At 58.0% G+C, this 68,637-nt stretch overlaps 3 protein-coding genes across 6 annotated transcripts in view; 1 reads left to right on the forward strand and 2 right to left on the reverse strand.

The window, feature by feature from the left end:
- Positions 1-791: 791 nt before the first annotated feature.
- TMEM121B (transmembrane protein 121B) lies at positions 792-4,126 on the forward strand. Its single transcript, XM_024129283.2, has one exon. It carries the CDS (start codon positions 792-794, stop codon positions 2,322-2,324), a length of 1,533 nt encoding a protein of 510 aa, XP_023985051.1. The 3' UTR covers positions 2,325-4,126.
- A 47-nt stretch (positions 4,127-4,173) lies between these two features.
- IL17RA (interleukin 17 receptor A) lies at positions 4,174-25,645 on the reverse strand. 3 transcript variants are annotated; one of them, XM_055085404.1, is made up of 14 exons: positions 25,328-25,614; positions 19,466-19,490; positions 18,686-18,832; positions 17,868-17,980; positions 17,158-17,284; positions 15,558-15,605; positions 15,281-15,444; positions 14,619-14,702; positions 14,292-14,376; positions 12,912-13,013; positions 11,297-11,338; positions 7,851-10,762; positions 6,002-7,556; positions 4,174-4,913 (listed from the first exon to the last, which is right to left on the reverse strand). In XM_055085404.1, the coding sequence occupies exons 1-12, from the start codon at positions 25,475-25,477 to the stop codon at positions 9,315-9,317; spliced, it is 2,535 nt and encodes an 844-aa protein (XP_054941379.1). In that variant the 5' UTR covers positions 25,478-25,614; the 3' UTR covers positions 4,174-4,913; positions 6,002-7,556; positions 7,851-9,314. The 3 variants fall into 3 exon arrangements, with proteins under 3 accessions (XP_054941379.1, XP_028346597.1, XP_054941378.1); XM_055085403.1 differs by lacking the exon at positions 4,174-4,913 and having other exon boundaries at positions 6,040-6,112; positions 6,658-7,556; XM_028490796.2 differs by lacking the exon at positions 4,174-4,913 and having other exon boundaries at positions 6,020-7,556; positions 25,328-25,645.
- Positions 25,646-56,518: 30,873 nt separating this feature from the next.
- Positions 56,519-68,637, reverse strand: part of CACNA1C (calcium voltage-gated channel subunit alpha1 C) — a 477,743-nt gene continuing 465,624 nt past the window's right edge. For both annotated transcript variants that reach the window (XM_024128968.3, XM_028490773.2), the window contains 9 exons: positions 68,411-68,512; positions 66,261-66,388; positions 65,786-65,920; positions 63,790-64,148; positions 61,860-61,988; positions 59,996-60,102; positions 59,433-59,536; positions 57,755-58,084; positions 56,519-56,928 (listed from right to left, as the gene is read on the reverse strand). In XM_024128968.3, the coding sequence (XP_023984736.2) occupies positions 56,626-56,928; positions 57,755-58,084; positions 59,433-59,536; positions 59,996-60,102; positions 61,860-61,988; positions 63,790-64,148; positions 65,786-65,920; positions 66,261-66,388; positions 68,411-68,512 (1,697 nt within the window). In that variant the 3' untranslated portion in view covers positions 56,519-56,625. The remainder of the gene's footprint in view (positions 56,929-57,754; positions 58,085-59,432; positions 59,537-59,995; positions 60,103-61,859; positions 61,989-63,789; positions 64,149-65,785; positions 65,921-66,260; positions 66,389-68,410; positions 68,513-68,637) is intronic.

Below are 68,637 nucleotides of genomic sequence, written 5' to 3' on the forward strand. Positions count from 1 at the left end.
CACCTCTAGGTGTTCAATTTCCTCTGCGAGCTGCCTCTTCCTATTGTTTCCCATTCCGGCTTTAAGAACGTCAGAGAATGCCGGCAACCTTCTTGCCTGGGGCCACACGCACCGTCCTTTTACCGCTCCTTTCTTCCCAAGCCTTTATATTCAGAGAGCTGCTCCATTCACTGGAAATTGGTACCTCCCCCCGGGTGGTCACTGAACCGAAAGCAGGGCACACGAATATGTAGAAATATATGTTTGGGGCTCCCGGTCCTGGTCCTTGTAATCAGCGCGGCCTGGTTCCTCCTGCGGTTTTCAAGGGCCTTAGGGAGAGGCAGCACGGCCCAGCGGAAAGGGCACCGGACGAAGTAGAGGCCAGAGTGCCCTGGTGCCTGCAGACGTCCCAGCCTGGTGCTCAAAGGCATGGTCTACACTGAGACCAAGGCCACCCGGTCCCTAACGCCCCGGGGGTTCAGCCGGTGGGACCTCGCCGCCCACCTCCCATCCCGCCGCCGGGATCCCAGCCCGTCCCTCCGGTTCCGACGCTGCGTCCTCCCCGCGCCAGCTCCGCGGCCCGGCACCCCGCCCCTTCCTCCTGCCGACACGGCGGCCGCGCTTTCCCGCCTCCCGGCCCCGAATCCAATCCCGGTTGCCCCGCCCCGCCCCCCGCTCCCGGCTGGGCCGCCCCGCGCGCCGTCACCGCCGCCGTCACCGCGCGTCGGCGGCAGCAGCCCGCGCGCGCCCGGCCACGGGGCTCGGCTCCGGTGCGCGGCTCCGGCCGGGTAGGCGGGAGGGAGCCGAGGACAATGCGCCCCGCGCCCGGCGCCCCCCGCGCGGCCCCGCCCCCCGCCCGGCTGCAGCCCCGGTTCCCGCGCGGCCGGAGCAGCTCGGGCAGCAGCGGCGGCGGCAGCGGCGGCGACACCGGCAGCGGCAGCAGCGCGGGCGCCGAGCGGGAGGACGACGACGAGAGCGCCAGCATCAGCAGGCCGCTGGTGCCCGCCGGGCCCGCGGGGAGCGCCGCCGCCTCCCGCGCCTCCACGCCCGCCTCCCCGCGTAGCATGACCGCCGCCGACCTGGGCGCGGGCGCCGCGGCCGGGGCCGTCGGGGGCGCGGGCGGCGCCAGCCCCGGCCCCTCCTGCCGGTCGGGTCGCTGCTGCTGCTGCGGTCGCCGGGCCCGGCCGGGCCGCGGGGGTGGGCGCCGCGGCTGCGCCCCCGGCCCGGGCTGCCGCTGGGGCTACCAGGCGCTGTCCGTGGCGCTGCTGCTGGCGCAGGGCGGCCTGCTGGACGTGTACCTCATCGCTGTCACCGACCTGTACTGGTGCTCCTGGGTCGCCACCGACCTGGTGGTCGCGGCGGGCTGGGCCATCTTCTTCGCCAAGAACAGCCGGGGCCGTCGGGGCGCCGCGCACACCCACCACCCGCACCACCCGCACGCCGCGCCCCTGCACCTGCCCGCCGCCCCCGCCGCCGGGGCTGCGGGAGCCAAGGCGCGCGGCGGCCGCGGGGGCGCGGGCGGCCCGGGGCCGGCGGGGGCCGCCGGCGCGGCCGGCGAGTTCGCCTTCGCCTACCTGGCCTGGCTCATCTACTCCATCGCCTTCACGCCCAAGGTGGTGCTCATCCTGGGCACGTCCATCCTGGACCTCATCGAGCTGCGCGCGCCCTTCGGCACCACGGGCTTCCGCCTCACCCTGGCGCTGTCGGCGCCGCTGCTCTACTGCCTGGTGCGGGCCATCGGCGAGGCGGGCGCCACCCCCGGCTCCGCGGGCCCCCTGCTCCTGCAGCCCCAGCGGCACCGCGCCGCCGGCTGCTTCCTGGGCACGTGCCTGGACCTGCTGGACAGCTCCGCCCTGGTGGAGCTGATGCTGGACGGCCGCGCGCCGCTGCCCGCGCACCTGCGCTACCTGCTCCTCGCCGCCTACTTCCTCGCGCTCGCCTCGCCGGTGCTCTGGCTCCACGAGCTCCACGCCGCTGCCGCCTCGCCCCGGGGCCGGGCCTCGCGGCCGGGAGGCTGCAGCCGCCTGCTGCGCCTGCTGGGCGGCTGCCTCGTGGACGTACCCTTGCTGGCGCTGCGCTGCCTGCTGGCCGTGAGCTACCAGCAGCCGCTCTCCGTCTTCATGCTCAAGAACCTCTTCTTCCTCGGCTGCCGCGGCCTGGAGGCCCTGGAGGGCTGCTGGGACGGGGAGCCCCCGGCGTCCCCGAGTCGGGCCCGGGCGGGCTACGGCGCTCCGCCCTCCGCCCCGTCGGCGCCGGGAGCCCCCCAGCTGGGCCTCTGCGTCTCGGAGGACGAGGGGGGCGCCCACGGCTACGTCAACACCCTGGCTGTGGCTTGCCAAAACTGAGGGGTCTGGGGGCTTGCTCTGGAGTTGGGAGACCCCGCTCCCTGTCCTGCGACCTTCCCTCACCCAGACTGGATCAGCCTCTGTTTGGGGGAGGTAACTGTAAACAGGGCTGAGAGCCAGCGCGCCCCTCTGAACCCCCTGGGCCGAGACTGCTTGGAGGGAGCCAGCCGCTAAAGAGAGGGAGGAGGGTCGCCGGCTCTCTTCTCCTCTCCACGCCCTTCCCCAATCCTTCCCTCCAGGGGCGGGGCACCTCTGCTTCTTGCTTCTCCCACCTCACCCTAATCCCTCTCCCTCGCGGGGGAGAACGGAGGAAAGCGGGGCCCAGGGCCTTCGGCCACCCCCCTTGCTTGGACGTGCCAGCTTCTTTTAGGCTGTGGTCCTTGACCCACACCTTGAAATGACCCAGAATCCCGTGCTCCCCCTGATGTGTCCATTGCATTTCTTCCAGATGGTAGATGCAAAGTGTGTGTGTGTGTGTGTGTGTGTGTGTGTGTGTGTGCGCGCGCACGCGTGCACGCGTGTGTTGTTTCCTTGTGTCCAACCTATGCCCCCCCACAATCGGCAGGAGGTCTGGGGAGGCCCGGGCCTCCCCACCACACACTCCTCACTCCTACCTGAATCTGTGGCCGTGAATTCCCAGACAGAGCTGGGCTCCTGGGGGCTGCCCGGTGGCCCTCCTCCTCCGGAGACGCTCACCCAGGATCTTCCTCAATGCCACTCCTTTCCTCGCAGCTGGGGGGAGGGGAGGGTCCATACTCTAAGGACCAAACTACACCCTTTCTTGGGTGTTTCTACCTCCGTGCTTTCCACTTGTGTCGCATCACACACTGATGCTGCTTGCAAAAAATAAGGACAAACACTCAGATGTTGCATTCAACGTGGCCACTGGATCCAGCCGGGGTTCGGTGCCAGTGTTATTACAGGGTCTGTGGAGGGTCGGCCATTGGCTGCCCTCCCTCTCTTCCTCCCTCTGTGCCCATAACTCCTATCCTTCCTGCAGCTGGTTGCTGGCTGGGTCAGATCTTGGCTCAGAACAGCTTTGGTGGGGTTTCTGGACAGAAAACCATGTGAGCCGGGCCTCCCATGGGCCCACAGGAGTAGGAAAGCCACCTCCCCACCTGTCCTTCCTTTAGGAAGCATGGTGTACATCAGAAAGGGCGGTGGTGACCTGTGTCCTCTGCTCTGGTCACGGGAGTCTCTAGGGAAAAGGCAGGCTGCGTGGAGTAGGGTGGCTAAGCCCCACCCGGCGCAGCCCCCCTCCCTAGTGACAGGTCACATCCAGGGGTTGCCCGGGTACGGTCTTGATGTAGGACCTCTCTTGGCATCTTTGAGGCAGGATGAGTATTCTGGGGGGAGGTCAGAGTGCAGGAAGAGTTGAGAGCCAGGCCAGGGGAACCTACTCCCCTCCACCCTGCGGGAGGATGGGGTTGGGGGAGGTTGTAGGAATCTGTTTCCCTCCCTCCTTGTGCCTGTGGTGTAACAAACTCTGGACAGAGGGCCAGAAGTCATGGGTTGTAGCTTTGACTCCGTCACCCACTGGCTTCCGTGACACAGGACTTTTGCTTTCTGGGCCTCCGTTTTGCACTTGGGGCTCTTCTCTCTCAATTTCTTGGGGGCTTGTTGACAGAAGACAGAGACACAGACGGGGCTGATGGCCTGAGCCTCCCTGCTCTCACGGGGGCGGGGGGCGGGGAGGGAGGAACATATTTGCACTCAAGGTCCCTGCTCCCAGCCCCTTGCCCGCCAGGTCCAGGATCAGCTGGTTGGATTTTGCAACTAATTGTTCTTTTCCTGCCTTCTCTCCTCCCCAGGACCCCTCTTCTTGCCCTTTGAATTCCATGTGGTCGGAGTTCTGGGGGCCCAGACCCTGGGGGGCCCAGGAGCTGCTCTCTCTGTTCCCACACCCTCTCTCCAGCTTTGCTGTTTCTCTGCTACATTTAATCTCAGTGACTGAGAAGGACTCTGTGTCCGAGCCGTGGCCCCAGGCCGGCCCCCCGCCCCACCCCCTTCTCCCGTTTGGATGGCCGTCTCCCTGCTGAGTGACCACCGCCGCTGCGGCACCTCCAGGGTGTCGGGTGTTCTGGTGGGAGGCTGTGGTGGGTTCCGATGAGCTGCGCTTGCCGGCACCCGGCTGGTCTGGCAGAGGCCAGGCCTGCTGCGGCCCGGCCGCAGGCCCCACTCACCCCGGGACAGATGTCCTCTTCCTGACACCTGGTGCCACAGCACTTATGCTCAGGGGGTCAGCCCCTTCCTTCTGGTGTGTTTTTCTTGCGTCCTTTTACTTACTTCCCTTGCCCCATTCACAAAAAGAAATGCCCCGAAAGTTTCATTTTTCTTCTTTTCTAGGAACACCTGTAGTGTAGGGTCCAAGCAGAGATGCTGTGGTGTGTCTAGCAGGCGGGAGGCACGCCGCCCCCGGGCCCGCGCCCCCGTGCAGGTCACGGAGGAGAAGCTGGGCTCGGGTCCCGGGCTGCCCGCCTCTAACGTTGCGCAGGTCAGGCCGTCCTCCCCTGAGCCTCGGACTCCGTAGCTTTTTGGAAAGGGCTTGGGCCAGACCTTCTCTAAGGACGGTTCCGAGTCCAAGTGTTTCTGTGGGAGACAGTGAGCTGGCAGTCAGAGCCTGGAGGACGGAAGTGGCACCTCGCTGGCATTTATCACGTTCTTTTCTCCTCTTTTTAAAAATAAAACCAGCTTCTGTTCTGAAAATAAAAAACTTGAGACTTGTGACAAGCTTCCTGTGTAGTTTGTTTTAAGATCTTTCCTGTCCTGGTTTCCTTACTAAACTCTGAAATGTCACCGTGACATCTGTCGTCATTTTGCGGGTCTGTGTTAACATTACGGGTGCACCTTGGCTGTTTCCTTCCAGGCGGCTGGCGGGCTCTTGAGGAAGCAGCGCTGGCCTTGACCCGGCCGGCCTGGTGTGGCCCAGCCAGGCTTCCTCAGCAGAGCCAAGTCTCCTGGGCGCTCAGCCCGAGGGTGATTCCCCAGCTCCTGGGCTCTCACTCCTTCTTTCTGAGAATAACTTGTTAGAGGGGGAAGGGCTGAGAAACGACTTTTTAAATACTCTGCCCTTCTCTCCCCCGCCAGGAGCAGGAATTCCTATCACGGAGAACAGGCCACGCTTGTTTGTTTTCAACGCCACGGGGTCTGGGGAGTCTAAGAGGACACGGGGTCTGCACAAAAATAAGACTACGGTCGGACTTCCCTGGTGGCGCGGTGGTTAAGAATCCGCCTGCCAATGCACGGGACGTGGGTTCGAGCCCTGGTCCGGGAAGATCCCACATGCCATGAGGCAACTAAGCTTGTGGGCCACAACTACCGAGCCTGTGCTCTAGAGCCCGTGCTCCGCAACAAGAGAAGCTCCCGCTCGCCGCAACAACGAAGACCCAACGCAGCCAAAAATAAATTAAAATAAAAGACTACGGTCGTTGTTCTTTAGCACAGAAACAGCCGGTGCTATTCAGGCGCTATTCAAACGGTGAGGCCAAGGGCCCGCCTCGCTTGCCCTGCCTGCCCCCCCAAGCTGGGCGCTGGCTCCACGTGGCCTCCAGGACCTTCCCTCACTTATAAGACAGCAGCGACGTCCCCTCCCTCAGAGGCCGCGGTAATGGGGCGATATGTGCAAAAACGGTCCTTTCCGTCAAGACATTCACCATCGTAATGCGGACAAAACTTACACATACAGTAGTTGCAGAACAGCAAAGACCGTGCCTTCATGTCTCCCTAAATGCGATGCACGGTAAGGTGACCCCCTGGACTTCGTTTCTCCTGGCTGAGCTGCCCCTCGCCTGCTCAAGAGGGGAGGTCGTGTCGGGTGAGTCTGGCCCTGCAGCCGGCCTGGGGTCGGGGGACTCGGGGGCCTGTGCTCCGCTGGCCGGCCCCTCCGGGTCCTCGCAGCTCCTCCGGGGAGCTTCCCCTCCATCCCCGAGCCCAGAAGGATGGAGCCACTTGCTGGAGGCTGCACTGCGGTCAGGAAGGGAATCCGGGTCTGAACCACGTCCGTCGGCCGCGGGCAGCCTTCAGATGTGGCCTCCCTTTCGTTGTCTGGCTCTGGCTAAAAAGTAGGGGCTGGCTCCACATCCTGTGAGTCCCGCAGGCCCCCTGTCGGGCTGCAGGCGGACTCTCTTCTCAGGAAGGGAAGGAGCCAGGACACTGAGTCATACTTAGGCGTGAACAACTGAAGGTGACTCCCCCCAGGAAAGGGTGCCTGGGTATGGGGGGCTTTGGACCAGACTGCTCCCATCCTTCCCTGTTCGTCTGACAGGCAAGGCTGCTCAGTACACTTGGGCCCTCCCCGGGCAGGTCTTCGCAGGAAGGCCCCTCGGCTGTTTACCTGGGAGGGGAGACTGCCCCCCGCGGAGTGCAAAGGCTGTAGGATGGAAACTGCCGTCGCTCTCCCCGTAAGCATCATACTCTCCCTTCTTTCTGATTCAAAGGTAAAAGCAGGAAACCAGTAAAAATCCATCACACCCCGCGTTCAGAGGCCCAGCTCAACTTGCTGAGTGGATATTTAAGTGATGAACAAAACCCCCTCCGAAACCTGGGGAACTTCCTGAGCAGAAGAGAGAAGCTGATTCAGAACCCACGAATCCGGCAAGGTCCATAGCCCCACGTAATCATTCCTCGTCTTCCTACAGGAAAAGCCGTGGCCATCCACGAGGGTCACGTGGCCGGGGGTCCTCCCGTCCCTTCTGTCACCCTGTCCAGGAGGGGAGTCCAGGGGTGGCGGTCAGAGACCGCAGGACATGGGCTCTTGGAGGACCTCTCTGGGTGAGGCAGGATCTTATTAGCCGAGGTTCAGAACAGCACGAGAAGAGAGGCCTGGCCTTATTCACACTTGATCCTCTCGGTGTTTGGCAAACGGCCGACGCCACGTTCAGGCTGACGGCCTCCCCAGCACTTGCGGCCAGCTGAGACCAGTGAGAGACTGGGGGCTCTGGGGGAGGGGGAGGGAGAGTGCGCAGAACAAGGCTGAGCACGGGGGAACTTCACAAGTCCGTTTACACCCGCCACGTCCGCACAGGCGCGCCACGGAAGGGGGTCAGCGCTTGCCTGGTGACGGCAGGTTGGGGGTTGGGGCGATGATTAGGGGCCGGGTTTCTTGTGGGGGGCGTAAGAAAAATGTTCCCAAACTGATTACGCTGAGGGTTGCTGAACTCTGAGCCCCTGAAGCCTTGAACCGTACAGGGTCCACGGTGAGCCGTATGAGCTGTGACTCCTATCTCGGTAAAGCTGTTAGGAAAAAAGGCAGGAGCCGTGCTGATAAAGGGAACATAGTGGACAATGCCAACTGGGGACATCTGGCCTCAAAGGCCAGCAAAGCAAGAACCTGAGGTCCGCGGGGAGGGCGAGCCACACGGAGAGCGTGCTCCCGGGACGAGGAGCACGCGGCCTGGCCACCCTGCCACGAGGCGGAGCCCCCGCTCCAGCTGTGGAATCCACACTCTGCACGTTGGACGTGCGCTGACTGGAGGCCGGGGGGATGTCCCAGAAAGCCTGTGGGGGTCTGGACCCAACGACACCCACCTGCATCATCAGAGGGATGGCGCCTCAGAGGCTGGTGGAGGCGAAGGCTCGGCTCCTCCGTCCCCGTCTTAGGCGGCTCGGGCTGCTGTAACGGAACACCACAGACCGGCCAGCTTATCGACGACAGAAACACCCCTCACGGCGCTGCAGACTGCAAGGCCAAGGCCAGGGTGCCGGCAGATTCCTGCTTCGCAGACGGCCACCTCGCTGCGTCCTCGCACGGCAGAAGGGCGAGGGGGCCCTGTGGGGTCTCCTGTAAGGGCACTCGTCCCGTCCGTGAGGCCCCACCCACGCCCTCACCTCCTCCCAGAGCTCCTCCCCAGCCCCATCACACCGGGGATTAGGTGTCGACCTAAGGATCTGGGGCGACACGGACGCCAGTGTCTACAGCACTCCCGCACCTGGTCCTTTGCTACCAGCGGGCTGCCTGTGAGCTACGCACCGTCTGGGGCCTGGGCCTCGAAGGCCTGCTGCCACCAGGCACAATCTCACCACGAGAAAGGCCTCTGCCACTAGGGACTTCTTGACCCATAGCAACGTGTGACGCGACCGCCAGGAAGTCTAACCTGAGCTAACGAATTTATTCATTCTTTCGCTGATAAGCTCTTTCACACACGTGCGTGCGCACACCCTGGTATCTGATTTCCCACCGAACCTCAGGATCCTCTCCTCCGTGCAGGAGCCTGGAGCTCCAGTTCAGGACTCAGGTACAGGCAGAGAGAACGCTCAACCCCGGCGGGGGGGGCCCCAGCGGGCACAGGGCTGGGGGCTCCCCGTGCTTCCTGAGCTCGGGGGCTGCAGCCCAGGGGCCCAGCGCGCAGCCCCGAGAATCCTCGGCCGTAGGTCTCCCGCTGACCGAGGCCACGCGTGGGCTCAGGCCCTGCTGATGCCGTCAGGGGCCACGACCCTCACTTCTATCTGGTCTCTTTCCGAAAATGACTGGGTGTGTTAGGCCCTCAGCCTCCTGACGGCAGCAGCCCATCCTGGTGAAGGAGCCCCAGCCGCGCCCAGCCTGGCCCCGAGGCCTCCCCAGGCTGCGCCCACTGCCTCGCCTTCCGCGGCAGGCTGGCCCGCAGCCCTCGGGCCAGAAACGAGCTGCTCCTTCGGCTCAGACACGCCCTCCTCCAGAAGCTTCTCCCTGGGCCAGGCGCCCCTTCTGCGGACTTCACGGCCCCGGGTGAGCTCCTGGCAGCCTCTGAATCTCGCGCCCCACCCCATGTGCTACCCCGTCCCTCTCACTGGACGGGCAGCTCCTTGATGGTCAGGGCAACGCGGGGCACAAAATAAAGGCTGAAGGAACGAATGGCAGACACCCAAGGACACTGCCATTAGCTCCTGGGCACGGGCTGCGGGTTCTCGTGGGGACGGTCACGGGAAGAAAGGTTAAGGGGACAGAGTCAAGATGTTTACGTTTTACAGGTACACGTCTCACACACGGGCATACACACGTCCGCACGTGCACACCTACGGACACACGTGCTCACCGCCCTGGGCAGGGGAGGCCCCACGCGGCGGCCCCTTGGGCTCCAGGCCAGGGCTCTTGCGAAGCTCCTGGAGGAAGAGCAGCAGCTGTAGGCCCCACAGGCTCTCCAGGCCCTCGGGATACAGCGGCTGCCCGCCCGGCCCCCCGCCCTGGTCCCCGTCGGCGTCGTCCGGGAGCTGCGGGGAGCTCCTGGAGATGTAGCCCTGGTCGGACTGCACCGACCGCCGCCGCTCCCCCGCGGGCGGCGTGCGCACGTCCCGGCAGCGCGGGCTCTGCTGCAGGGGCGGCGGCGTGGGGCCGTCCGGCCGCCCCACGGGGCTGCTGCGGACGGGCGGGTCCTCGGGGTGCATGGGGAGGAAGAGGATGCTGTTCCGCCCGGTGCCCCAGCCGCCCAGGAGCGGGCAGGCCTCGTCTCCCCCAACCAGGGCCAGCCGGCTGGCGGCACCGCTCCTGACGGCCTGAGGGACGGGCTCCACCGCCTGCGCCGGAGGGGCCCCGTCCGCCGGGACCACCGTGGTCTGGAGCGTCTGGGCCGCCGGCTGCTCCTGGGGCCGAGGCTGGGGCTCCAGCCGCGACAGGCCCCCTCCCTCCCCCGCGAGAAGCAGCTCCACCAGCAGGCTGCCCTGGGAGGCGGGTTCCAGCACCAGCGGCTCCTGCCGGACGATCCCTCCTCCTGGCGGCGGCGGCTCCTCGAAGGCCTCCTCGTCCAGGGACGGGAGGTCCTGGTCGTCTGCCGAGCAGAGGTTCTCGAGCTTGAACCAGTCGGGGCGCCGGGCCTGCCAGCGGCGGAAGCGCTGCACGGCCTCGCGGAGCTGCTGGCCGCCGGGGCTCTGCAGGTAGTTCTGGGCCGTGAGCGCCCCGACGCGGTGCATGCGGCCCGGCCCGAACATCTCCAGGTCCTGGATGCGGAAGTAGACCTCCTCGAACTTGTCCATGAGCGCGTAGCAGGAGGTGATGTTGAAGAGCTCGGGGACGTCGGCCTCGCAGCTGATGTCGCTGAAGTAGCAGACGATGTAGGCGCCGAAGCAGGCCGGCCGCTCGAAGTCCGGCAGGATCATGTTCATGGCCGCCGTGAACAGGTCCCCCGCGGGCTTCCCACGGTCACAGCGAAGCTGGACGGCGGCGTCCTCCCAGCCGAGGATGGCCTGCCACTTGGCCCGGGTGCCTCGGGAGCACAGGACGATGATTTTGGAGTTGCTCTCCACCACCTCCTGCTTCCGGCGGCCCACCCAGGTCATGACCCCCGCCTCCGAGATGGCCTGTTCCTCCAGCAGGTCGAGGGCCACTTCGGTGCCGCACACGGTGAGCAGGAACTGGGCGAACTTTAGGACCACGTCCACGTAGAGGGGGTGATCGGCCGAGTAAACGATCCAGACCTTCCTGGGCTTCAGGGCCGGGGGGCTCAGGCTGGTGGCAGCGGGCAGGACGTCTGGGGGAAACAAGGGAAGCCAGGCCGAGGCTTCAGGCATGTGGGCGCTGACCACACACCACAGGCCGGGGACGGCCCCGCCCGGCTGGCCGGAAGACTCCCGAGCCCCAGAAATGCAGCTGAGACCTCAGAATAAGCCCAAGGCGGCTGCCTTGCCTGTGCTGGCTGCCTGCAAAACAGCCTCTGCCTTCGGGGAAAAGAGTCTCTCGCTTTCTTATCTGGCCTTTAGCCTACATGCTAATTAAAATCGCTTCTTTTCTTACAAGACACAAAGGCCCGTTTATGGAATACGCATAGCTGCCTTCGGGAGGACCTCTTTCCACAAAATATGGTGCCTTTACCTTCCCCTCCTCGTTCAGCGATGAGCAACTGTAAGCCCAGCCTCGCTGTTTGAGGTCCCCTCTGTTCGGAGCTAGAGGTGGGTCCCCGGCAGGTGCCATCTCCCGAGGGACAGGAGCTGACTGGGTAGCTCCTCCAGGCCGTTGGGAACAGACTCACCCCAAACCCAGGCCGCCCAAACCGGGAGGTGCCCACCTGTGCATTTGGTGCCATTTTCATATTTTCTGTGACGGGACCCTGAAAGGAAAAGAAATGCCAGAAGTAATACTCCAGAAGTGTCCTTGCAGGAAGCACAAATCTTACAAGATGGCTCAGAACGGCTCTTTTGGAAGAGAAACAGGGACCAGCTCACAGGGGCACCTGCTGGGAGCTCTGCCCCACTCCCGACCAAGGGAGGGGTCGAGGTAGCACTTCTTAAAAATATTTATTTATTTATTTTTGGCTGTGTTGGGTCTTCGTTTCTGTGCGAGGGCTCTCTCTAGTTGTGGCAAGCGGGGGCCCCTCTTCATCGCGGTGCGCGGGCCTCTCACTGTCGCGGCCTCTCTTGTTGCGGAGCTCAGGCTCCAGACGCGCAGGCTCAGTAGTTGTGGCTCACGGGCCCAGCTGCTCCGCGGCATGTGGGATCTTCCCAGACCAGGGCTCGAACCCGTGTCCCCTGCATTGGCAGGCAGATTCTCAACCACTGCGCCACCAGGGAAGCCCCGGTAGCACTTCTTAGACACTCTGGGCCTCTGCAGGGAGACTGTCCCTCCCATGACCGCTGTGTGACCCGAGGGAGGTATCAACGCCTCTGAGACTCAGTTTCTTCCTCTGTGAAATGGGTCTGTGTGTGAAGTGCCCGGCACACCCCATCAGCTGGGTCACAAGTATTCTGCAGCCCTGACCTGGCTGGGACCCCCAGAATGGCGCCTGGGAGGTTACATGCCAACAGTGGCCATCCGCAAGCAGAGCTCCCCTCAGGAAAGGCCCCTTCCCCAGACGTGTCCTTTCAGGGGGCAAAAGTCTTCCGAGATGCCTCCAGAAGTAGTGCGACTGGGCCCCTTACGATTTCCTCCTGGTATTTTTTCTGTTTTTTGGCCGTGCCGCGCGGCTTGTGGGATCTTAGTTCCCCAACCAGAGAGTGAAGCCAGGCCCTTGGCGATGAGAGTGAAGAGGCCTAACCACTGAACCGCCAGGGAAGTCCCTCCTGCTGGTACTCTGGGGTGAGGAGGTAAACCAGCGTGCTTCAGTGACCACTCCGTCCTGGATGCAGTGAAGGGCCCCGTGGAGCAGGGCTGACTCACCAGAGCCACGCGGCCAAGGAGGGCGTTTGGAACCTTGGTTTCAAGCCCCACCCTTTGGGCCTCTGCCTAGAGCTCTGAGGTCCTCCCTCACCCCGAGCAGCGGGCGCTTCGGGAAAAGGTCAGACGCGCAGCACGAGAAGCAGACGGCCTCCCGACACCTGCGGAGACCTGGACGCTGGACCCTCCCAGGGAACCTCTGCGGAAGGACCCTCTCGACAGGTCTCGCGCCCGGCTGGTGATCTTCCCCAGCAAGAGCCGTGGTCCCAGGGGAAACGGCCTCCCAGATCGGGGTCGTGGAGGGGCAGGGAGAGGCCAAGTCCCCACCCCGAAGACCCATGTTCCCTCCTGCTTAGAACGTGGCCAGACAGGGCCGCAGCCGGAGGGAACCGATGCTTATTAACAGGCCGAAGGGCGGGGCTGCGTGGGGCCGTGAGCACAGTCTCACAGCTGGTGCAGGGAGGAGGGGCACGGGAAGAGGGGCGGGGCGGAGGGGAAGCCCCAGGTGGGCCCACGGCCCCCGCCCTTACCCAGTAGTCTCCAGGCCAGGTAGACGATCAGCACGATGACGGAACCCACCAGCAGGATGGAGAGGCCGGGGATGCACCTGGACACCCACAGGGGCATGTAGTCTGTGGCAGGAGAACGGCGTGATGGCGTGGCAGGGAGGCCTGCGACACCAGCCCCGGGGGCCCGCCCGCCTGCTGCCCTCCCTGAGCTGCCCTCTCTGCTGTGCCAGCCCCGGGGTCCTCAACCCACCGCCCACCCCGGGGGGGTCCTCCCTGACACCAAGACGGGCCATGGTCCCGCCACCCAGGGCCGCCTCCTGGTGCAGCCTTTCTGCCTGGCTCCACTCCAGGACGGCAGGGACCTCCGTGTCCCCTGAGGCGGCAGAGCCTGGGAGGAGTCGGCCTTACCTTCGACGGCATTTGCAATAAGAACCAGGGGACAGACTCTCAGTCACTAGCAGCAGTCACCACACCCACCACCCGCGTGCCGGGGCCTGCTGACGGCCTGGCCCGACACCCAGCCCTTTGTACAGCTTATTAAACTTAGCGACACCACCTACAGGGGACACCTGAGCTGGTGGCCTACTGGGAGACGCCCGCCTCCACTGGGAGGCCGGGTTCCGTCCAGGCCAGTGCAATGCCCGCTGCTTTTTGACTGGCGTCTGGCTGCAGGAGGCTCCTGAACGGGAAGTGGGCAGCGTGCCGGGGGCTCAGGTCAGAACCGGGGCTCTGCCACTTCCTCGGTGTGTGACCTTGGACAAGGTGCCCGACATCTCTGTGCCTCAGTTTCCTCGCCTATGAACCTGGGGCAGGGAGTCTCCACTTCATGGTATATATTACATAGTACCCAGTGCACAGTACTTAGTACACAGCACTGAGGACAAGGTACACAGTACACACTTAGTACAAAGTATATAGTACCCAGAACCCAGTACGTAGTACTTAGTACACAGTACTCAGTAAAATATACTTAGTTCTATAGTACACAGTACCTATACTGTGGTGCACAGTACCCAGCACTTAGTACACAGTATGTAGCACACAGCACTACAGTGCATGGTACCTAGCATACAGTACTCAGCAGGTAGTACCATGACTCACAGTTTGTGAGAATTCGAAATGGACACGTTAGAGCACCCCGTTCACGACATGGTCCTTAACTGTAACTATGACAATAAGAACCCCCATTTTTCAAGTCACGGAAGTTTTGAAAGGTTAAGTGCTTTGCCCAAGGCCACACAGCTAACGGAAGGCAGTCGGGAGTCCAACCTGGAGTCTCTCTAAGGCCCCACAGCGCAGGCCGGGACAACCGACCCCCCCCGCCCCCCGCAACCCCAGGACCGCGCCAGGGTTCGGGCCGGGCCGCTGACCTGCACCCGCCCCCCCGGCCGCGCGTCTCACCTGGGGTGTGCGGGACCTCTGGGCAGGGCACGGCCACCGAGTGTCGCAGGCAGTCGTTGAGGCAGCTGCTGAGGAAGGGCTGGATCTGCGAGGACAGAGCGCGGGGGGGAGAGGAGGGGGGACGTGGGCCCACCTCGGACCCCGCCGGCCCCTCCGGGACGTCCCCGCGGCTGCTGGGCAGGAGGGGGCAAAGGGCCCCCCTGCCTGGGCAAGGCCGGGTGCCGGGCAGGAGATCCCAGGAGGCGGCAGGGCTGGGCCCCTGGGGAGCGTGGCCCCCCGGCCGCCCACCTGCTCCCGTGCCCACCCCGCCTCCAGCCCACTCCCCACCTGCACGTGGTGACGGCAGCACCAGCTGAAGTCTGGCAGGGTGAGCGTGACGTTGCAGCACTGCTGGGTGGCCTCCTGTGCAGGCTGCAAGGCAGAGGGGCAGTGAGGCCCTGGCCCCTGCTGGGACGCACCCCCAGGAGGCCCCGGGGAGAAAGGCTGGCAGGTCCCGCTCCGGGAGGAGCGCCCCCTCCCCAGCGCCGTGGGTGTGCTGACTCAGGGCTGTATCCAGCACCCAGCTGCCCCTCTTGGCTTTGGCCGCTGGGGATCCTGGGGACAGACACGCGTGTCCTGCACTGGCCCTACCCTGGCTTCATCTTATTTCCTCACTTTTACTTCCCTGTGTCTTCATTTCCACATTTTAAAGTCTTCAAATCCTTTTTGCAGTAATGAATCAACGAAGCGAAACAAAAAGAGGACCAGGAGAACGTGGGGGAGGGGAGGACAGAGGGCCGGGTGTGCAGGGCAGAGATAGCCGTGTCCCGTCAGCTGTCGGAGCAACTACACACCAGCCACACTCAGACACACTCAGTCACACGCGGGAAGGGAGAAGGGCAGCCCAGGTCACGCCCCCCAGCACAGCCTGAGCGCCCGGGCCCCGAGGCCCGCAGAGGTGGCTCTGAGCCGAGCTGCAGGGTTAGGAGAGCAGCAGAGAGGGCGGGTACCACGGCCACATCCACGACGCGCTGGAAGCAGCTCCGGTTCTCCGCGGGCAGAAAGCTGTTCAGCAGGATCTGGTATTTGGTGGACTCGTTCCACGGGGTGAAGCTCAGCCGCAGCTGGTGGGCCTCGAGCGTCTCCACAGTGATGCTGGGGTCCCACAGGCTGCCTGTCCCACAGGGGCACAGACGCGGCCAGGACTCAGCGGCGAGCATGCGTGCAGGCGTGCAGGTACGTGTGCACCCAAGTAAAGCCCCCCGCGGGGCTGCCCGCCACAGTTACCTGAGCTCACGCAGGGCATGGTGGTCTCCATCCTGGGGTCCTCGCAGTCTGTGGACCGGAAAAAAGTGCAGCCATTACGCGCCTCCCTGGGAAAGTTGGCTCCGACAGAGCCTCTGACACCAGAGGTAACAGCCTCTGGGGAGCCTGTTCAAGGCTGGCCTTTCAGAGAAGCCCCAGGACAGACACCGCCACAGGCCAGAGGCCTCACAGGCCTGGGACTGCCCTGGCCGCCTCAGCCCTCCTCCCTCCAGGAACCTTCTAGGTCCAGGTGTAGGCTCCCTGGACTTGCTCTGGGGCTCCCTTTCCCCCAGGGCGTCCTCTGCAGAGCCACCTCTGCCCTTGAGGAGAGATGGACTGTGTCCCCCTCAGCAAACGGCAGCATTTCCCCACCTTTCCCATGCCCTCACAGTAGTCTTGGGTTCAGCCCCTCGGGGGTGGGCCTGGGAAGCTGCATTTCTGACAAGTTCCCAGGTGATTCCATGGTGCTGCGGACCCAGGGACCCCGTGAGGACCACTCCTCTGGAGATGTCTTCCAGATCCCTCCATTTCCTTGACTGCAACGTTTTTACTTTGGTTTCAGAAGGCACGTGAGAGACGTGAATCACTGCGAGTGACAGGGGCTGAGCCAGTCCGCTTTAGGGACAGGGGAGGGGGCGGGGGGGGTCACTCATTTGACAGATACTGGCTGAACCCCCAATAGGTGCCAATGTGTTAGGCCCTGGAGATACAGCGGTGAGTGAGACAAAGTCCCCGCCCTCCGAGGATGACATTCCAGCAGGAGAGACCGTAAAAGCAAACAGCGTAATATCACGTCACGAATATGTCGAGATGATGGAATGTCAGGGAGCAGGGAGTGACACGAGGGGCACGAAAGCCGGGTGAACAGATCGTGTGCGCACGTGCGCGTGTGTGCATGTGTGTGTGCATTCGTGTGCATGTGCACGCCTGTGAGTATGCTCGTGTGCACGTGTGTGAGCAGGGGGTGCTCTGGAGATGAAGAAGGCGTCAACAAGCATTTCCCGATCACCTCCCACACGCAGGGCCCTTTGTGAGGGTCTGGAGGCTGCACAGGCGGGTGCGGGGTCCGGGGCTGGGCGTCTAGGTGTGCTTGGCTCTTAACAATGAGAAAAGCAGGCAGTGGCAGAGATGCTGGGGAGGACAGAGATGCACCCCAGGGGTGCACACACATCAAACGGTGCTTTGGAAGATGAGCCCGCCAGGCCTCCCAGGAGGGGGGAGCAGTGGCAAGAGGGGAAGGCGTGGGGCAAATGCACGTGGGACGCGGGGCTGGAATGAGGAACTGAGAGCTGGGACAGGGCTGGGGGCAGGGCCACGGCTCTCCTGGGACTGGCGTGTGTTCCTGACACGTTCTGGGCAGGAAATGTGCACCTTCAGCCACGCGCAGGGACTCCGGGTCCCGTGAAGCTCCTGGGGTCGCGGGCCAACACCCACTGTGTCGCAAAAACGGGCTCCGCCTTCAGGGAGTGGAGGCTGCGGCCACTCAGCGGAGAACCCGGCCCTGCACCTGCCTGTCCCGTGGGTCCCACAGGCTGACCGCGGAGCGAGGGGAGAAGGCAAGGCCTGGGGGGGGCGCTCTTACCGGGTGCCAGGAAGTTTCTGGACTGGTGGTTTGGGTCCCCGCCAGGGATGGGCTTAGGCAGGTGGTGGACGGTCACCTCGTACTCCTGGCCGGGTTCCACCACGAAGTGGCTGAAGGCAAATCGCCACTAGGAGATGGGAGAAGGGGAGGGCAACCAGGTCACGGCTCTCGCCCACCTGGGCCCAGAGCTGCACCCCATCCACCCCCAAAGGATCAGTCAAAAGAGGGAGAAAACAACCACTACAGCAAGCTCCCAGGTCGGAGGCATCTGTTTCTCCGTTCTTCGTTTCTTCTGGTCTTTCTTATTATTTTTTAAAAATTAATTAATTACTTTTATTTTTGGCTGCGTTGAGTCTTTGTTGCTGTGCACGGGCTTTCTCTAGTCGCACTGAGCCTCAGCGCTTTAACCAAACTCAAGGAGAACCCACTTCCGGCTCTGAGCAGCAGAAGGTGCAGCTACTGCAGCAGAAACCTGGGCAGCTCTGGTCTGGGCAGAGCCTCTCCTCCTGCAGGCCCCGGGCTGACCCAGGTACAGGGCAGGGCGGCGGGCACGGGTCGCGGAGCCGCAGCGGCGAGCAGCGGCGCAAGGTCGGAGGGGGAGCGGCGCGTGCGCGCGTGCCTGCACGTGTGCGTGTGTGCGTGCGCACGCGCGCGTGCTGCTCCCCGTGTCACCCCCCCCGCCCTTCCCCCCGCCCCGGCTGGACTCTTACCCGCTTGTGATGATGCTTCAGTGTGGACAGAAACTCGAACTTGACACACAGACGTTCGTTGGTGTTCAGCTGCAAGACGGACAGCTCCGCTCCCTCCAGGTAGAGGATGCTGGCTGGAGGGCACAGGGAGGAGAGGGGCCGCAGCTGCAGATCAAGGATGACTGACCGCCGGGGTGGGGGGTCACGTCCCGCCAGGGACGCTTGCCCGTCTTACCCACCCTCCGCTTCCTGCTCCTTCCAGCTCCCTTTGGGCTGGATTAGCCACTGCCTCGTGGACAGCTACCCCTGCTGGACACGGACAGCGACACTTTACCCAGGGCTAGAAGCGAAAGCTTTGCAAATTCGTGGCTAGGGCATTGGCGACAAGGTGCGGGTGTCAAAGGGGCGTCCCCGAACTTGAAGAGGACGCGGCAGCCAGCGGGGCTGGAGCCTCAGGAGGAGGACTCCCCCAGGCCGTCCACAGGTCTGGGCGCCCCGGTCACCCCGTCTTCCCAGTTCTGTGCGCAGCTCTGCCCCTGAGAGGTTGGGGCACTGCTGTCGGGAGGGCCAGCCCCGCAGTCAGACAATTCACGACCTGACGCCTTTTCCAGGGTGATGAAGATTTTCGGCTGGAGAAAGGCCTTCCTTGAAGGATCGTGGGTTAACATCAAAACACTGAAAAAGGACTCACTGCCTGAAACGATGGGTCCTCTCACTAAACCGGCCCCTCGTGTCTGAGCACAGGGCTGGGAGCCCAGTTCTGAGTCTGGGAGGAGGGCCGGGTGGTCCAATCTGTGGGTTCACCCGGAGGTGGGCAGCACTTCCAGACGCCCACTCACCATCTGTCTGAAGCGTCCACTCGATGTGAACCACGGGGAGCAGGTGTCCTTGCTGCGTGCGGGCAAAGCTCAGCTGGGTCTGCACGTCTTTGGGGGACGAGGGGGTCAGGTTTCGAGGGTGGATCCAGGTGTCGTCCAGGCAGGTACCTGCGGGCCAGGAAAGGCAGAAATCAGAGGCTTGCAGGCTCTGCAAGAAACCAAAGATGCAGACCAAAGAAGACACCTCGCGGGGGTCCAGGGAGCCAGGCCTTCACGGTCAGGCTGTGACCCTGAGACCGCGGCTGTGCTCTCAGCTGCCCAGCCCTGCTCGCCTTCCTGATGCCTGTCTGGGGTCACGGCAAAGCTCTGATGTCTAAAGGGCACCTTAGGAGAGACGACAAAGCGTGCCCTTGGCTTTGAGAGGGAGCAGTGGCAGGGAGTGGGGCAGGAGAGCGGGGCAGCCGTAAGAGCTGCTCTGTTGTTATGTGCGGGGTCCCTGATGAGCACAGACACCTGAACTGTGCGCCTCCTCCTTGAATTAAAACACAAAACAAGGTCCCACCCCAGATGTCGCCCACTTCAGGGAGGCAGCTCTGGCGAAAGAGTCATATTACAGATTCACCAGGGCAGCACCCCAGAGAAGATCCTAATGACAGGCCTGCGCCTCCCATGCTGACTGCTGCGCGATGAACGTCCGTGACGGAGGTGCAGGCGCGGCCCCAAATCTCAGGGGTCCTCCTGCTGGGGGCGGGGACCCTCGCCAGCTCAGCGCGGGGTCAGCGCTTCATCGTGGTGACTTACTGTTCTTGACTGTGCAGTTCAGCCCCTGCGGAAAAGAGAAGCAGGTAATCACAGACAAGAAAGAACTTGAATCCACAAGCCGGGCTCTGGCGTCCCCGGGCTCACTCTCAAGAATGAAACGCAGGCACCCTCCCTCTCTCTTTGAGGGACACTCTCGGCGGGGGGACCGCACTTCTCTCCTGTCAACTGAGGGGACACAGGGTGAGAAGTGGGCATAGCACATGGCAAATGGAACTGGCATTTTCTGAGTGCCTTTAGGAGCTGGGAGGCACCTTAGCCTCTTTCCCTGCCCTGATCTCAGAATGCTGGCATGGGGACTTCCCTGGCGGTCCAGGGGTTAAGACTCCACACTCCCAATGCATGGGGGCCTGGGTTCGATCCCTGCTCGGGGAACTAAGATCCCACATACCGCAACTCAGCCCGCATGCTGCTACTGAGCCCGAGTGCCGCAACTAGAGAACCCCGTGCACCGCAACTAGAGGTGCCACAACGAAGACCCAGCGCAGCCAAAAAAAAAAAAAAAAAAAAAAAAATGCTGGCAGCCAAGCCCAGAGAAAAGACCTCTGGATTTCGACATCTGAGAGTCGCCCAACAGACAGGCCATGTTCACCACCAGCCTGACCCTCACAGTAAGTTCAGCGATCAAAACGCCCATCTACACAGGGCATCCAGTCAGCTTTTAGGACCTCAGTCTTGAAATATTCTCGGACAGACAAAGGGTACCAGATATTTGAGAAGGATTTCCTGTATGAAAAATAGGTCAAAACCCCCCAAATTAAAAAAAAAAAAAAAAGCTCGTGGAGGAAATAAGACAATGCTGGGACAGGATAAAATTAAAACAAACAAAATGTAACAGTTTCAGAGAAATAAGAGAGGACACTTCATCCACATGAGAAGGACAGGGTACTGTGGAAAAATGAGCAAGCAGAGAATAAAAACGAATCTTGAAAATAAAAAATTCCACAGAAGGACTGGGCTATAAAATTCTGGAAATTTCTCCAAAAGTAGAACAAATACAAACAGAAACAGGAGAAACAATATATGAATATTTAGAGAATCAATTCAGGAATGATAAGACATGATCAGATTTCCAGAAGAAGACTACACAGAAAACAGAGGGAAGAAATTAAAAAGAAAAGAAAAAGAAATTCCAGAACTGATTATTTCCAAATTAAAAAGGTCCACTGAATGGCCTTCACAGCAAATGAAAAAAAGACCTAGACCGAGGCCCATCATGAGACTTCCGGAATACCAGGAGTGAAAAGAAAATCATAATGTTTACAGAGAGAAAAAAAATAGGCAACACACAGAGAGGAATCAGAGTGGCATCGGCTTTCTTAGCATCTGTGCTGTGGGCTGGAAGGCAGAAAAGCAGTGCCTTAAAATTCCTGAGGGAAAAGTATCTTTAACCTGCAATTTTTATACCCAGCCAAACTATCAAAAAAGTGTGAGGGGAGAATAAAGACATTTTCAGACACATAAAGACTTAAAAAAAAAACCGATTCATCTATCTATACCTCTCACACCCTCATACTTTTTCTTAGGAAACTGCGGGATATGCTCCAGCAAAATGAGGGAGTTAACCTCTGAGAAGGAAGACTGACCCACTGCCGCAGGCCTGGGGAGTAATCGGTCCAGGCTGGGGTTGGAGAATACAGAATGAAACTGATGGAATATCTGACATATGACGAATATCTGATATATGACAAACACATATGACAAAATCTCATAGAAAAAAAACCAACATTAGTTACATGGAAAATTATGGAAGTGAAGAATGAAAGGAATTATCCTCTCCAGGAGGAAAGAGAAATTATACCAGAAAAGAAATACAACCAAAGCACACATACTTGCCTCAGCAGCGAAGATTAGCATGTTATAGTATAATAAACACTGACCATTGGGACTTCCCTGGTGGCACAGTGGCTAAGACTCCACGCTCCCAATGCAGGGGGCCCAGGTTCGATCCCTGGTCAGGGAACTAGATCCCACATGCATGCCGCAACTAAAAGTTTGCATGCCACAACTAAGGAGCCTGTGTGCCACAACTAAGGAGCTGGTGAGTCGCAACTAAAGAGACTTCCTGCCGAAACTAAGACCCGTAAGACCCAGTGCAACCAAATAAAACAAACAAACAAACAAACGAACACTGACCACTGATAGGACCACAATGGGAAGACTGGGAGGGGAAGCAGTGGGACGAGGTAATGTAAGAAATTTAAATTTTCATCTATTATAAGTCAGTAGGTAATATCTAAAATTGACAAATGAAGAATAACAATATAAGTACATTTAGAAGGACGGAGGCAAATGCCAGAAGAAATAACTAGAAGTAGTATAAGTAATCCTCTTTGGGGAACTGTTTTAGGGGTTATGGGGGGGGGCAGGGACCTGCTGGGTTTTGTTTTAAACATCTTTGTACCATTTTAAAAGGATCACCATATATCACCTTGATAAGAGTTAATTAAAAGGTAGAATTTCATCTATGACATTACTCCAAACAAAGGAAAGGATTAAAATGTGAGACAGACAAATGAAAACATGAATTTGTTTAGGGGAAGGCATAGCAGACTTGTTCTTCGTATAATTTAATTTCTATAAGGAATTTACATTAATGTAATGTTTTCAATCATGTAAAAAAATGCATTCAGGATCTTCTCTGGGTACCACCAGGACAGATCCTGCTTTATTCCCCTCCAACAAATCACCCCTCATTTCTTTGTTTCAAATGCCCATTTAAAAAAGCAGTAGGATCAGAACATTATTTATGAGCTTGTGAACGGCACTATGTCAGGGCCTCCTGCAGAAACCCAAGAGGGGATGGATGCCCACGATGATGAAGATGATGGCAGCGTTCACCGAGCTCTCCTTCCGTGCCAGGCATCACGCTAACGCTTTGTACGCATGTCTCATTTAATCTTAACAACAGTCCTGTGAGGTCAGTACCATCATCCCCTTTTTATTCATGAAAAATCTGAGGCACAGGGAGGTCAGCTAAGTGGCCCAAGGCGCCACAGAGCTGACACTCAAACCTGTGCAGTTTTGCTCCAGAACCCCGCTCTTAATCACGGCCACGCGGCCTCTACATAAGAAGGGGCGCTCACAACAGGTGGGCCCAGCCTCTCCATCCGCGGTGGTGAAGATTACAAGGAAGGACTCAGACAGCTCCACGGACATCAGCAAGAGCCCGGTAGAAAGCAGCGGGCTGGGCGGTCACACGCAGCTCTGCTTTGGGCCACCTTGGCCGGCTGCCCAACGTCTCCGGGACAGGTGAATGGTGCCGGCCCGGCAGCCCGCTGAGAGCTCTGAATGAAGGCATGCCTGTCACCCGCGGCACAGAGGCTGCACGAAGCTGCAGGTCACTGCTCGTGCCCCAGCGCACTCAGCGCACGAGCCCCTGGTCCGCCCAGCGTGTTACGTGCTCTCCCCACAACCCCGCGAGGCGAGTCATCCCTGAATGGCCGGGAACACTGGGTCACAGCGGTGGAGGGACTGGCCGGGGCTGCAGGGCGGCTGAGGGAGAAGCTCCACCCAAGGCCCGGGCCTGACTCAGCCGCGTCCCCTCCAGCTGCTGATGCTACGTGCGATCTGTCACCTCTCAGACAGAGGCTGGCAGCCCGCGGAGGAGCCCGTGAACTCTGCGGTGACGCTGCCGGCACCGACCGCGGCCCTGACTGCCCGGTGCCCACACAACACAACTTGACGCTCGGGGAGGGGCACGGTCGAAAGCTCTGGCGACCAGAAGATGGGGTTAAACCCACGGCCGTTCCACCCCCGGTCAGAGCTGCAAGTGCTTGGGGAAAAGAAGAATTTGTAAGGAACACACATCCTTTCTAGAAACTTCTGCGTTAACACTCCCGCCGACCAGCTCCAAGCTGTGGGCTTTCTTCTGGGCCGGCGGTCATGGTCATGGGAAGCTGGGAGGCCCAGGTGGGAAGGGTCCCCCAGGGAAACACAGTTTCTCCAGTAAGGGTCGGATGGGGGCGGGACTCAGAGTCCCCTGGGTTTTGAGGCGCTAAATCCAAGCAATCAGAACCAACCTTGCTTGGTTGGTTCCAGGTCTCTGCCTGTCAGTGCTTCGTAGGCAGAGCTAGCTTCCTCATTCATCTGCTCACCCTCCCCTTCGTCCTTTCGGTCCACAACCATCTGTCAGCCCCCATGTCCCGCGCTTGCAGCACTGGGCTGTAGGTGGTGAAGTCAGGATGCAAACCCAGGTCCTCCGGGGTCAAGTGCGGCCTTCCCCTGACACTACGTGGTGCTCTATCCACTGAAGCGCCAGCGGAGGGAGAGAGATCTGGAGGGCGTTGCTCCTCTCTTGTCAGGGCAGCCGCGGTCTGTGGCCAGGTGTACGGCGGGGGGGCGGGGGGGCAGGCAGGGCCCGGGGGCTGCAGACGAATCTGCCAGGGGATCCCTCTCTGCTAACCCCACACCCCCATCAGGCCGAGCCCCTGCTCCTGCTGAGCAACTGAGGTCAAGCCCTTTCAGCGCAGCTCAGGGGAGCCCCTCGCTCATTTCCCGATGCTTCTCACTTTCCTGCCACTCAGGCCCCCCAGTCCTCATCCTGCCCACCCCTGGGCCTTGGCTCTGCGCTTTCCACCTCCTGGAACGCTCCAGACCTCTGTCTTGGAGGGCCGCCCAAGTGTCTTCTCTGCCGCAAGGAACACCGTCGGCGGCAGGAGTTTCTCTTTTCCCCGGAATTCTGCACACTCGCTGTACAGAGGGCACTCGCTCCGGGCTCCCGGGTGATTCACCACCGCTCCGTCATCGGGGAGTGTGGCTCTGTCGTTTCAGGCCCTTGTATGTTGCAGGCGCCTGGCAAGCGGCCATTGAGAAATGAACCGAGTCCAAGGGAAGGACCTGCTGAGCGGGTCCCACGCTTTGCCCGGGAGTGGGAGTCACAAGGACGGTCCCCAAATCATTCACGTTAAAAGAAAAGTTTCTGCTAAACAGTCGCTGACCCTCCTCCACCGTCTTGTGGTGAATCCTCGACAAAATTAGGTCAGGAGAAATACCGCTTCGGTTGTTTCACGTCCTCTGACTCAGATACTGAGGGTTATTTCTTAGCGCCGGTGGTGGAGGGGAGTGGGCCGAGGAAGACGAGGAGCGGAGGGGAGAGGACGGAGCGCGCGCGCGCGCGCGCGTGTGCGTGTCTCTCTCGGCAACAGTGTCTCTTTTCCCTGAGGCCGGGCCTCCACCCCAAGGCCACTACCCGGCGGTGGGTGTGTCGCTTCCTGTGGGCACAGCGGCGCAGCTGCCCGGCGGATACAGACCAGCGGGACTCCAGACCCGGGCGGTGGCGGCCGCAGGGGCGGCGTCCTGAGGGTCCGCGCGGTCCCCAGGGCTCGCGCCGGAGGGGTCACCGCTCTGCCCTCACAACGCTCCCCGGAAGCTGCCCCCGCAGCCCCGGGGCCCGTGCGCCAGGCGCTGCGGCCGCGGGGTCCCCGAGGCGCGGGCTCCGGCGGAGGACGGCTCCAGGCAGGAGCCGGGCTGGAACCGGGTCCGCTCCCGCCTCGCCCTCCGTAGGCCCCTCCCCACCCTTTACTAACCAGCGCGCCCCGCCTCCGGCCGGCCGCGCCTCCTCCGAGGCCCTCCCCAAGTGTGGGCCCCCCGCGGAGGCGCCACCCCTCCCGCTGGGACGCCGGCCCAGGTTGTGCAACCGGCGCTGCGCGATCTTTCCCAGCAAATTCCGTGTCTTCCCGGGTCCGCATGGCAACTCCCGCCGCTCCGGGAGTCCTCCCCACGGCGGCCCGCTCTGTGCCCAAGCCTCGGAGCCCCCGAGACCCTGCGTGGACCTCCTGTCACTCGGCAGCCCCGCGCCCCCGGCCTTCGGCCCCCGTCCCCCGGGACGCGTCGGGGTCTCACCTGCTGGGTGCACACGGGCGCCGGGTGGTCCAACAGCCTCGGGGAGGCGCGACCCAGTCCCGGGGCGCACAGGAGCAGGAGGAGAAGCAGTGGTGACGGCACCGGCGGGGACCCCTGGGACGCGCGCGGCCGGCGGCGCGGAGCTCCCATGGCCCCGGCCTTCGCGGAGGGCTCGCGCCCGGGCTGGGGGCGCGGCGAGGGCGCGCCCCTGGCTTCCCCTCGGCTGAGTCCCGAGTTAGCTCCCACGCGGCCGCTTCCGGCTTCCAGCCCTGCCCCGGGCGGGCCGCGCAGGGGGGAGGGCTCGGGCCAGGACAGTCCTTCCGCGGGTCCCTCCCCGACGTGCGTCCCTCCCCGACGTGCGTCTCAGGTGCGCGCCCCTCCCCACGCCCCTCCCGCGTCCCTCCCCGCGCTCCTCCCCGCGCCCCTCCCGCGCCCCTCCCCGCGCCCCTCCCCGCGCCCCTCCCCGCGCCCCTCCCCGCGCCCCTCCCCGCGCCCCTCCCCGCGCCCCTCCCCGCGCTGCTTCAGCCCCGCCTGTGCCGCGAACCACGGGCCAGCGTTTCCCGCCCTCCAGCTCAGCTCGCTGCTATATTTCATCCCTGCTCTTACCGTCAGGCTGTAAAACTCTATTTTAATACCTTCCCCGAGCTCTTGACCCCGGTCTTACTCTCTTCTTTTTCTTCTCCGTCAAAGGAAGTCCTTTTTCTCAGTCCCTGTCTCTCTGTATCCTCACCCTCTTACCCAGATTTTGCTTTCTTGGCTTTCCCTCCTCCTTCTCGAGGTCGGGACAACTCCGCGCTCCGACGACGCTGGCCCCCCGAGGAGGGGGGAGCGCTGGTCCCCACGCACCTGCGCGGGCTCTGGGCCTCCCTTGCCCTCGGCCGTCTGTGCCCCCAGCGCTGAGCCTGCGCGTTCGCCAGAGACCCGCCCCACGTCTGCTGAGAATCCGCCTGGCTGATCACCTCTAATTAGTCTCCGGTCCAGAGGAGCCTGCCTTTGGAGCCTGCGGACTAAGTCCCTCCTGCCTGGCCTTCCAAGACCCCCAGTCCGCTGGGCGGCCCCCTTCTTGGGTCCCTGCCACCCCCTGTCCCAGACCTTGCCCTCCCGTTTTATCCTACGCGCTGCTGACAAGTGTGCCTCCCGGAAATGCACTTTTCATTCTTTTCCTTCCTTCATCCTAAACCCAGCAACCCAGCGTCGTCTGCATTTCCTTCCCTGACAACTGACCGCCTCTGCTGGCCCCCGACACCCGCGGACCCAGACGCGCTTAGCCCTTGTAATGTAGACAGGCTTCCCAGGTCTGGGGAGGTGGATCTTCTCGCTGTCCAAAGCACCCCTCACCCTTTGCCCTTTGCCCGCTGTTGGTAGACCCCTGGCGACCGTCTGACCCCCCCTCTGCCCGACAGGACCCAGCTGCATTAGGCCTGGAGCTCCGCCGTCTCCAAACACTTTTACTTGTTTATTGTAAAAGAATTTTGGAAAACTCTGCATCCTTCCATAGATTTTTAAGATGACACCTGAAAATTTTCTTCCTAAGTGTAAAGAGATGTAGAGGCTATAATTACTAAAATTTGACATTTTGAGTAGGCAGCTTCTGAGATGTCCCCCACCCCATCCCACCTCCTGGTATTTGCCTTCTTCTGTATCTCCCTCCCTTGAGTGTGCGCTGGGCCTAGTGACCTGTTTCCAGCAATAGAATGTGAGTAGGATGAGACAAAAGACAATGGGATGTCACTGACGAGATTAGGCTACGAGAGACCCGGACTTGGGGTTGCTCAACCCTTTCCCGGTTGCTGTGCGCTGCCCATGGAAAGGCCCAGGTGGCCAAGAGCTGAGATCAACAGCCAGGAAGAAGCCAGCCCGTCATTTCACAATGACGATGATCAGGAGTCAGTGATCAAAATAATGCAACTATAACGCAAGTTTTGTTAAGTCCTCATTAAACATAATAACAAACTGTTATTTGAGCGTCACTTCTTAATGAGATGCATGGCTTTTCCTCCAACTGAGTTCATGTATCTGTGGACAAAACCTGCTTATTCACAGAATGGGACATTCAGCATTTTAAATATTTCAGCTGTAAGTGCAAAAAACCTTGTTTACATATTATGTCACTAGCTCTGTCATAACCATGTTACTCAATTCTTTGAACGCCTTCTGAGTTATGTGCCTAAAATCACATAGCCATCTGTCACCAAATATTTTTAATGATTTGGCAGCTGGAAACTTGATGGAGTGAGTCCTTTTCAGTTTTGGTAAAGCAATATTTGGAACCCTCCTGACTGGAAAATGTGTCATCGGAATCTTACTAGACTCGGGTGTTTGGAATTGTTCCTTTGCTTAGGAGGTTTTTATGCCCCGGGGCTGGTGAGAGGCCTCCCTCTCTTTTGAAAGTGAGAGAAGGGCAGGTAGGAAGAAGAGGTGGGAAAGGAGGAGGATCTCCCCGCACCTGACCCTCGACCTCTGGCACCTTCCCAGATGGGTAAGTTCTTGGAAGACAACACAGGGGCGCTGGGCTCTGGAGACCCGCTCCCTTCAAGCTGGGGTCAGCAAGCTCTTTCTGCAAAGGGTCCGAGAGTAGATGTTTTAGGCTTTGCAGACATATATTTGACTCTGCCCTACACCCCCAAAGCTGCCGGAGACAGTAGGTAAACGCAGGATTGTGGCTATGTTCCAAGAAAATGTTACTTATGGAGACTGATGTTTGAATTTCATGTACTTTTCATGCGTCCCAAGGTATTATTCCTCTTTTTTTGGATATTTTCCCCTAACCACTTAGAAGTGTAAAAACCATCTCAGCTCCTCTGGTGGCCAGATTTGGAACAAGGCCCTAGTTTGCCGGCCCTGCTCCCAGGCTCCGAGGGGCCTATGCAGCTGCGCCCCTTGGAAAGGGGGTGTGCCTTTGAAATCCCTCGGGGACATGTTAGGATCACAGGGTGCTGCCCCACCCTCTCCACACTGATTCAGTTGGTCTGGGTGGAGGGGGGGGGGGTCTGCTCATAAGTGTTTTTTCGTTTCCCAGGTGATTCTAAGGTGTAGCCTGTCCTAATTGCGGCGGACTCTACACAGTTCTCAGGGTACGGTGCTGCTTTGTGCCACAGTTACTGTATTTCAGCCAGTGGAAAGCATCACCATTGTAAGCTAAAGTTCCCTTTTAAAATTGAGATATAGTTGATTTACAATATTGTATTAGTTTCAGGTGTACAACGTAGTGAGTCTCCATTTTTATACATTATGGTCACCACAGTAAGAGCAGTTACCATCCATCACCACAAAGTTGTTACAATATTGTCGACTATATTTCAATACAATTAATATCAATAACATGATCATCATGAGTATATCCTACATAATCATCTTTTTCATGACTTGAAATTTTCTTCTAGTACGTTTGATGTTTACCCCCTTCTGGAATACCATTACAGGCTCATGATTTTTCTCAGATTTGTTCCAATGAAATATAATGATTATTTCCTCTTTAGTGTTCAAATCGTAACATCTCGGCCAGCTGACAATCCTTTGAGTTTGCTCTTGTGTTCTCAGTGCCACCAGATGGTCTGAAAGCATCTTGCTTTCCAGGAATAAGGTATTTCAGGCAACAAGGTACGGAATTAGCTACTTTTCACCAAGCTTTGTTTCTTTTAGTGGTGTATGAGAGACCCCATTCAGGGTCCTAGGGCTGCATATTGTGAAAATAAGTGAAGGGAAACGTCACTCAAATAGAGTTGGGAGGACAGAAGGGAGAGCTCTCTCGCAGGTACCACTTGAGGTCAATTATGGGAAAGAATCCTCAGTCACAGCCCCCAACAGGAAAAGACATGCGTTGCATCCCCTATAAGAAATCACCTGGCAGCTCAGCCAGTGAGAACTGAGGCATCATCACCTTGGACTCTCACTTTTCTTCAGAAGACTTTTGTTCAAAACAACCCGTCCCAACTTCCTCCTTTTTCTTTATAAATGTTTCATTCCTCTCCTTCATTGGATTTGCCTATGGCTTTTGCTATAGCTTCCTTCTTCCAAATTACAATTCCTTTGCTATTCCTGAATAAACCCATTTTAGCAGGAAAAATAACAGTTTAATTTTTAAGGTCAGCATTACCAAATTGTTCCATGAGTCTGAATTGGTGATTTTCCTGTGGATCAGTTTCAGTGATAGAGCTAGAAAAAGTTATACTTTTGAAAGATTTTACAACGATGTTTTTATAGAATTCCTACTTTACTCAATTTAATTGTTGTTCTGATAGAAAAAGATTTCAAAATGATTTTATTGACAACGTGTCTATTTAAATTCAACACAACAGCCCCAACTAAATTTAGCAAAAGCTGAATTTCCAAATTGCTAAACATCTTATGGAACAAATTGAAAGATGGAGAGAGATTACCTGAGGGGAGAGGTCCATCAGATTCTACAAATGATTAGCTTTCATTTCCGGGAGGCAAATAAACAGCTATATGGGGCTCTCTTGCCTATATCGCTTATCTTCATAGCACAGGGATTTTCCAGAATCCTGGCCATCAGAATATGTGGTGAGGAATGTCAGCACCATTCTTGGGGGTATGTTTTAGCAAGGATGGAAATTGCTACTTTTCTGTTTCCATTTCTAAGAAGACTTAGAACCAGAGAGAGCCATTGGAAAAAAAAAAAAAGGCATTTAGCCCCAGGGATTGTTAAACCGAAGTCCATGGATAGTCTGTAGGAAGTTTGTAAACTCTTGGAAATGATTTGCCAAATGTTTATTGGTGAATGTGCTTTTCCCTGGATAAAGAGTTCATAAACTTCATGAGATTCTTGAAGGAGTTTTGGGATTAACCTAACCAAACCAAACCAAACCATCACCACAACAAAACCACAATATGGATTTAGTCTAATCTTTTCACTTAATGTTAAGTAAACTGAGGCTCTATGGAGTAAATTGCTGCCTTGAGGTAACAGTTAGTCAGGGGCAGAGCTCAGGGAGACAGCCGGGCGGGCGGCGGGGGGGGGGTGGCGCCGTGAGCCTCGTAAAGGCGTTTGAAGTTCTGTCCTCTTGGACTGGGGTTCCCAGAGCGGGGAGTCATCACATCCAGGAATAATGGTTATGTTTTTAAAAAGGGAACATTGAAACTTGAGGGAAGAGAGGAGAGGGATGTAGATGGTGCAACAGAAATAATGTTGGGAGAAATTGAGCAAAGATGAATCAAAAGAATGAGAAGTGATGCCCGTGAAGTTGAGGGAGGCGGTGAGGGGTGCAGACCTCTGTGGCGTGGCTACAGGGTGGTGTGGTCACTGAGAACGCAGTAGAGTGTAAAAATGTTTGCAGAATATTTCTCAATCAAAAGCCTCCAGGCTTTTTCATGGGAATTGACAAGCTGATTCTAAACTTTACATGGAAGCTCAAAGGACTAAGCTGCCTTGGAAAAGAATAGAGTTGGGGAACATATGTTAACAATAAAATTTTTTTATTTTTATTTTTAAATTTTTGGCCGTGCCGCACAGCTTGCCAGATCTTAGTTCCCCGACCAGGGATTCAACCCAGGCCCCCGGCACTGAAAGCCCAGAATCCTAACCACTGGACAGCCAGGGAATTCCCCAGGCTTTTTCTAAAGCTACAGTAATCAAAACTGGGTGGTATTGGCATAAGGATCAACAAATAAATCAGTGGAGCAAAAGGAGCTCCCAGAAGTAGATGCACAGTTATGTGGGCACTTGGTTTTTGATGAGGTGCCAGAGCAATTCGATGAGAAAAGGAAAGTTTTGCTTGTTTGTTTGTTTCTTTTTGTTTTTTTAAACAAAGAGTACTGGAACAACCGGGTATCCTTACAGAAAAAAGTGAACCTTTATCCCTGCCTCACACCATACACAGAAATTAATTCAAGATGGACCACAGGTCTAAGGGTAAAAGCTAAAATTCTAAAGCCCCCAGAAAAAAACATAGGAGACTATCTATGTGACTTGGGAATAGATTAAGTTTTCTTAGACACAGAAAGTAATAACCATGAAAGAATAAGTGATAAATTAGACTTCATAAAAATTAAAAACTTCTGTTCATCAAACACTCTGTTAAGAAAATGAGAAGACAAGACACAGACATAGGGAAGAAATATTTTGCAAGACGTACATCTGACAAAGAACTGATATTCAGAATTTATAAAGAAATCCTTAATTCAATAGTAAAGAGACAAACAACTCAATTTTAACAAATAGACAATAGACACTTTATAAATTAATGTATATGTGTAGCCAGTAAGCACAAGAAAATGGGCTTATCATCATTATTCATTAGGGAAATGCAAATTAAATCCACAATGAAACGTAGAGCTACACACCTACCAGAATGGCTAAAGTTAAGAACTCTGACAATGCCAAATGTTGACAAAGATCTGGTACAACCAGAATTTTCATACATTGTTGGTGGGAAAGTAAAATTTTGTAGTTACTTTAGAAAGAGGTCTAGGGCTCCCCTGGTGGCGCAGCGGTTGCGCGTCCGCCTGCTGATGCAGGGGAACCGGGTTCGCGCCCCGGTCTGGGAGGATCCCACATGCCGTGGAGCGGCTGGGCCCGTGAGCCATGGCCGCTGAGCCTGCGCGTCTGGAGCCTGTCCTCCGCAATGGGAGAGGCCACAGCAGAGGGAGGCCCGCATACCACAAAAAAAAAAAAAAAAAAAAAGAAAGAGGTCTAGCATTTTCTTAGAAAACTAAACCTACAAATACTCTGTGATCTAGCTATTCTGTTCTTAGGTGTTTACCCAAGAGAAATAAAAAATATATGTCCACAAAAAGACTTGTATAAACAAGTTCACAGAAGCTTTATTTATAACAGCCCCAAACTGGAAACAGCCCAGGTATACATCAATAGGAGAATAGATAATAGTGGTATATTTATAAAATGTGCAAACTATTATTAGACACAAGAGCATGAATGAATCTCACAAATGCTATGTTGGGGAAAGAAATCTTTCACAAAAGAGCATACACTTTATGATTCCAATTTATAAAGTGGAATAGTTGATAGCAGGCAAAACTGATTTATGGTGGCAAAAAAAAAAAAAATCAGACCAGTGGTTGCATGCAGGGGCCAGGGATCCAGGATTGCCTGGGAAGGGTTATGAATAGAATTGCCAGACAAAATACAGAACGCCCAGTTACAATGGAATTTCAGATAGTTAATAATTTGTTAGGACAAGTGTTTGCCAGTGCAATAGTTGGGGCATACTTTACTAAAAAATTATCTGTTCTTTATCTGAGACTCAAATGTAACTGGGCATTCTATTATCTTTCCTTCTAACTTTGGCAGCCTTGAGCAGGCAGGATGATTCTAGAGTGATGGTAATTCTCATCTCCTTACAGTGGTAAGTGTAGACACACTGCTCTAAAGGTATAGAAATAAGCAGAGACATAAGGAAATGTGCACCAAATCCATGGTGTTACTACTTTGCACTAGGTTTAGAGAAAAAAATGTGAAATCATCATGGTAATTTGAATGTATTATTTGTTTCTTAAGGCATTTGAAATAATTTAATTTAATTTAATTTATTTATTTGGCTGTGTTGGGTCATTGCTGAGCACAGGCTTTCTCTAGTTGCGGTGAGCGGAGTCTACTCTTCATTGCAGTGCACAGGCTTCTCATTGCAGTGGCTTCTCTTGTTGCAGAGCGTGGGCTCTAGGCACATGGGCTTCAGTAGTTGCAGCACGCGGCCTCAGTAGTTGTGGCTCACAGGCTCTAGAGCGCAGTATCAGTAGTTGTGGCGCATGGACTTAGTTGCTTCGCGGCATGTGGGATCTTCCCGGACCAGGGATCGAACCCGTGTCCCTTGCATTGGCAGGCGGATTCTTAACCACTGGGCCACCAGGGAAGTCCGGCATTTGAAATATTTAGGAGAATGTCATGTTAGAGGATCTGATGTGTTATACTTGTGATATTAATTTGAAACATTTAAGAGGATTTGATATTAGTCTTGTGATTTATTTTGAACGATGTAAAAAGTCAAATGATAATAGATTTGTATAATTTAAAATGTGTTTAAGAATCGAATTACTTTTGTAATCAGTGTTCAGATTTTTAAGATAATTTGTTTTGTGGAATTTAAAAGTTAAGACAAGATCTAGAAAAGGAACTTAAGTGCTTAGGATAGTTTTGTTGGCAAGAAATGGAATTCTGTCTTGTCAGGAGTTTGATGACCTAGAGAAAGTAAAGCCACGTTACTTTCATGGCTGTAGCGTGAAACACCTTGGAAACCCAAGGAATCAAGCTTATGAACATATTTTCCTAAAATGTAGATGTTAAATGACTTTTAAAGAACTCTGTTGTTAGCTGCTAAGGTTAAAATTTTAAAATATAGACCATTTCACAGTCAAAGTGGTGTCAGAAGGGGGGAAGAGGGAGGTCCCATCTGTTGGAATCTGAAAGGTTTTTGATGAAATGGCTTTTGAGAGGGCTGTCGTTGAGAAAAGAGAGGGTGCACAGGAGAGGAGGGCGTTTTAGGCAAAGGAAACATTGAAAGGAAAGGCATAGAGTTTTCCCCGGCCTGCAGCCAGGGGGATTGGATTGTAGAGGAATGATAGCAGGAGGGTCAGGCTGCTTACATCCCTGGGCTGTGAGAAGCCTTCGGGGTGTGCTGAGCAAGGGGGTGGCACCAGCACAATTCTGACTCAGCAGACTCATTGGCAGCGCATATGACGTGGATTGCGGCAGCAGGGCCTGGGTGCCAGGAGACCTGTTTAGTCATTGGCTTTTTTGTTCATCCATTCATCCATCATCCATCCATCATCTCTCTATCCATCCATCCATCATCCATCCATCTATCTATTGATCCATCCATCCATCCATCCATCCACCCATCCACCCATCCATCCATCCATCCACCCATCCATCCACCCATCCATCCATCCACCCATCCACCCATCCATCCATCCATCCATCCATCCATCATCCATCCATCCATCCATCCATCCATCCACCCGTCCACCCATCCACCCGTCCACCCGTCCATCCATCCACCCATCCACCCATCCATCCATCCATCCATCCATCATCTATCTATCCATCCATCCGTCATCCATCCATCTATCTATTCATCCATCCATCCATCCATCAGCCATTCATCCACTCATACAATCTTCCCTTCATTTGAGACTTATGGATCACTTACACTGTGCCAGGCTCTGTGCTCTGGGGACCCATAGACAAAGTGATATGGTCCCTACATTAACCCATGTTAAGAGCAGTGTCCACAGGCTGCTGGGGGCACCTAGCGCAGGCTGAATGGCTCACTGTTAGGAGAGACAAGGCAAAACACCCTAGAGAAGGATGGGTACCTGGTTACATGTCTCATGTGCCTCGGTCCACCTAAGAGATAACGAGCTATTGATATTTAGGATGGTGGTAGCGGACACAGAAAGGAAGAAATGAAGGAACTCTGTTATAAAATTTCAAACGTGAAAATAGTACAACTAAACCCACATGCCCACCACCTCAGTTCAGTCATTACTAACCCCTTGTCATGTTTGCATTCCCTGTGTCTGTGCACGTGGGTATGTGTGTCTCAGAAACATTTGAAAGTTGTAGATATCATGATACTTGACCCCAAAATATTTCAGCAAGCAACTCCTAAGAGGAAGGACAGCTTACCTAAACAAAATGCCTTTATTACACCGAAGAAAATTAACATGAACCCCCTAAAGTTCAGTTCGTATTCAAATTCCCCCAATTGTGCCCCAAATGTTTTCACAGTTGCTTTTCTGAAACTAGGGCTCACTTAAGTTTTACACACTGCATGAGGTTATGTCATGTCTTTTTAAAAAAAAAATTTATTTATTTATTTGGCTGTGTCGGGTCTTAGTTTCGGCACGCGGGATCTTCATTGAGGCATGTGGGATCTCTCTTGCGGCACGCGGGCTTCTCTCTAGTTGTGGCGTACAGGGTGTTTTTTTTTTTTTTTCCTCTCTAGTTGTGGCGCACGAGCTCCAGGGTGCGTGGCCTCTGTAGTTTGTGTTCCCCCACCAGGGCTCGAACCCTGGTCCCCTGTATTGGAAGGCAGATTCTCTACCGCTGGGCCACCAGGGAAGTCCCTGTCATGTCTTTTAAAATCTAGAATATTTCCTTTGCCGTTTTTGTTTTTTAAATGATGTTGAATATTCCACATTTTTCTATTTGCCTGGCAGTTCCCTGGTGTTGTCTCTTTGCATGATTTTTTCTATTCCCTGTACTTCCTGTAGACTGGGAGTGAGGTCCAAAGGCTCCATTTGATACAGGTTAGACGTTTTGGCAAAGAGCAACGCCCAGGGAATGCTGTCTATTTCATGAGACATCACATCAGGAGGCCATGAGGTCAGGTTTTGTATTATTTATTTTGCTTATTTTGGACAGCTTTGTAGAGATATAGTCACATACCGTACGATGTACCCGTTTAAAGGGTACAAGCTGTGTAACCACCACCAAGTTTGTCTCCCTATAACCCCTGCTGAGTCCAGTCACCTGGCTGCCCTGGTGACCAGCAGAGAAGAGAGAATTAATTTCATGAACATTTGTCAGTCGTGAGCCCACCCCTGCCTGAGGCGCCAGACTCAGAAAGACCTGGGATGGAGAACATGGGAGGCTCCAGGTGAGCTGGGAAAGCGCAGCCCGAGTGGGGTGGGAGACAGAAGTCAGATCTCAAGGAGGAAGTGGGTGTCAGGAAGTAGGGGTCCCATGGGGCAGACTTGAAGATGATGCCTCAGACACCCTCGGAAAGCAAGTGCTGGGGTGCTGGCTGGAGGGGGGCAGGGTGACCCTCAGGGCAGGGCCGGCTGGAGCTCGGCCCCCCCAGCACCTGCGTTCTGTGCTCTCAGCCCCACGTGCTCATCTCAGGCCCCTAGGACCTCAGTTCTGGGTTTGCACAGAGCAGCTTGACAGTTGAGCTCAGGAAATCTGAGGCCCAGGTGGGAGGGGAGGGGGGAAACCGTGTTTGCTGAGTGCAGACCCCAGACCGGCCTGGCAGGGCTCCACGACCACCTGTGACGTGGGGATTTTACAGACCCGCAAACAAGTCTGCAGAGGTTAAGTGATTTGCCCCAGGGCCACCTAGCTGTGGTTTGCGTGCACAAGAATTAAGTATAAATAACCAGGTTTTTTTTTTTTTACTGAGGTGTAGTTGATTTACAATATTATGTTAGTTACAATATTATGTTAGTTTACAATATTAGTTAGTTGCATAGTGATTCGATATTTTAATAGATTATACTCAATTTAAAGTTATTACAACGTGATGACTATATTTCCCTGTGCTGTACAATATATCCTCGGAGCTTACCTACTTTATACATAGTACTTTGTACCTCTTCATCCCCTCCCCCTACCTTGCCCCTCCCCACTTTCCTCTCCCCCTGGTAACCGCTGGTTTGTTCACCGTATCTGTGAGTCTCTTTGTTCCTGAACCAAACCCGTGTCCTTGTCCGAGTGCAGGAAAGTCAATCTGCTGGGCTCTTGCGGGGTGTGGTGAAGCAAAGTACAGTGTTTACTGCAGGCGTCCAACGTGCGGCCAAGCAAGGAGAATGGGCAGCTCAGGCTCAAAAGACCCAAACTCCCCTTTGGCTTTCAGGGAAGGGTTTTTAAAGGCAACCTTAGAGGTGAGGGTTGCAGGGGCCGTGATCGGCTTGTGGACCTTCTTCTGATTGGCTGGTGGTGAGGTCATCAGGAGTCGCCATCATCAACCTTCTGGGGTCTACATGCTTGTGGGCAGCAGACAGTTAACTCCTCCCGCCTGGTGTGGGTTTCAGTATCTGCAAAACGGCTCAAGGACATGACTCGGAATATTCTCTACAGCCCTTGAGAAGGAACTAAAGGTCCATGACTTTGTTTAATGGCTAAACTATTATTATTTTGTCTTGCTTGAGCGCTATTCTTTGTTTCTGCATTTTCTCACTTCTCTGATTAAATTTGTTCTTTGGAACTCAGGGAAGGCCTAAGAGGCTAAGGCTTTTCTATAGACAAGAGGCAGGGGACACGGGTGCAGGGGTTTGTCCCTGAGAAAGCCCCACAGGGTCCTGCTTGGTTTCACGTGTTGTTATATTCATTCATTTGTTCTGTCTTTTAAATTCCACACATAAGTGATAACATACGGTATTTGTCTTTCTCTATCTGACTTATTTCACTTTAGCATAAGGTCCTCCAGGTCTATTCATGTTTTTGCAAGTGGTAAAATTTCATTCTTTTTTATGGCTGAGGAGTAGTCCATTGTATATATATATATATATATATATATATATATATCACATTTTCTATATCCGTTCATCTGTTGATGGACACTTAGGTTGCTTCACGTCTTGGCTACTGTAAATAGTGCTGCCATGAACATTGGGGTGCATGTAACTTTTCGAATTAGTATTTTCATTTTCTTGGGATAAACACCCAGAAGTGGGATTGCTGGATTATATGTTAGTTCTATTTTTAATTTTCTGAGGAACCTCCATGCTGTTCTCCACAGTGGCTGCACCAACGTACAGTCCCGCCAGCAGTGCAGGAGGGTCCCCTTTTCTCCACGCCCTCTCCAGCGTCTGTTGTTTGTGTCTTTGTGACGGCGGCCGTTCTCACAGGGGTGAGGGGGTACCTCACTGTGGTCTGGATCTGCATTCCTTAACATCAGGTTCGAGGAAGATGGCAGAGTTCTTCCTGCTCCCTCGTACCACCCACGCCCCTCTCTTGGACCTCCTGGGAGCCTCAGTCCCTAGAACCTCCTCTTCCCCTCCGTCTCATGGCCCCTCTGGCCTCTCTTCCTTCTCTCCTCAGCCTGAGTTCAAGGCTGGCCATGTGGACGCTCGCTGGCTGAGTGCTGGGCAGACCATCTCCACTCCCCTGGTTCGGGGTTGTGACGCTGGCACTTGGAGTCACCGAGCGCGGGGCCGACCGGGGCACGGCTCCGGGAGACGCCACGAGCCCTGGAATCTGCATGAATGTGCCCCCAGACATTGCGTCACCCCAGCATAAGCTCGCGTGCGGGGTCCCAGCTGAGGTTCCTCCTTCCTTCCCTCCCTTCCTTCCTTTTCCTTTGTTCTTTCTCAGGTTGGAACCAGCCAGCGAGGTGTGGAAAGGACATATGAAGTCAAGGTTCTAGTCGCTGCGCTCAGACCTGGTACCTGGAGCATCCTTGTTCCTTGTGGAGTCAAACCTGAGGCTCCTTATCCTGAGAAGTCCACACAGCGGGGACTCTTCAGGTCAGGGCCTCCCAGAAGCAGAGGCTTTTCATTACCGTTTTTAGGCTAAAAGACACCAGGAACCCAGACTTTCTGTGTTGTAAAATCTCTAGGGAACATCCTGTCTGTCAGGGCTGCGGTGGCCAAGCCATTCCTGGACCTTCAGCCCCAGGAAGGTTGGGGCGTGTGGTGCGTCTTCCCTGCAGAGCCTCTGTTTACCCAGTGATGCTACTTGGCCAGCCTTGTATTTGTCTGACGGTCTCCTTGCAGTGTCCTGAGTGTGATTTTTTTCTGTTCCTGCGCAGCTTTGAGAGTTCCCAGTCGGGGCTCACACGTACGTCATGGTCCTAGGGCTGCCCAGCTCCCTGGGAGGGTCGATGCCCATCTCGGGATACTGCTGCAGCCAGATCACCACCAGGACCAGCACAGGACAGGGTCCCCCAGGCTCATTTTCAGATCTTAGGTTCCAAGTGACCCCACCGAGAATGCCTTCTCTGGAGATTAGGCTGGGTGCCCAGCCTGTGTGCTCACGGGCCCCCATTCTTCCCATCCTAACAGTTGACCCCGTGTTGGAATCATCCGTATCCTGTCTCCCCTGCAGGCAGGAAGCTCTGGGAGACGGCTGACCATGTCCAGGGCCTTCTATACTGTTGTGGCCCCAGCACCTAGCCCGGCATCTGGCACATAGTAGATGCTCAGTAAACCGTGGTTGAATTAATTATCCTTTAAAAACCATTTTTAATATTTTTACACCTGTGTTTATAGCAGCACTATTCACAACAGCCAAAAGGTAGAGGCAACCCAAGAGTCTGTTGGTGGGTAAATGGATAAACACAGTGTGGTCCATCCATACAATGGAATATTATTCAGCCTTTAAGAAAGAAGGACATTCTGACACCTGCCACAACATGGATGAACCTCGAGGACATTATGCTCAGTGAAATGAGCCAGTCACAGAAGGACAGATACTGGCTTATCCCTCTTATATGAATTTCCTATAGGGTAGTCAAATGTATTAAAACAGAAAGTAGAAGGGTGGTCACCAGGGGCTGGGGTCGGGAGGAGATGGGGGGTTAGCGTTTAGTGGGTGCAGAGGGTTAGTTTGGGAGGATGAGAAAGGTCTGGAGACGGATGGTGGCGTTGGTTGCACAACACACGAATGTACTTAATGCCATTGAACTATACACTTAAAAATGGTCAAAATGGTGAATTTTATGTGATGTATATTTTACCACAACAATTAACTACACCAAACAATCATTTTTTTTTTTTTTTTTTTTTTTGAAGTAAAACCTCCAAGTACTGTGATAGAGAGTGTGGGCTCTCCCGGTGGGCAAGCTCAGCGGCCACGGCCCACGGGCCCAGCCGCTCCACGGCACGCGGGATCCTCCCGGACCGGGGCGCGAACCCGCCTCCCCCGCATCGGCAGGCGGACGCGCAACCACTGCGCCACCAGGGAAGCCCCAAACAATCATTTTTAGTAAATTCCAAATGAAAGAAGTAAAACCTCCAAGTACTGTGATAGAGAGAGAGAGAGAGAGAGAGAGGGAGATGGGTCAGGAGGGGCTCCTGCGGGGGGGCTTGGGGGTCAAGGTCCAGGGGCCCACGGTGGGCAGGTCGGGTCCGCAGCGCCTCGTTGGGCCCCTCGCGGAGGTCCCGCCTTCCCCAGCTCATGACCCTGGCACCTGCCCCGACGTTGGCAGCCGCTTCAACCGAGATGTTTAAGTGAGCACGCGGGGCTTCTGTGCCACCGTCCTTGGCTTCTCCCCAGCAGCTGCCCGGGAAGCAGGGGCGCCGGGCCAGGGTGGCTCTGGGAACAAAACATCGTTCACGCGGCAGACTGCTGTCCCACGACCACCGCAGCTGTGTCCCCGTCCTGCGTGATTTCTGCGAGGAGACCCTGCCTCTCCTCTCGTCAGCAGGTGGGGCTGTTTCCGTCCCCTCGAGTCCCAGGTGACGGAAGTGACACTGTGTGGCTGCCGAGGGCCCCGTCACAGTGGTTCCCCCCGTGACACTGTGCGAGGAGCCCACGGCCCGGCAGGAGCGAGGCTGGCGAGGACGTGCAGGGAGAGGCTAGGCGGGGGCCGGGCACGTGCCACGCGCGTGACCTTCCCGCTCGGCCCTGCTGGCCCCAGTCGGGGCAGAGCAACGGCCAGCTGGCCCTGCCCAGGCTTTGGGTGCAGAGAATTGTTAGAAAGACGTGTCGGTGCTGTTCGGAGTCACTACGTTTTGAAATGGTTTGGTTTCCAGCACTAGATCACCAAACCACCCCTTCCAGCGAGTTCAACACCCGAGTGTAGCGCTCGGGGCCATTCCCCACTCCAGTTTCCATTCACGTCGTAATAGTGAGGTGAGTAAAGAAGAAACAAGTCGGCCGCCGCGCCACCGTTCCGGGGTCTGTCCGTCCCCTTTTCCAGCGGTCGGCGGCCGGCGTGTCGTGTTCGTTGAACACACAAGGTTTCGCAGCGTTTCCTCCCTTGGCGCTGGGTTTTCCACTCACACGTTCGATGAGCGTTGGGTGAGATCCGCTTCCTGCGGGCACCGAGGGTTGAGAGCTGAATCACTGGGTACCATTTTTTCCTCATATCTTTGACCAGAATTGACATAATCTTCCCTTTGAAATTACCCTTTGGATTGAACACAGATTGATCCAGGTGGTTTTTTTCTTGCCTCTTTGTACATTTTAGCTCCAAAGAACTTACGGTACCTTACAATATGACCTATGATATCAAACCATAGAAACACAATTAGAATTGAAAGTATCAGGACAGGAAGATACATACGCCATGAACCTAGTCTAATGGGATCGCGGCAATTGAATGTGTAGCGCTGAGACTTCCGGCGAAAGAAGACAGTGAGTTAGTCATTCTCGGTCAAAGCAAGCACAGCATTCTTCTAGTGGAGACGGAGAGTGTGACTCGCCGCTGGGGCGCGGGTGGGGGGCCCGGCGGTGAGCGGTGGGGACGGCCCGAGCGGTCGCCAGACGCCAGCTCTCCGTCCAGCCAGCGCTCTCCGTCCAGGGGCCCGGCTGGGGGAAGAGCGCGTTGACGGGGGACGCGGGCGTCGGAGGGGCTTCTGCAGAGGCAGACAGCGAGGATGCAGGGAGAGAGGGCTGATCCACGGGGCCGCCCCCGGGGCGGGGAGGCCGGCGGGGCTGCGACCTGGGCTCAGTGCGAAGGAGCGCGCTTCCCGCCGCTCTCTCTCTGGGCTGCGCTTCCGTGAGACGAGACTGGGGGGCCCGGAGGTCGACGCGGGTGAGGAGCTTCCGGAGCCTCCTTGTCGACCCTCCAGGCTCAGCCCCTGGGGCATCTGAACCCAGGAGCTGGCGGAAGCTCAGCCTCCAGAGCAGGCCCTCCACCCCACGCCCCCTTCTAAACTCCAGGAGTCCCGACCCGAGGGCGCGTCCACCTGCTTTTCCGAGCGCGGGGATCCGTGGGCACCGTGGGGGCCGGTGGGCAGCTGGGGGCAGGTTCCCCGGAGCGGGGCGGTTGGGGGAAGGAGGGTCGCATGGGCTCCGGGGCTGCGGAGGGGGAGGCCGGGTGGGGCTTCGGCGCTGTGGCCGCAGAAGCGGGGGCGCAGGCGGTCCCGCCGGGCTCCGTCCCTGCAGAAGCTCAGCTGCTGCCGTGGGCCTATAGTCACCGGTCGGCACGTGTCGCTGGACTTCGGCTCTTTATTTGGGGCCACGAAGCCGTCCCGAGGGAAGAGGGGCCAGGAGGTCTGGGCCTGGAGCCCGGCCTTTCCTTTTCCCACGGGAGCGGCAGGTGAGGTGTGGCCACATGGGGGCCCCTTTCTTCCCCTGAGCTTGTCCCAAGGCCGGGCTCTGGGCTCCCCAGTCCTGGTTCCGGCGCCTCCCTGCGCTGGGCCGTCTGCCGGGAGCGAGTTTATGTTCTGAGCCTCCCTTTTCGAAGCTGGAAAGCGAGACTGTTCGTCTCACGAGATTGCTCTAAGGATCAAGGGCGACCGTGAGTGCCTGACTGTCGGCTCAGCGCAGCACCCCACGTGCTCCCCACTGGCCCCTTCACCTCCACCCCCCGACCACCGTCCCCCAGCAGTGCCAGCGCCTCGGCACATGCCTCTCATGCTTCCCACGTGTGGGCTCCTTGCCTGGGACCTGATACGGGGGGTAACTTCGAAACATTGCTAAGTCTTAGGTGCCTTTTAAAGAGACTCTTCAGGGCTTCCCTGGTGGTGCAGTGGTTAGGAACCCGCCTGCCAATGCAGGGGACACGGGTTCGAGCCCTGGTCGGGGAAGATCCCACATGCCGCAGAGCAACTAAGCCCGTGCACCACAACTACTGAGCCTGCGCTCTAGAGCCCGTGAGCCACAACTACTGAGCCTGTGTGCCACAACTACTGAGCCTGTGCGCCACAACTACTGAGCCTGCACTCTAGACCCTGCGAGCCACAACTACTGAGCCTGTGTGCCACAACTACTGAGCCCATGCGCCACAACTACTGAAGCCTGTGTGCCTAGAGCCCGTGCTCCGCAACAGGAGAAGCCACCGCGATGAGAAGCCCACAGACCACAACGAAGTGTAGCACCCGCTCTCCACAACTAGAGAAAGCCCACACACAGCAACAAAGACCCAATGCGGCCAAAAATAAATAAAATAAATTTAAAAATAGACTCTTCAGCATTATCTGTGACAATTTTTCAATAAAAATGCAAAGCATTAAAAAAAAAACCCCAGAAAATGACAAGTGTTGGCAAGGATGTGGAGAAATTGGAATCCTTGTACACTGCTGATAAAAATGTAAAATTGGGGAATTCCCTGGCGGTCCGGTGGTTAGGACTCAGTGCTCTCACTGCCGAGGATCCCAGTTCACTCCCTGGTTGGGGAACTAAGATCCTACAAGCTGCACAGCATGGCCAAAAAAAAAGAAAGAAAGAAAGAAAGAAAGAAATTAAAAAGAACTACATTATTCAGCAGTTCTACTTCTGGGTCTGTACTTGCAAGAGGTGATTGCAGGGCTCAAACATATTTACACACCTGCGTTCATGGCAGTGTTATTATTCACAAGAGCCCAAAGGTGGAAGCAACCCAGGTGTCCATGGACGAATGAATAGATGAACACAGTATGGTCCAACCATACATGGGAACATTATTCAGCCTCAGAAAAGGAAATTATGACACAGGCTACAATGTGGATGCACCTTGAGGACACTTTGCTAAGTGACATAAGCCAGACACAAAAGGACAGATACTATATCTTTCTTCTTCAAGGAGGTCCTTAGAATAGCCAAATTCATAGGGACAGAAAGTAGATGTTGGTTACCACGGGCGGGGGGAGGGGGTGGGGAGCTAGTGTCTAACGGGGACAGAGCTTCTGTTTGGGAAGATGAGGAAGTTCTGGAGATGGGTGGTGGTGAGGGTTACACAACAATGAGAATGCACATAATGCCAGTAAAAATGGTCAAAATGGTAAATTTTGTGTTACGTGTATTTTACCACAATTGAAAAAACACCCAAGGCATTTGTTAAATACTCTAAACTTCAAGTTAAATAACTGGTCACTGTCGTTTATATGAACATATGTAAGAGGACAAACCCTGACAGTAACCCAAGTTAAGTTGATAAAGGGGTGAAGCATTTTCCTCTTCTGTTAAGGTCATGTGTCTAAACCTCCGGCACTTATATAGGCCAACGGTAGGCGGTCCGTAGGTGGTCTGTGTTTTATTATTATTATATCAATTTTTTTTTTTTTGCCACACCGCATGGCTTGTGGGATCTTAGCTCCCTGACCAGGGATCGAACCCGGGCCCCCAGCAGTGGAAGCGTGGTGTCTTAACCGCTGGACCTCCAGGGAATTCCCTTGTTATTATTATAGATAAATTCTGCTGATAGGTACCCTGCGGAGAGTTGTGGACGGAGCCGAGGTAGGGTGCAGGAAAGTAAAAGGAGTGCTCTACTCCTTCTGGCTCCAGTCTTAGGAAATTTCCTGGCAAAGATACAAAGTATAGATTGCCATGGGGCTTCCAGAACAGCCAGACACACCCAGAGTTGCTGAAGTCACTTTTTTGTTCCTTCCTTCCCTCATCCCTGTATCAAGTCTAGCTCGTCCTTGCTGTGAGCGATGGTCTGTGCTGGACAACACGGGCATTGCAAGCGTGAGCAGGGTGATTTCCTGGCCTCCAGAGGCTTATCAAAGCGGAGATGAGAGTTACATGTGTAATAATAAGCAGCTGGGTGTGTCCCCAGGCGGGCAGCCTTTGTCCTGGGCTGAGGGTGGAGAGAGGCAGGACCACGTCCGGGGAGGGGTGCAGGTACCGGTGGTCACGATGTGAAGCCACTGCTGGTGGTGGTCCGACTCGAGCGGACTCCCGGGAGGTGCCTGGGCGCCCGGCACGTGCTCTCACGTCCTGACCCTTTGCTCTTGTTTTCTCTCCCCTCCCCTCCCGAGGCCGGCCGGAGCCCTCCCGACCCTGAGCGTCCGAGGTGATGGCTGGGGCGGCGGTGGCCGCCCTGATCTCTGTGCTGCACCCGGGGGCCGGCGACACGTCTGGCCACTACGTGGGGCCGCAGCTGTGGTTCGGCTTCATCGCTGTGTACGAAGTGGCGGTGTGTGTGGTCTCCATGGCCCGGGCCCTCACCCGCGAGGACTTCTGGTGCCACGGCAGCATCGCCTGCCGCTGCTTGGCCGAGTGCTTTGGGAGCGATGTCAGCAGCCTCGCCGTGGGGCTGTGGTACTTCTTCTTCTTCATCTTCCTGGCGCTCTTCTTCCTCATGGGGTTCTTCATGGCCCAGGTCCGGCACAAGCAGATCAAGGCCAGGTCGGTGGAGCCGGTGGCAGGGGACGTGGAGGAGGGCTCCGTGGTGGGCATCCGGGAGCAGGTGCCCTCCCCGAAGACGGCCGTCCCCAGCTTCTCCCGGGAGAAGCTGCTGCTGTGTACCTGCCGTACTTCCTGCTGCAGGTGGGCGCGCAGTGCGTGTTCCTGTTCCTGCTCAGGTACCGGCGCCTGCCCCCCGGTCAGCCAGGCCGTCGTCCGCTGCAGCACTGACAGCTGCCCCCGGCCCTTCTTCTGCCTCATCCGCGGCTCCACAGAGAAGCGGGTGTCTATCTACACGCTCAGCACTGTGTCCATCGTGATCATCCTCTTCTGCTCCGGCTTCTTCTACAGCATCCACCACTACCCGGTCAAGGGCCTGCCCGGCGCCACACCCTGGCCCGGCTGACGCTGCGGGGGTCTGGCTCCTTCCGAGCTGTGTCCCCGTGGGCCTTCCTTCCGCCGACCCTGGCTTTCCTCCCCCGCAAAATAAATCCGTGTGCTCACGTCCTCTGCCCGTAGCCAGGCTCGGGTTGTTTAACTGGGGGTGGGGGTGAGGGGGGGCACGTGGTGGCAGGTCCAAGATCCTCCCCAGGGCCCGCGACGCAGAGCTTCCCGCCTTGTTCTTCCAGCGTCTTCCAATAGATCGGAGGAGCTGAGAGCCGCAAAGGTCCAAGGAGGTTGGGGGGCCCCCGGGATGCGCTGGAAATGCAGAGGGTGGGGCCGCAGCCCCGCCTGTGCCCTCCCCGCCAGCGTGATGCCCCCACATCACTTAGGTGGACGTGGTTTGGATCTCCCCCTCGTGTAGCCTCGGTTCTGAGGCTGACTGTGCAGATCAGGTGGCCCCCAGAGACCTTCCGCCCTGATGTCCCTGCCTTTGCGTAATCCCTCCCTTTTGAGCTCAGGCGGGAACCGTGAGTTGCTTCTAACCCACCAGATGTCACGCCTGTGAGACAGAAGACTCTCCCTTACTGGCTTTGAAGGGAGGGACTTTGTGGGGAGGAGCACGGCAAGGAAGTGCAGGCATCCTCTTCGAGGCGAGAGGGGCCCCCATCTGATGGCCAGCAGCAAAACGGGGACCTCAGTCCTGAAACCGAGAGAGGCCCTATGGTCCCCCATCTCTTGTAGGCAAGGTTCTGGCCTCCACGACCTTCCCTGGGTTCCAAAGGGCAGATTCGAAGGGCTGCTCATCAAGGGAGGAGCAGCCAGGAAACCACCTGAGGCGAGACTAACGGGACCAGAGAAGCTCGCCAAGGTGAGGAGACTGACCACCTGAGACCCTGCACACACCCTCATCTTGTCAGCAACCCCAGCCGCGAACCATTGTTATAAAACCCCTCATCACATCCTCTGGGGTCGGGACACAGTTTTCCAGGCAGGAGCCCACCGTGTCCCCCTTTGCCCGGCAAAGCAATAAAGCTGTTCTTTTCTGCTTCACCCAAAACTCTGTCTCTGAGATTCGATGTGGCACTCGTGCAGAGAAGCTGAGCTTTCGGCATCAGTCCTACAACCGCCAAGGAATCGAATTCTGCTCACAACTTAAATGAACTTGGAAGTGGCTTCTTCCCCAGTCAAGCCCCCAGATGGGAACACAGCCCAGGGTGCCCCGGACGGCAGTTTCAGGAGCTGGCGGAGGACTCAGCCCGGGCCCCTGACCCACAGAAACTGTGGGATAATACAAGCGTGTTGTTGTAAGCTGTTAAGTTTGTGGAAATTTGTTGCAGAGCGTAGAAAACGAGCGCACTGACACCAGGGCCCCACCTGGTACAGGAGCCCCCGGAAGCTGGGTGGTCTCAGCTTTCGTGCGTCTGTGGAGGCGTGCTTCTCTTCCATCCCAGGAGACAATTCTCCTTTGCTCTCTCCGGCAGCTGGCCCGGCCCCAGCCTAAGCGGCCTGTGCCAGGGACCAAGGCCACTGCTGCCTTTGCCCCTTCTCCCTGGATAAGGGAGCCCCCGCATAGGCCGGCTCAGCGTCCTGAATGACCCGCTGGCTCTGCGCTGGGCCCAGCAAGACAGGACCTGAGGGCCCGGCACCTTCCGTTGCACATACTGTCACGGATACATGACCTTGGTGGGCTCACAGCCCAGCCCACCCCTGCCCCCAGGCACAAAGCCTCCAGATGCACCCCGACTCCCACCCCAGGCTGGGCGTCTTTGTGCAGACTGTGTGCAGGGCCTGTGCAGCCCCCCTTAGAACCTCAGCTGGGCTGTGGGGAGACTACAGCCTGCGGGTGAGGCTTCACCCAGTGCGTTCTTGGTGTTGTTAGAAGAAGGGTTACTCCTGGGACGGGTGGGGCATCACAGGGCAGAATCAGAGCCAAGCATTGCTGTCTGCCCAGCGCCCAGAACAGTGTCGGGTACGTACTAGGGACTCAAGAAGTACTTTTTTGGACCATGGGAGTATAAGCACGTGGTCTCAGAGAGTCGGGGCCTGTTTCTGGGGCTTGTAGGCAGTGGTGACACGGCTCTCGGTCAGGTTCACAGAGCTGGAATCAGGGTCTGGCTTGTATCACAAGCAGGCCTCTCACCCCACCCCCCCGTCCTGGGCGCATGTGGTTGCAGGCGGTGGGGCCCAGTGGTCAGGTCTGTGCCTCTTGTTTCAAAGAAAAGATGGAGGCTGCTCAGGGCTTCAGCTCAACCACAGGAAGGACTGGACGCGGAGTGGTCAGTGCATAGCCACGTCTGAGCATTTACTCATCCACGTGAGGACTAGTCCAGGCAGAGGGTCGAGCAAGGGCCCCGCGGGGGTTGCTGGGATGTTCAATCAGGGCCAGAACCCACTCTGGTCCTTTGAACAGGGAGCGGTTATAGCACAAAGACTGGTTAACGAGTCAGAGGCGGTTAACGACTTACAGGGCTTGAAAGAGGACTCTAGGCCTATGGAAGTACCGGAGGGCAGCTCCTGCCACGAGGGCCGAGGGAGCCTGGACGTGGAGGACGGTGCGGCTGCACAGGGGCGAGCCGTCTGCGGGGGAGGGAGAGACCGGCCAGAGGGGGCGGGGAGCCGGCTCACGGGGCCCCCAAGGTGGCCGCTGCTGGCCCCATACCCCCAGCACCGGCTGCTGCACTAAGAAGCAGCCCATTGGGAGGAATTCCCGTCTTTCCCCACGGCCTCCCGGGCCCTTCCAGTACATCTGTCCTGTCTTCTGACAAACCCGGACCTCAGGGCATCCAGCAAGGGAGAAATGCCACAGGGTCCAGCCCAGGGTCATAAAGCAGGGGGCAAAGTGTGGCCCTGGGGCGGACAGCTGGCTCGGTACCCCCCCCGGGCCACTCAGCGTCCGTGTGAGCTCCTAGCCCATGGGACTTCCGGAGGACAGGGGGCACCTCTGCTCAGGGAAGGGGCCCGCACACCATCGCAGAAGTGGGGACCGTCCCAGCAGCACCCTGCCCGGCGCTGGCTGCATTCCGTGCTTCCAAATGGGGCCAGGGCTCCAAGGGAATCTTTTCACCTGATGACTGCATTAGAAAGGAAATTATGTATAAGGAGCTGCAGCCAATGCAAAGCGTAGGCGCCTTTTATTATTAGCTGGAAAGGCGTCTGATAGTGTTCACGGTGGGGCTCTGCGAAGGCTGGGCTGAGCCCCTCCCTCGGCTCACGGACAGCCGAGGGTCTTGCAGCCCCATTTCCTGCGGCCTGACTTTTGGGCTGACGGGTCCAGATGGGCCTCCGAGAGCAGGGGCCTGAGAGCCCGCGGAGCCCACCTACCAGGCAAGCCGCGCGCAAACAGGGAGCGAGACGGAGATGCGCGGGACGAAGGCGGGAAAAAGCAAGCGCAGGAGGGTGTCAGGTGTGTCCGCTGACCCTCCACCTCACAGCCATCCTGCCCCTCGTATCGGGCCCGATTCATGTCGACTTCTCTGGGCGGTCGGGCCAACGATCACACGCCTTGCGCGGAGAAGGGAGGAAGCGGGCAGGGGCCGACCCGAGCGGTGAGCCGCGGAGCAGAGCCGCAGAGAGGCCGTCCGTGCGGGAGGGCTGCCCGCGCCCAGGGCGAAGCCCGGCTCCCCGCGTGCCACTGAGGAAGCGTTCGGAGCGCAAGCAGAACAGCTTGGTCACAGGGCGCGTCTCCGGTCTGTCCCGGAGGATCGCAAGTATCCCTCTCAAACTTCGGCACGTCAGTCACTGCTGCGAACAGGGGACACCTCACCGCTGACCGTGACCCGAGGTCCCGGCTCCTGCTCCGGAAGCTGGACAAGCAGCCTCCACGCGTGTTCCTCTCCTCGAGCCTGGACTCCAGAGCCCAGGGTCCAGGCTGGGGGGCGGCCTTGGGGCCGAGGGGCTCCAGCAGAGGAGGAGGGAGGGCGGGGATGCCTCGGAATTCCCGGAACGGACTCAAATCTATGTACAGCCTTCGTTCGCGCCGTGAGGCTTGCGGGCTCTTAGTTCCCTGACCTCGGACCGAACCTGTGCCCTCGATAGTGAAAGCGTGGAGTCCTAACCACTGGACCGCCAGGAAAGTCTCCAAAGTACTTTCACATACGCGCTCTTATCCCCCGACTTCTCTCCCCCCTCCTTCCCCCCTCCCTCTCCTTCCTTTATTCAAAACCGATTTTGTGCCTTTCCCGATTGTGGCGGTGGTGGTGGGGGGGCAGCTCTTGTCTTCGGTGGATCATCCATTTAATTTCTCCTACTGTGTCCCTTGTCAACCTTTGACCATTTTCCTGTTAACCTTTTCACTGGAAGGAAGACCTGGGTGATGAGATGAGTGGCTGAACTGAGGTCAGAGACCATCCCCGGGGTCAGATCCCCCGGGGTCAGATGCCCCGGGGTCAGATTCCCCGCGTTCCCCTGGCTGTCCTCCCCTTTGGAGGATGAGAGCGTCCGTCGTCTGAGAGTTAAGGGCGTTTCTGCGAGTCTAGGAAACGGGACGAGAAGGAGAGAGGGATGTCACCCGACCGGACCAACGCAGACATTGTTAAGAAATTTATTTGCAATTCTTGTTTTTTGTTTTTTTTTGGTTTGTTTTTTAAATAACATCATTCCTTAGATAAAAATGCAATCTTACAGGAATATACATAGCGTCTCACACAGAGATGGCCCTGAAGCTCTTCTCGATTCCCTGGCCTTTCTCGAGGTGAGAAGGGACCCAGGCGAGGCCGCTGACTTGGGGTGATTGGATGATTACAAACTGTACAACAGTATTTACAACATGAGGCTGTGAAGCCGCAGGGCCCGGAGGGAGGTGTAGGGGACGCAGGGGGTGGGGAGGGGATGGGCGCAGGGGCGACGGCGGGGGCACCGACCTCTGAAAACGAGCATGATTGGGTGGGTCGGAGGATGAAGGGGGTCCGAGCCGCGACGAGAGGCGAGGGGGGTGGAGGGGCTGCGTCCGTACCTCCCGCACGGAGGACCTTGGCTTGGTAGCTCGGGGCGTCAAAGTAAAACAGGGAAACTGTGACAGCGATAGACACTCTGGCGCCTCACCAGCCAACGGGGGGCCCGTCACCCTGATTCTTAGTGGACGTGTGTTTTCCACGGTGGTTCTTGCTGCTACATCCCAGACGAGTCCAGACCTGCTCGTGCCTTGGACATGCCGGCCTCCAGAGCCAGACCTAATTCCCTCAAGGCTCTGGGAGAACGGCGGAGGGGGGCGGGCAGGGAGGTCAAGGCCAGACTCTTGAGGGTGGGTGAGATGCCCTTGACGTGCAGGCAGTAAGGGGCCTCGGCGTCTGGGTCTCCGGGGCCGCCTTCTGAAGGAGACCTTGGTGCTGGATCGTTTGTTTCCACACCGTCTACCCCTGAGTCCCAAGTTCTGTTTCTCCCTTTCAAGCCTCGGCATGGTGTCTCCACGGTGGGACATCTTGGGGCAGGGGGGCCTGGAACCCAGCGACCCGTCTAGGGACAGGGCCTCCCCCGCCCCCTGCTCTGGGCTTTGGGGCCCCGCAGGCCCCGCCCTCAGGAGCCAGGGCAGTGGGTGGCGACGGAGGCCGGGCCCCCTTCTCCCTCATGCCGGCCCACAAACCCAGGGGCGCCGAGGATGGCGGAACGGGAGCCTCCGGGCCGCGCCGTGGCTGGGAAGCTCTGTGCCCACCTCCGTGTCTCCTGCAGACACGGCCCTCCCCTGAAACAGACAGCCCTGACCCCAGAGCGGCTCCGACGTGAGCTCGGGGAAGCACTTTCTCACTCACGGGTGCCCCCAGGTGGTGAATTGTCGTAAACGTCTGATGCACGTGGACTAAGCGTGGCGCTCCCTTTCCAGGAGCCGTATCCAGGTCACACTACTTATTCTGAAACCTGGGCGCCTGGATGCCCCGCAGAGGGGAGGCGCCGGCAGCAGGGCAGCCCCACCCGCGGGAGGCTGTGGACTGGGCTGAGGTGACATGCAAACCCTTGTTCCGCTCTCTAGTCCCCATGTGGGCGTCCCTGATTTCGGGGAGAAGGGGAATGTCCACGGATGATCTCAGCTCCCACTGCTCTCGGGGCTCGGTGATTTGCCCAACTCAGCCTAACGGCATGTGCCATATGTTCCGCTGCAATCGCCCGTTCCCCTTCGGAGAGCCCGCAGGGAGGCTGCTCTAAGACACCAGGGAGCCTCAGGGGCTTCGCCACCCGCCTGCTGTGGACCAAACCTCCTCAAATCATGGCAAGAAAAAATCCTGACTTTCAGGGTGGTGGCATTTTCTCCACGAAGAGAAATGATATTTAGTTCACAGGAGAATTCAGTCCGGACGGCACATCTCCACCCGGGGGAGCACCTCTGCTTCTCTCTCCAGTCAGCACTCAGCCTTCTGCGAGGGGGACAAAGCCGGGCGTCCTGATCCCAGCCCGAGGGCCAGCGCCTGCCCCGTCAGGGTGCGGGCGCGTGTACAAGAGCACGTGTCGGCGCGCGCGCGCATGGGGGGCAGGTCTCTCCCCCGCGATGCGGAACCCCGGCACAAACACGTGTCCCTGATGGTTTGCTGCCTGGCCTCACAAGGCAGGGTTTCGTTGGAAACAAAAAATAAATAAATAAATAAAGTTAAAACCAGAAATGGCTTCACAAAGAAACTAGCAAAGCAACTATGTCAGAATCTGCTCACAGGCCCCCTCTCGCTGAACCCGGGGAAGAGGGAAAACGGGGGGCTGGGGAAAGGGAGGGAGGCCCGCCCTGATGCGGGCGCAGCTGCCAGGAAAGCTGGCGCTGGCTTCCTGTGGTGACCTCGACCCCAGCCCGCCTGTCGTCCCGCTGGAGCCCGCGGCCCACACGCGGGAGGAGTGGCCGCAGAGAGGGGGACAGGGCGGCAGACACCCCTAACGGCCAGAGACAATGGTTTGGCTGGGAAAACAGCACCAGAGCACTTTTAGTTTTCTCTTCTTCTACGGTCGATCTTGAGGCCTCCGCCTCTCCGCTGTCCCGGCCACGGCGGGCAGTCACACCGGACACCTCCTTCCACAAAACGGGAGCAAGACACAGGGGGTCAAAGCATGCCCCCCTGTGCCCCCGTTTCCCTTCGGTTCCGTGCTGGCACTTTCCGCGGACCAGAGCCTGGTCTTTAGAAGAACAGACCTGGCCTGGGCTCTGGTTCGACTGACCAGCGGCTTAGAGGGCCGACACCAGGTCGCCCTGCCCTTGGCCTCTTGGACAGCGACACGCCCGTCTTTCCGGGTCTCGCTGGGTGTGGAGATGCCACCCCCGTCCTTAGCAATGCCTGTGACGATGGGGTGGCGAGGCTGCAGGCTTCAACCACCCGGCCTCCTCCCTGTGCTGTGGTCTAAGTTCCGTTCTGTTTCTTGGCCTATGGGGTGGGGGGCACATCCTATCAGCCGGCCCCTGGAAAGCAGCCCTCACCCCCTCGACGACCCCCAAGCTCCTCCCTTACAGGGGGCTCTTCTTCCTCAGAAAGACATTACATTGGCCTCGCAGGGTGCGGTGCCCTCAGCTAAGTGATGGGGAGACGGTGTGGCGGGAGGGTGGCCAGGAGGAAGTGCTGGGCAGCTCAGGACCAGGCCCTGGAGCTCGGAAGCCGCGGCATGGAGGGGGGTAAAGACGGGTAAGGCAGACCCTCGGGTCCCAGTCAGACTGAGAAGATGAGGGAAGAGACTGAACGAAGAGCTTCCGGAGCAAAGCAGAGAAAAATTCACGGATCCAAAGCCAAAATCTGGGGGAAATGTCTGCATTTTAACCCAAGACCAAAAAGAACCTTCTAGGAGGAGAGTGGAAAGGAAACAGCTGGGAATCAAGCCAAGCACGTGAGTAACTGTAAGATTGCGGTGGAAACGAGAGGCTGGCCCATCAGGGGACGAACACAAACCAGCTTCACCAAAGCCGGAGCCTAAACACCTCAAGCCCTTCAGGTCCTTGGCCATCATGGCTTTCCTCCTGCTGCTCAGGGGTTTCAGAAGACACAACGGTTCTGCTTTCCAAGGTCATGGCAAGATTCTGTTTTGGGGGCAGAGGCGGAGACCACGCTACGGACGAGGCTCGGGAGGATGGGTGTCACGTGTCCGTCCCACCCTAGCGGGTCCTGAGCTCTGGCCCAGGAAGACCCCTCCCTGGATGGGCCTTTCCGACAGAGACAGAGCTGACGGCAAAGGAGAAGCACGCCTGCAGTGTGCACGGTGATGGGGGGGCGGGGACGCACTTGGCGGAGCCCTGGGAGTAGCTGGCATAGGCCCAGCACGAGCCGGTCGCCGAGATTTGGTGACACAGACGAAAAGCCCAAAAGGGAAACAGAAGACAGCACGAGAAGGCCGAGTGCGTGCCAGCGTGTGGGAGGTCAGCTAAGAGTCCGCAGGTCTATCCAGGGGCCAAATACACAGCAAGAGCTAGCCATCAACCCCAAAGGGCTCCGCTCTCCAGCAGAACTAAGATCCTAGCAGCCGCGGCAGACATTTAGGGCAATGGGACAAAGGACCTGAATGTAACTCCTACGAGACCTCGATGGCACCAAGAAGGAGCCCAGAGACTGGAAGGGCTGGGCCTGGAGGAACAGGCCTTGTGTGTGCTCACCCGGGGGCGTGGACATCAGTCCACCACGGGAAAACTCGTCTTCACGGCGCAGCGGGCGCTGGCCGGCTTTGACTCCTAAGCTGCTCACGTAAGTCAGAGCCAAGAAGGGCTGAGCGAGCCCGGGGCTGGAAGAGCCTCAACGGGGAAGGTCCGGCTGAGCGGCTGGGTCCTGCTTCCCCCGAATCGGTCACTGTTGGAATCTGTTTGAAGGATTTACACCCGGGTGATGTCCAGGTGGATGCAGGGGCAGAGACGCCCCCACAATGCCTCCGGCCCTGCCCTCACCACGAGCTCCCCACGTGCCGCCTGCCCCCCGTCCTCGTCCCTCCGTGGCTGCCGTACCGCGAGGGGCGGTCTGGAGGAGATCCTGCTCCAGAATGAGTGAAAGATGAAGCGAGCAGGACGGACTTGGCTTTGGACGGACAGGACAGCACCTGCTGCCCGGCTCCGGCCCCTGCTCTCGGCTGAGGACCCCCTCCCCTCCACCCTCCCGGGCAATGGGCGCTTCCCCAGGGAACGCTTGTGCCAGGGCGGGGGGTGGTGAAGGGTAAGGTCAGCCACCGTTCCCAGGGGGGAAAGAGGTGACGGAAGAGGCTGCTTAGGGCGCCTCACGGCCCCTCACGGTGCAGGGCTCTCCCTGGAGAAATTCCAACTCTGCAAACCAGGGCAGAGCAGACAGAGTGACGCTGGAAAAAGACGGGTCCTGGTCTCTCAAAGCAAGACACGGATGCACCTATTACCCCGTCTGGGGAAAACTGAGGGAAACGGAAGAGAACACAAGATATGCAAAACAGCGATGCCCAAGCCTGCGTCGGGACCCACACGGGTGGTGCCGGCACTTGTCACACAAATGCCAAGAAAAGCTGTCCCCTTTTTCCCCAGCCACACGTAGAAAAGCACTTAAGAGCTCAAAGGTGAAGCTCGTCACACTCCAAATACAAAATGATTTACTTACATGCAGCAAATATACAAGAAGCGAATCCAAAACAAACTCAATTCATTATATTCGCTTGGCACAATTGCAATTCAGTTTTAAAAAAATATTTGTAAAATACTGAGACTGACCTGAATTCAAGTATAACGGTCTCTTCAGCAGAAACACCATCAATGCAGTAAAACATTACACGGAACAGATCGAAGCAAAACGCCTTCTGAGTTTCCCCCTTAAATTTCTGTGCGGTTTTTTAAACACAGTTTTAATGCCAACACAACTCACAACTGTATTTTTAAAATGAATATTATTGCATTGTTTTTGCATATCTTGTGGGACAGAAAATGCAGAGTTACTGATTCCCGTTTCAGAAGCAGAGACAGTGGTTTGCTTTTGCTTTCAAACGGCCCCAGATTCAGAGCTCCCCACCCTCAAGCCCCAAGGGGAACTGCGGGCAGACTGGCGGCCCGGGCGCGGCGTGGCTGCAGACTCAGCCCACGCCCGCACACACACAACCCACCGTACACACGGCACACACACTCGCAGAGACCCCGTGCTGCTTCCTCTCTTGGGCACGCGCTACTACACACGTTTGTGCAAGACCCCGCCAAGTGCATTGCTGATCACCTTTAGATTATGAAACCAAACCGAAGAAATCTTGTCACTCCCTAAGGAAATGATAACAAACTATTGGGCATACGCCACGGCTGGCAAAACTCTCCCACGGCGGCTCGGTTGAATCCTCCGTGGGAAAGGAAGCCGCGACCGTTAAATAAGACAACAAAACTGAACCCGACTGACATTTGCAAAAGTGAAAACGGTTAAGATGGGTGGCTGCAAGACTTTGTAAACACTCTTCTCCCTCCCCTCCCCCGGGAAAGCAAACGTATAAAAAACCAAACCCCCAAATGAAAACTGCAACATGCTGTGAAGAAAAATGTCAAATCCCCACAAAAGAGCGCCGGACAGACGCTCAGCACCGCCGCTCCTGTCCCGGCGGGCGTGCCCGCTGCCCCCGCGCCGACGGTGCGGCGAGGCTGCGACCACGGCCGGCTGGGAAGGGGGTCCAGACACGGGTGGCGCAGGGGGCGGTGGCCAGCCTTGGCTTGGAGCTGCAGCGCCCTCCCCTCCCCAGGGCCCGGCCGGGGCCTCCTTCCTTCCGTGAAGGCACAGGGCCCTGGCTCTATGGGGACAGGGTGAGGCTCATACAGAGTATGTGCAAAATGAGTTCTTGACAAGCGGAGTTGAAAGACACCCGTTTGGCGTAGGGTCCTTTGGGCGAGGGCTAGGGAGCCAGGCGGCCGCGGGGGGCCCCCTCCCTGGTGCCCGCGCCCTCCCCCACCGCTCCCCGCCGGACACCGACGGCGGCTGCTTCTCTCCTGGCCGCCGACTCGGCCTTGTCCCTGTGAAATGAATGAAGACGCTGTTCCGGTTCACTCCAGGTCACGAGAACAGTGAGGCACTTCTGAAACGGACCCATTAGGAACATGGAGACAAATAAAAACCCGGCATCTCCGGCCCGGCTGCTACAGGCTGCTGGCGAAGGCCCTGCTGTCCCGGGGCTCCCCTCCGCCCTGGCGGGGCTCGGGGCTGGGCGCCCGGGCCGCGTCCTCCGCGCCCCCCTCTCGGTCTGGCCCCGGGTCCCTGCAGTTTGCACACGGGAGCAGGGTACCGTTGGGGCTCTGCCGGGCACCCCCGCTGAGGATGTTGTCGGCCGCGCTCTCCATCTCCTCGATGGTCAGGTTGCAGGCGTCGGCCAGCTCCTGGGTGGCGGCCTCGAGGAACCTGGGATCCTGAGCAAACTGCCCCAGTCCTTCCGAGATCAAGACCTGGGGGAGGGGGGCCAGGGCGGCGTCACCCCTGAGCCCGGCTCTTCCCTTCGGGGCCGGCGCAGGGGCTCCCGGCCGGCCACTTCGGGAGGAGAGGGTGTGTACGCGCGTGCGTGTACCCGTGTGTGCGTGTGCGTGTGTACGCGCGTGCGTGTGCGTGTGCGCGTCGTGCGAGTACACGTGTGTGTGCTTGCGCGCCGGGCAGGAGTGGGACGGAGCGCCCTGCGGGCATTAGGGGCGCGCGGGCCCGAGGAGAGACGGCGGGGCGGGGGCACCGTCATCAAACGCGGGCAACCTGGTTGCACGGAGGCCACAGGGGCCCCGGTCCTTCCCTCCCACCCACCCGGCGCCCCAGGACGCCCCCGTGACTCTTTCCAGGAAACCTTCAGTCTCCTCTGGTGACGCCCGGCCCAGTGCCGCTGGCTGCTTTTCTGGGGGTGAGGATCCCGGGGACGATGCGTGTGTGTGCGCGCGCGCACGTGTGTGTGCAGGACACCCCCGGCCCCTGCCCACTCTGTCCCGAAGCGTCTGCCCCCTTTTCCTGGCGGCCTCGGGGAGCACCAGGTGAGCCTGGAATACAGCCCAGCCCCCGCCCGCTCCCCGCCTGCCTCGCCCGCTCCCCCCCACCCCACGTGCCCTCACGGCCCCCCGCACGGCTCCCCCGCTCCCCGGCCAGTGTGACCGCCCGTCCTCGGCCGGGCTGGGCGCTCACGCGGACTTGAGACCTGACTGAGGGTCGTTCTGGCCGGGAGGCTTGACACTCCCCAGGGCCCCTCCATTCTGCCCGTGGGGCCCCTGCCCGGGCCGCGTGGCTCGGCCTACTCACCGCCTCCACCAGGCTGCTGGCGCTGCCGTGGAAGGGCCGGCCCCGGGGCCCCGCCGGGCTGGGCACGGTGAGGGACACGGGCCGCGCCCTCCGGATGCCGCCGCTGGCCCCACAGGGCGTGGGCTCCCCGGCCCAGGGGCCGCAGTGGACGGACGGGAAGCTGCTGGTGAGCTTGTCGCTGGACTCGGCCCTCTCCAGCCGCAGGGTGGGCACAGGCCACGGGGGCCAGGCCGGGCCGGGCGCGGCAGGGGCCGTGGCCTGCGGCGGGGGGAGGGCGCCAGGGGGATGGCTTCTCTGCAGGAGGGGGCTCAGGCCCGCCACCGCCAGCGCCTGTGGACGCGACACGAGAGTGCGGGTCAGGGGGCCTCGGCCGCGTCCTACCGCCCGGTGCGCGCACCCTCTCGCTCAGGCACCCGGACCTGGAGCCGCTCTCGACCGCCCTAAATAGCCTCTGTGACCATCGGTCTGCGGGGATCTTTCTCCTCTAAGCTCAGAAAGCCAAGGGCCAGTGGGATCCGGGTCACCCTCTCTCTGGGCCGGGCCCCGTCCCCCGTGAGCCACGGATCCTCTCCACCTGCTCTGACGGGACGGGTCCAAGGAAGCAACACTGCCTGGTGGGGAGGCTCAGCCCGAGGGGCAGAGGGCAGCTCAGGAGCGTAAGGGGAGGCTGTAAGCCGAGGGAGGTTTTCCTTCCAGCACGATAAGCAGAGACGGGTGAGATCAGCTTCTAGAAATCTCTCAGAGAAGCACACGCGGAGTCCCCTGCTGGCCTCCCTGCCCACTGCTCTCGAGGGCCCCCAGTCTGGGGTCCTGGGTCCCTGGGGATCTGAGGGAAGTGTAAGGCGCTGCTCGACATTCCAGAAAGCCCTGTGGAGACCACGCGTATTCGTGCGTTGGCACACAGGCTGAGCAACAGCGCGTATTTCCTGGAGCAGAAACGCCGTCGTCCTGGCAGAGCCATGCTGGCTGACTTACGCCGACTGTAAGCTTTGATTGGCACTGAATGCCTTTTGGGGATAAAAGAGTCATTTAAAGCCAAGGCCCGTGGTAAGGGAGCGTAATCACGGAGGTCAGAAGGTGCGGAGAATCTAGCTAGGACCCTAATGGTTTAGCTGTTGGGAATCTCCGTCGGTTCTAGGGTCCCAAGAGCAGCTTGATGCTGGGGTCTTGGATTTCGCCATCTTTTGGCATCACCCAGGCCAAGAGCCGGTTCAACTACTGAATCTGCCTGGACCCGCTTTCCCGACGTCACCCCTGTCCCTGACCATGCTGCCGGAACACTCTCTGGTCATTTCCATATTCCAGTGGGTGGATTTTTGTGCAGCTAAATGTCCAGGCGTCTTATGGCTCTAGGTGTGACCGCACCTGCCTGTCGTGTAGCCACTCCCGGGGAGGGAACATCTGGCCACTGGGAGGAGGATGCTCCGGCCAACCCGGAGCAGCTGGTCCTTCCAGCCTCCAGAGGGGCTCCTGCTCCCCAGGACCTCCCGCCCGGGAGAGCACGGTCCTCGTGTGGGAAGAGCCCCCTCCCTGGGGGCTGTTAGGGCCAGGGGTGGGGACACAGCCGTGGTCTGGACAGGAAGGCTGACGGGCATCTGGGGGGTTTGCTGCACGATCATCACGGGGTTGTCTAGCCTGCTAGGTGGCGGCCTGTGGCCTGTCCCAAAGTGGGGGCTACCTGATGGTGAACGAGATGCAGGGGCAGGACTGTCTTCTGAGAGATGTCTCCCCCTGGATTCTTCTGTCGCTTCAGACACTCCAGGTGGAAGGAGGCCCTTCGACCTGCGGAGCAAGCGATGGGTCAGCACAGAAGATGACACGGAGGACTTCCCTGGATAAGACTCTGCGCTCCCAATGCAGGGGGCCCGGGTTCGATCCCTGGTCGGGGAACTAGATCCCACATGCCTGCCACAACTAAGGAGCCTGCATGCTGCAACTAAGGAGCCGGTGAGCCACAACTAAGACCCGGCACAACCAAATAAATAAATAAATATTTAAATAAAAAAAAAAAGGGAGAGAGAGAGAGAAGAAGATGACACGGCCCCGACGGCTCACAGCGAGGGAGGGGCAAGGATGCCCCCTCCCCCCACCCCGGGCCCCTCGCTGAGATGCCCCATTAGCACACGTCCAGCCCAGCCGTGGGCCACTTGGGCCCCACGAGGGGACGTTCCTCAGTCACCCCTGTGTGCCTGGCCACCGTCGGGGGGCGTGGCCACCTTTAGAGAGAGGGTCTGAGGTTACCTAGGGAGGCGGAGCGCAGGAAGCCCCTCTTCGGAGACAGATGGATGTCTCTCCTGTCCTCCTCGGCGGGCGCCAGCTGCCGATTCTCGTCGTCCTGGTAGGAGAGCCTGGAGCAGAGGACACTGGGCACCGTCACCTCCGGGCAGCCTGCTTTTTCCCTTAGCGAGGGGACCCCCACTCTGTGCTCTCTAAAGGCCGCGCTCTCTGCTGTCACAGATGTTCCCGTCCCCTTCCGCCTGTGCCCGTGTGTCCTCCCGCACTTGTGATTCGAGGCGGGGGACCACCGCTGCTGAGAAAGCTGGAAACGGATTCTGGGCCTGCAGCTTCTCTCCGCGATGGCGTGCTCGCAGGCGGATGCCGTCTACCACGGCCACTCCCAGCGCGAGACCGCGCTCGTGCACCCTCGCTCTCCGGGCCCGCCCACCCTTGGTCAGCAAGAGCGCGAACGTGCGGTCACCGGTGAGGGGCAGCTGCGGGCCCTTGGGGGTGTCTAGTGAGTCAACAGCTCCCGGGCCTTCTAACGGGGACTCGGTGAGAAACGGCTCCTCCTGGCCCAGGGCACACGACAGACGTGCCCAAGGGCTGGTCTCGGGTCCACGATTACCTTCCCTGAATCCGCTGCACCCGAGAGCCTCTGTTCTGCCTTGGCCTGGGCTATTTCACTGAAAAAAGCTCCTAAGTTGATTTTGCAACCCCTAGTGGAGCCGTCTGCACCCGAGTGCCCGCTTGTGCTCTAAGCCCTTCGGGTCACAGACGAGGCCACCGCCTGTGCCTGGTGTGACTCCATGTACTTTGAGGACAGAGCCTGTGCTCCTGGTGTGCTGTCCGCAAGCATTTGCAGACATGCAGGGAAGGTTCTGGATAAAACCCACCATGCTTGCCTCTCAAGTTCAGCTTGGTCACCCTCCCTATTACATTTTCTTCTTATCCAGACCGTAACCACTCCTGAAGACCCAGCTTCTGTGTGACCTCGTGCCTGGTGCCTCTCTCCGACCTTGACCTTCTCTGAACGTCTGTACTCTCGCTGTTTGCACCACTCTGTGAGCAGCTACTTAGGAGATCTTTCTTTTCCTCCTCTGAGATCCTCTTAGCTCCTTAACGAGGCTGTGACCGCCCTTGGTTACCGAGGCCGGTTTGTCCACCATCTAGCAGAGGGCCTGCAAGCACCAAGCACGCACCGCGAGCCCAGACGCTTTTCTTGACTTCTCGGGTATGTGGCCATGTGTTAATCTGCATCCTCTGAACAGCGAAAGCCGAAAGGGCTGGTCCTTCCTTGTGATAAACTGCTCCTCTCAGGAAATCTTCTAACACAGGTTCACCTTTGTGAACGCAACTCACAGTCACGGATACATTTTATGGGACTTGGCAACAAATGCTTCACAAAATACTACTACCTTTGTGACTTTGAATACGCTCTTTCCTATTGTCCTTTTCTATCCTATTCTATGCTATTCTGTGCTATGATTTCTTTTAAAAGTGTTGATTGTAACTGACTAAGCAAATGTCACAGCTTCCTAACGGGTCTGGATCTGCGGTTAAAAAACCCTTCTCTTAAAAAATTCCGGCTGTGATGGAAATCTCAGCTACGGCTGACAACAGCGCTCTCTGCTGGCAGCCTTATTATAGGCAGTTTCACGAATATTTAATTGTCAATATGTACACGCGTCAAGAAAGCCTAGGAAACAACGTTTAGCAGTTTTCCTGAAAGCATCGTGTCATGAGGAAGCGCCAAGCCAATCAGGGGACCGTGTGTATGAGGGTGGGGGGCTTCCTCTGCTTTGCAGCTGCCAGAGGAGGATTCCAGGGACCCGCCCGTCACCCCCTACCCTCCCCTTCTCGGGCAGCCGGGGAGGGCAAAGCTCACATCTCCGTGGAGATCAGGCTGGGCTCGCTGCCGTACTCGGCGTCCTCATCCATCCTCAGGTCACAAGTCTCGCCCCGAGGGGCCTCCTCCTGACACACCATGGCTATCTGGCTGTCCCGGGAGGGGCACCTAAAGTGTCCGGGGTAGAGACAAAAGTCAGCAACCGCCAGCCCCTCCCCTGCCCCCGGCAGGGGAGGCATCACACACACACACGCACACGCACACGCACACACACACGCACACGACCACTGATGGAGCCGAGGAGTGTTACCATCAGGGTTCCATGGCGGGGAAGGGCCTCCGGGCTAGGATCCAAGGGGATCTTGAGTTCTGACCCGGTGGTTACCCTCTGGGGTAAGTCATGCAGCCCACTCATGACTAACGTCCCCACCAGTAACACTGTCTGCCTGCCCGGCTCAGGGCCGGCTGCACTATCCGGTGGGGGGGGGGGCCAGCGAGGGGGCGGTCCCTTCCCTCTACTGCAGACAGCCGGGCCTGTGGGCATTTGCTGGGCAGTGCCGAGGACTTCCCGGTGTCACACGTGACATGCTTTCGATCTGGTGCTGACCCCGTAGAGCAGAGCACAGAGGAGAGGCCTCACAAAGGGGTTCGTTCTTCTGAGCAGTGGGGAGTGAGCCTGAGCCCCCCGAGCCTGCGTCCCCCTCACACCTGAGTCCCCCTGAGCTGGAGACCTTCTACACCAGAACGTGCCTCAGCCTGAGCTTCTTCCCCTCCAGGCCCTGGCCTCCCGCTCACTTGGCCATGTGGTCCTTAGCTCTGGCCTCTGTCTTCCCCCCCCGGTCTGCGTCCTGCTTGGTGTCTCCCTCCACCTTTCTTCCTATAGGCCCTGAGTGCTGGGCCCCCTTTATGCTCGGACTCCCAGGGCCTCTGGGAGATACTCCAGCTTGTCCTCTCAGATCTGAGCGCTGGGTCAGTCTCCAGCTCTGACCCTGGGTCTGTGAGCCACGCAGGGAGGGTCCGGGCGGATCTCTGGGGGCCCTGACCGATGGTGCCCTCCCCCAGTTGAATGACGCAGGAGATTCTGAATGCTCTTGCTGGCGTGGGAGGGGCGGGACACGGCCCAGGCTGGAACCTCGGCTGACGCGGGCGTGAGGAAGGGACGTGAACGCCGGGGGCCCGGGAGCTGGCCTCTGGGATGAACGCAGCTCAGGACACTTGCCCAGGGATCCAGAAAAGATCACTTCTGGATCTGAGCTGGAGGGGAGGCAAGGAGGTCTGCCCCAGAAACGGGGCTGCTGGGGGCTGCTGTCCCGCTCGGAGGGGCAGCTCAGCTAAGGGTGAAGTGTTCAGATCCTGCCGGGCCTGGGAGCCCGGGGCTGCTGATACAAATGAGGCACTTCCCGAGGCCCAGAGCGTGGAAGTGTGCGCCGACTGCCCCAGCACATCATGGCGGTGGGTCCTGGGGCACCAGGGAGCAGCGGGTGGGAGAAAAGAAAGGGACAGGAGCCAGGAGACGCCGTCAGGACTGCCAGGAATGATCCCGCGCGGGGTCAGAGCAGGCAAGCGCCCAGCAAAGGGCCGCCTGCCTCCCGGGGACGAGAAGGGCACGAAGAAGAGGGGGTGGGCCTGCCCCATCCCCTGGGGGCCCAAGGCCAGGTTTGGGCAGAGACTTGAGAAAGGCCCAGGGGGCGGAGACGGTGGTGTCTCCAGGATGCAAACATCTCGGACATCGGGGCCAGGGCCCCTCTGCTCTGGGGGAGAAAGCAGAGAAGGCCCCGTCCGGAGGCGCGCGCCTCGGGACACCTGCCGGCCAGTGGTGCCACGGGGCCTCCCGAGTGCGGCTGCAGGACCCGGGAGGCTGCGTTGGCCGCCCTCTGGCCGGCGTCTGGGCAGCAGCCTCCATCCCAGCTGGAGGGCTGAGGGGTCAAATGCTCCTCCCCAAGCCCCTCCCGTGCACCCCCTTGCTCACCTCTTGGAGCTGAGCCTCCACGAGGCCCCCTGCACCTGGACAGCGGGGGACAAGGGGGGCCCACGGGCCTCCACGGTGCTGAGGCTGACAGCGCCGGGCTGGCCGGCAGGGCGGGGGCAGCGGCCCAGGGCGGTGTTGTTGGCGTTGTTGATGTTGGCGTTGGAACCCATGGACGAGTAGCTGCTGGGCGTGAAGGTGGAGTCCACCAGTTTCTCGTGGGAGGGCGACTCCGCGTCACCCTGGCCGGCGCCCGCCTTGCTGATGTGCAGAGGACGCTGGGTGGTGAAGGTCTGGGGGAAGGCACTCCGGCTGGCGCTGGGGGAGCAGCGCACGTGGTTGCCGAAAAGGCCGCCGGCCCTCTGCAGGCGAGACGGAGGGAGGGGTGTGTGGGGGGCCCGGCCCGCCGGGCAACACGTGGCCGAGTCGGGGGAGGAGACCCCTCACTGCAGCAGTGGGCCACGGGAGGGCCAAGGGGTGGAAAAAGGGGCCCGAAGGTTCTAACGGGATTTGAAAAAAGGCATCCAACTGGCTCACTGAGCTAGGAACTACGTTGGCCAAATGGTTCTGAGAACAAGAAGGACTTGGTTACTACACCAATTACACTCTGGCCTCCTTTCCCCTGGGAGAGTCTTAGATTTCAAATCAGGAACCAGTGTTTTCCCCCGACTTCCCCCCTTGTCCCGGGCAAGTGGGCGAGTAGCTACCTGCAAGGCTGGGGGTCTCTTGGGGTCACACTGACATGCTACTGTGTCCCCGAGGCCATTCAGTGACGGACATTTCACAGTGTCGAGGAGGAGGGTGGTGAGGACAGGACAGCCTCAGGGTGACGGGCTCCTCTCACCCCCATGTTTCCACCCCGCCTGGGAGCCTGCTGGGGCCGGGAGGCGGGGTGAGAGGCCCTAGCGCAGTTCTGGGTGGTAGCGTCTCACTTGCTATAGGATTTTTAGCCAAATACCTTGGGGGTTCATGAAGAGAGCTGGGTGCAAGGGCCCCAGAATTCCAGCGGGCACTAGTTTTCACTGTTAAAACTGATGGCAGGGGCTTCCCTGGTGGCGCGGTGGTTAGGAATCCGCCTGCCAGTGCAGGGGACGTGGGTTCGAGCCCTGGTCCGGGAAGATCCCACACGCCGCGGAGCAACTAAGCCCGTGCGCCACAACTACCGAGCCTGCGCTCTAGAGCCCGTGAGCCACAACTACTGAACCCGCGTGCCACAACTACTGAAGCCCGTGCGCCTAGAGCCCGTGCCCCGCAACAAGAGAGGCCACCGCAGTGAGAAGCCCGCGCACCGCAACGAAGAGCAGCCCCCGCTCGCCGCGACTAGAGAGAGCCCGCGCGCGGCAATGAAGACCCAACGCGGCCGAAAATAAATAAATAAATAAATAAATTTATAAAATAGATAAAAAATAAATTAAATAAATTTTAAAAAATTTAAAAAAATATATATAAAACTGATGGCAGCCTCGGTATCCAGGAGGGGAGAGAGGAGGCCGGAGGGGGCTTTGGGGCCTGGAGACCTCACGGTCTAAGTCAAGGTCGCCACTGGCTTCCAGACCTCTGCTGCCTGACGCTGCACAGCTTCTGGGTTTTCAAGAGAGGCTAGAAGTCTAGAATTTTATTTGGATGTGCCGGATTTTCAAGTGTTGGCAAACAAAATAGGTCTGTGGATTCGATGTGGCCCAAAGGCCAGCACTTTGCGATGTGTAATGTAGAAACGTCTCCTAAGAAACATTTCCTTAGGAAAACAGCTTCCTCCCGCCTTCTCCAAGGGCCAGTGATGCTCTGGGAGCTGCCGGGTCCGGGGAGGCCGGCTTGAGAAGGACTAGGCTCGGATGAGGTGGAGGGATGGGAGAGGGCTGGGGGGAGGGGCCGGGGGCGGGGAGCTGGGATTCTGCCGAAGACTCAGCGCTTCCTCCCTGGATTCAGGACGCCAGCCCACCCTTCTGCTCCAAACCCAGCTCTACGGAGGCTGAAGACCGCGGCCGGGGCACCCCCCTACCCTGAAGATGTCGTCTTCCGAGGCCGCGGACACAGCCTCCTTCATGGCCTTGTCCAGCTCCTCCTCGGCGGTCAGGTCCCCGGAGATGGCCCGGCGGATCTCGGGCCCGAGGTCATGCAGGGTGCGCAGACCAGCCTGGAGCCCCGGGGGATGATGCGTGAGGGCCCTGGTGCCCCAGCTGCCACCCACCCGCCCCTGTGCTTCTCCCCGCAGCAGGCCAGCCTCCGGAGGTCCACGGGGGATGAAGGCATGTTGGGAGGGGCTGTTTCGGGGGCGTCAGCAGAGCCCCCCGCCCGCTCCCCGAGCTCTGCGGGCTGCGAGGCCACAGGAGGGGAGGGTCACCCCTGCAGCATCCACCTTGCGGAAGGCTCAGGGCCCTCAGGAAGGGACCTCCTTCAGCCAGCCCGTGAGAGCCCCGGACCTGGCAGAGGCGAGAGGAGGGTGCCAGGCCCCCCGGGGGGCGAGGACCCCTCACCTGCAGGGACAGGGCGTTCCTCTGGGAGGGCTTGCCCACCAGGCCCTGCTCTTTGCGCTTCTTGAATTTCCGGAAATACTCTTGGATCAGGAAAGTAGCGTAAAACTTGCCCACCGTGACCTCATCATCTGAGAGCAAAGGGAGGACAGGGTGAACAGAGTGTAAACGGGGGCCCTGGCCAGGCTTCAGGAACCTTTTTTCAGCATCTACGCCTTCTTAAGTTTTCTCAATTAAATTTTTTGGAAGAGGCTCTCCGTGCACGTGATTCAAAAAGACAAAAATATACAAAAAGGTGTGTGTACAGTGAAGAGTCTCTCCCCCCACCTCCTATCAGATAACCTTTCTCGTTCGATTCTTATTTCCCCAGAGATTCTTTATGCAAATGCTTCCTGCAAACAAGCAAATATATTCCTACTCCCTCTTTTTTCACAGAAAAAGTAGCCTATTGTCAAAATTATTTCCCACCTTGCATTTTTAACTTAACTGACCTTGTTGATTAACTCTTTTTTTGATTCCGAACTCCAGGCACCCACTGATAATCGCCCAGGCCCCGAAGGGCTAGCGTTCTGCTTAAGGGCTGGCGGGAGGGGCGCAGCCCTCCCATCTTGGTTGGGGCTTTCTAACCCCGTGGCTGGGCTGGTGCCCAAGTGACTCAAGACAGAATCAGCCTCCGTCTTGGGAACGAAGTGGGTGGTGAGAAGCGGGTGGGGCCCCGAGGGGAGCAGTTCATGCCCCACGAGGAGCCCCCCTCCCCCATCTTCCGGTTCTTGGGGGAGGACGGGGCGGAAGGCCTGGAGAAGGCTGCTGGGTTGCATCTGGGGGCTGTGATGGCTCTCCTGCTCCTAGCTGTCCCGTGAGAATAGCCAAACCCACAGCCGCTTGCCTTCCGTCCAGCCGGCAGGGGCCCCAGCCCCACGTGGAGGGGATGCCCGAGCCCTGTCTGCCGTGAATCGGGGAAGACTGGCTCTGGTGGGAAGTGTGGCCCCCTTGGACCTGGGTCCTGAATCCGCAGGGCTCTCACCACCAGCCTGGGGTCAGCTACTCAGCAGCTGAGAAGCAGCTCCTAGAGCAGGCGTCACAGAACCGTGATGAGGATTAAGGGACATGGTGCGTGTGACGCCAGGCTGGGTGGTGCCCGTCCCCAGGCCTGCCTTCCTTCCGGGGGTGGGTCTCGTCAGGGGTAGCACCCCCTTTTAAGGAGTGTTTTGGGAATGTATGGGACTTTCTCAGTGTCACCGCGATTGTCACCATGCTCTGGGGACGCTGCTGGCGTGAATGACGTGGCTCTGGATGTGTCCCGAAAAGCACAGTGAATTCTACCTTTGCACCCTGCCAAGGTCATGCCAGACGTCTGTGGGGGGACCTCCCGCTTATAACCACCTGAGCTAAGACCCTAACTTGGCTCCACGTGGGACCTGCACGGCTATGATATTCCAGAGTTTCCCTGGTAAGTGGACGGAAGACCACTTTGTTTTGTTTCAACCTGAGCAAGAAGGGTTCACGTTTCAGAAAACTGTATCCCTGATGGCACCGCTCCGCGAATGTGACCCCCACTGTGCTGGACCCCGTGGTCAGCCTGCACTTACCCCACGTGTGTGCCCCAGAGGGGTCTGTACTTATTTAAAGATATTCCATAAGCCCTTACTTCAAAAAGACAAACACAAAATGTCAACAATGTCAGCACTGTTTGTTTCCTTTAAACACAAACTTATTCATAACAGTGGGTGCAGACGCGCGTTGGTCAGTTAACTAGAAATTCGGGCCCCTGAGTTGTCCCTGGGTATTTATTTATTGAAAAACATTTGATTTTAACATATTCCGTATTAAAGTGTTGTACTCATACTTTGGCAACTGTATACGGAGGACAGTTGACAGAGTCGACAAACACTGCCCCGGGAGGAACAGGAAGGGGCGTCCCGGGGGGCTCCTGCTCCAGGGCGCCATCATCCCTAGAGCACCCAGCCCAGCAGGTTACGGGGAAAGCTCTACTTTGCAGAGTTTCCTTGAGGTTCTGCCAAACCTCCAGGCATCGGGGGGCCTAGCTCGGCCTCCTCTGTGACCTCAGGCTTGGACCAGGCTCCAGCCCGAAAGGGCAGGCCTCCCGCAGCCTGGACTCGGGACCCGCATGCGCCCGGGGTGGGGTGACTCACCTCCCGCAGGCGGCACCACCTGGTCCAGCAGCTTCATGCTGGTCCGCTTCCAGATCTTCTTGATGATGGCCCGCAGCTCCTCGTTGGCCTGTTCCAGGTTCCCTGTGGGGAGGGAGACGCAAGGCCGACTGACCAGCTGCCCCCGAGGGCCTCCCGGGGGCTGGTCCTTCCGTGGGAGTGGTGGCCGCGGCCCGCGGGCTCTGTCCGCAGTGGCTCTGACCCGTCAG

This window comes from Physeter macrocephalus, chromosome 6 (genome assembly GCF_002837175.3).
Source record: "Physeter macrocephalus isolate SW-GA chromosome 6, ASM283717v5, whole genome shotgun sequence".
Taxonomy (NCBI): domain Eukaryota; kingdom Metazoa; phylum Chordata; class Mammalia; order Artiodactyla; family Physeteridae; genus Physeter; species Physeter macrocephalus.

Excerpts from the sequence above, each read along its gene's own strand:
- TMEM121B (XM_024129283.2), top strand. The coding sequence starts at position 792 with ATGCGCCCCGCGCCCGGCGCCCCCCGCGCGGCCCCGCCCCCCGCCCGG.
- IL17RA (XM_055085404.1), bottom strand. The coding sequence starts at position 25,477 with ATGGGAGCTCCGCGCCGCCGGCCGCGCGCGTCCCAGGGGTCCCCGCCG. Across the intron at positions 15,445-15,557 it reads CATGCCCTGCGTGAGCTCAG|GCAGCCTGTGGGACCCCAGC; the intron begins GTAACTGTGGCG and ends CCTGTGGGACAG. Across the intron at positions 11,339-12,911 it reads CCTGGCCTGGAGACTACTGG|GGTCCCGTCACAGAAAATAT; the intron begins GTAAGGGCGGGG and ends TTTTCCTTTCAG.